The sequence below is a fragment of the Oncorhynchus gorbuscha genome, linkage group LG06 (assembly GCF_021184085.1).
Source record: "Oncorhynchus gorbuscha isolate QuinsamMale2020 ecotype Even-year linkage group LG06, OgorEven_v1.0, whole genome shotgun sequence".
NCBI lineage: Eukaryota > Metazoa > Chordata > Actinopteri > Salmoniformes > Salmonidae > Oncorhynchus > Oncorhynchus gorbuscha.
This window is the reverse complement of record NC_060178.1, coordinates 72,128,131-72,200,219: the sequence shown is the minus strand read 5'-3', so window position 1 is coordinate 72,200,219 and position 72,089 is coordinate 72,128,131. Positions and strand designations below refer to the sequence as shown.

The following is a 72,089-nucleotide window of genomic DNA, read 5'->3' as shown; positions in this document are numbered from 1 at the left end:
TAAGTTCTTTAAGACAATAAAATACATAGGGTACCGGTCAAACGTTTGGACACACCTACTCATTCCAGGGCTTTTCTTTAGCTTTACTATTTTCTACATTGTAGAATAATAGTAAAGACATGAAAACTATAAAATAACACAAAACCAAAAAAGTGTTAAACAAATCAAAATATATTTTATATTTGAGATTCTTCAAAGTAACCACCCTTTCCCTTGATGACAACTTTGCACACTCTTGGCATTCTCTCAACCAGATTCATTAACAGGTGTGCCTTGTTAAAAGTTAATTTGTGGAATGTCTTTCCTTAAAGCATTTGAGCCAATCAGTTGTGTTGTGAAAAAGTAGGGGTGGTATACAGATGATAGCCCTATTTGGTAAAAAAAACAAGTCCATATTATGGCAAGAACAGCTCAAATAAGCAAAGAAAAATGACAGTCCATCATTACTTTAAGACATCAAGGTCAGTCAGTCAAGAACTTTGAAAGTTTCTTCAAGTTCAGTTGCAAAAACCATCAAGTGCTATGATGAAACTGGATCTCATGAGGATCACCAAAGGAAAGGGAGACCCGTTTACCTCTACTGCAGAAGATAAGTTCATTAGAGTTACCAGCTTCAGAAATTGCAGCCCAAATACATGCTTCACAGAGTTCAAGTATCAGACACATCTCAACAACAACTGTTCAGATGAGACTGTGTGAATCAGGCCTTCATGGGCGAATTAATGAAAAGAAACCACTACTAAAGTACAGCAATAAGAAGAAGAGACATGCTTGAGCCAAGAGACAGGAGCAATAGACATTAGACCGGTGGAAATCTGTCCTTTGGTCTGATGGTTCCAACTGACGTGTTTTTGTGAGAGTAGGTGAAAGGATGATGTCCGCATGTGTGGTACCCACCATGAAGCATGGAGGTGTGATGGTGTTGGTGTGCTTTGCTGGTGACAATGTCAATGATTTATTTAGAATTCAGGGCACACTTGACCAGCATGGCTACCACAGCATTCTGCAGCGATACGCCATCCCGTCTGGTTTGGGATGAGTTGGACCGCAGAGTGAAGGACAAGCAGCCAACAACTGCTCAGTATATGTGGGAACTCCTTCAAGACTGTTGGAAAATAATTTGTTTAACACTTACTACATATTTCCATATGTTTTATTTCATAGGTTTGATGTCTTCACTATTATTCTACACTGTAGAAAACAGTAAAAATAAAGAAAAAACATTGAATGAGTAGGTGTCCAAACTTTTAACTGGTACTTGTTGGTTAAGGGCTTGTAAAGGAAACATTTCACAGTAAGGTGTTGTATTCGGCACATGTGACAACAACAATTTTATGTTATTTGATCAGCTGCACCATCGAGAGTACCTTGACTGGTACGACAACTGCAGCGCCCTCAACCAGAAGGCCTCACAGAGCGTGATGCAGACAGCCTAATACATCAGTGGGGGCGTGCTCCCTGCCCTCCACGACTTCTACACCAAGCGGTGTCTGAGAGAGGCCTGAAAGATCATCAACAACTCCAGTCACCCGAGCCAAGGACTGTTTACTCTATTACCATCCGGCAAGCAATACCGGGTCTCAGACCAACAGGCTCTGAATCAGCTTTTAACACCAGGCCATCAGACTGCTGAAAAGCTCAACCTTACTCTCTCCGTGCACAGACCTGCACCTTAGGGACTATTTGCACTGACTACTCACACATCCAACCCTTACACACAAATTTACAAACAAACACCCATAAACACACACACACAAGCAGGCACATACACTCAGAACTCATACACACATACAGTCAACACTGGTGTTGTATTATATAATATTGATTCTACGACCCGCTTTATATTTCTAAATACTGTGTAAATACAGTCTATTATTACTATGCATACTAATTATTATGTTACTTCTACGACTTGTTATGTTTTTGTTACGATTGATTGTTGATTAATGTACTGCATTGTTGAGGGAGCTAGCACATAAGCATTTCACTGCACCTTGTATACCTAATGTAAACTGTGTATGTGACGAATACATTTGATTGGATATTAACTGGAACAACCATTTCAGTAACGGGTGCAATGAATCCAAGTAACAGATTGGATTAGTTTAGAAAACGTACGTTATTTATTTTTGAGAAGCGTAAGATTCATTTAACAATCAATGTCCATGCAAAACATAGATATTGACACAAACAATTGTAAAATGGACCTGCAATATAACATGCTGGGAAATGTGAAAATAATGGGCATATTTTTGGTTCAACTCTGGTTATTAACACCAACACTGGGGTTATTTTACACTACTGAGTTTTAATTGAAATCTTTACAGTTTTAATTTCACTCCTGAATCAACACTATAAATGTTACACTGAAAAATCAACAGTAGTTAACACTTGCCAATTTGGTGTGTGCTATGAAAGGGACTTTCTTCAGAATTCTGAAGAAGTGTAGATGTCACGCCAAGAACCCCCACTTAACTCAACGGTTCTTTATCAGACACTAGTTGTCCAAGGAGTCTTAAATGTTAAGATCTGAGGAAGAAGCTCTATGTTTTCCTGCCTCTTAACAACTCATATGTTGGTTTGCATGCAGTTTTTGGTGAAGGTAGATTATTCTAATAAGCTGTTACTGAAACCAGTCTATAAGAACAGTAATGGACTCCTCAGAGCTGCAGTGGCTGCAGTGGCTGATGTTTTACTTGTAGAATGATACACCTAATGAAACTGGTTTTAATGTCCAGGGACTTCATTTACATAGGCCATTAATGTGTTTTATTTTTGCACTTTTTGCACTGAAACAAGACGTTCTTTTTTTATATGGAATCAAAGTAATTTCAGCCCAGGGACTGGAGACTGTGGAGGGAGCGACATGCTTGAGCAAACAGTCCACTCCCATCCTATTCCTACTCAAAGTGGACCTTTTTTTTACTGTGGTGTTATAAAACCAAACAGGCGCCAATAGACATAGGCTATTTGCAGTGTGTATGCATGGTTAACCAATGTTATACTATTGGCATTTGCAACATCTCCATTTTTGGATAATAAAAAGTTCATGCAAGGTTTCCCTGTAAATCTAATTTAAAAGATAAAAATGGTCTGATATTATGGGATAGATGTAGGCTTTTAAGATTCTGTCAATTTCAACCGGCCTTGTATGTAGGTAAAATAGTTGTGGTATTCGGTTCTCATGGTGCAGTGTCCCTTTTTCTCAAGGCACAGAGTTCCCTTTGGCAGTGCTGCAATGACAAGAATGGCATCACATCACATAAGTGAGTTCTTAATGGCATCACATCACATAAGTGAGTTCTTAATGGCATCACATCACACAAGTGAGTTCTTAATGGCATCACATCACATAAGTGAGTTCTTAATGGCATCACATCACATAAGTGAGTTCTTAAGAGACTGGATAAGACTGTGGTTAAGCTTGGCCATTTATCAGTGTAATTTAGTTGTTTCCTTGAAACCAAACCGCGTGTCTGGGTAGAATTCCTTGCCTCTCATAGTCAGAAGTGAGTTCTGTACAACAGTGTTTATTTTGAAAAGTTATGAAACAAAAACAGCTTGTTCCACCAGAATATTGAATATACTCTTCTTAACAACCTATCCATACCCTGCCAGTTCCACACTGTTCTTTTGTTTTGATATCTACCATGACAATGAACAACCACAATGCCATTTTCATGGCTGAACGATCGCAAAGCACACAAAGTACACGCAAAGTACAGTCCATTCTGAAAGTATTCAGACTCCTCAACTTTTTCCACATTTTGTTACGTTACAGTCTTATTCTAAAATGATTTGTAGATTTTTCTGTAAAAAAACTGCAAATGCAAAAAAACAAACAAATTTGAAGTCACAAGATAGATGTAGTCATTTCTTGCTACGAATATGTTAACAAATACTTCACTCTTTACTACTTTAATAAACATACAGTTGATGTCGGAAGTTTACATAAACTTAGGTTGGAGTCATTAAAACTCGTTTTTCAACCACTCCACAAATTTCTTGTTAACAAACTATAGTTTTGGCAAGTCAGTTAGGACATCTACTTCATGCATGACGCAAGTAATTTTTCTAACAATTGTTTACAGACAGATTATTTCACATAATCCGTTGTATCACAATTCCAGGGGGTCAGAAATGTACATACACTAAATTGACTGTGCCTTTAAACAGCTTGGAAAAATTCAGAAAATTATGTCATGGCTTTAGAAGATTCAGATAGGCTAATTGACATTCTTTGAGTAAATTGGAGGTGTACCTGTGAATGTATTTCAAGGCCTACCTTCAAACTCAGTGCCTCTTCGCTTGACATCATTGGAAAATCCAAAGAAATCAGCCAAGACCTCAGAAAAACATTGTAGACCTCCACAAGTCTGGTTCATCCTTGGAATCAATTTCCAAATGCCTGAAGGTACCACGTTCATCTGTATAAACAATAGTGCGCAAGTATAAACACCATGGGACCACGCAGCCATCATACTGCTCAAGAAGGAGACATGTTCTGTCTCCTAGAGATGAACGTACATTGTTGAGAAAAGTGCAAATCAATCCCAGAACCACAGCAAAGGACCTTGTGAAGATAATGGGGGAAACCGGTTCAAAAGTATCTATATCCACAGTAACAAAGAGTCCTATATTAACATAACCTGAAAGGCCACTCATCAAGGAAGAAGCCACTGCTCCAAAACCACCATAAAAAGCCAGACTACGGTTTGCAATTGCACATGGGGACAAATATCATACTTATTTGGAGAAATGTCCTCTGGTCTGGTGAAACAAAAATATAACTGTTTGGCCATAATGACCATAGTTATGTTTGGAGGAAAAAGGGGGAGGCTTGCAAGCCGAAGTACACCATCCCAACCGTGAAGCACGGGGGTGGCAGCATTAATTTTGTGGGGTTGCTTTGCTACAGGAGGGATTGGTGCACTTCACAAAATAGATGGTATAATGAAGAAGAACAATTATGTGGATATATTGAAGCAACATCTCAAGACATCAGTCAGGAGGTTAAAGCTTGGTTGCAAATGGGTCTTCCAAATGGACAATGACCAAATCAAATCAAATGTATTTATATAGTGTCGTGGAATAATCCGAATTTGTTGGTAACATATGTAAGATGTTTTTATTCATCATATGTTTGTAAGTTAATTCTCATCAAGAATGTTATTTTTGTATAATACTGTGGCAGGGTTGCAGTATCTGTTCTATGTCAAGACTAAGTTGCATGGGCCGCAGAGAGGGGGGAGGTCAAGGGATCATCAAGCGTGTATCTCTTGACTCCACAATGACTGTGTGCCAGTCAGTGTGTCTCTGTGATCTTGTCAAGATAGGATGGATTTGATATATGCCTGTTGATATGGAGGGTTGGTTTATGGTTCTGAGTTTGAAAGAGGAGACAAAGCTGAACAATGAATTATACCGATGCTGTTTTATCCTGTGTATCTTTGCTATAAAGGATCCCATTTTGCCATTGTGTTGGGACTCTCAACTTTTCATTAGAGATACTGAACTGTTGAAAGTCTAAATGTATTGCAGTGTGGAGGGGGCTCTCAGAGAATTCACTGAGAGACACTTAATTACCTGAGAGTCACAGGATTGTGATAGAGCTCATATAATTAGAGATGGACTTAGATAACTAACTCTGACTTGTGTGTGTGGTTTGCTCCCATGATTTGGTAAATAGAGGAAATTTCCACGACAATAGCCCTTCGTACATCAGCTGATATCTCAAAGTGCTGTACAGAAACCCAGCCTAAAACCCCAAACAGCAAGCAATGCAGGTGTAGAAGCACGGTGGCTAGGAAAAACTCCCTAGAAAGGCCAAAACCTAGGAGAAACCTAGAGAGGAACCAGGCTATGTGGGGTGGCCAGTCCTCTTCTGGCTGTGCCGGGTGGAGATTATAACAGAACATGGCCAAGATGTTCAAATGTTCATAAATGACCAGCATGTTCCAATAATTTATAAGGCAGAACAGTTGAAACTGGAGCAGCAGCACGGCCAGGTGGACTGGGGACAGCAAGGAGTCATCATGTCAGGTAGTCCTGAGGCATGGTCCTAGGGCTCAGGTCCTCCGAGAGAGAGAAAGAAAGAGAGAATGAGAGAGAGCACACTTAAATTCACACAGGACACCGAATAGGACAGTAGAAGTACTCCAGATATAACAAACTGACCCTAGCCCCCCGACACAAACTACTGCAGCATAAATACTGAAAGCTGAAACAGGAGGGGTCAGGATGCACTGTGGCCCCATCTGAGGACACCCCCGGACAGGGCCAAACAGGAAGGATATAACCCCATCCACTCTGCCAAAGCACAGCCCCCACACCACTAGAGGGATATCTTCAACCACCAACGGTTCATTGCTCCAGAGCCTTCCGTTCACCTTCCCACTCCGGGCCAGACTACACTCAATCATATGACCCACTGAAGAGATGAGTCTTCAGTAAAGACTTAAAGGTTGAGACCGAGTTTGCGTCTCTGACATGGGTAGGCAGACCGTTCCATAAAAATGGAGCTCTATAGGAGAAAGCCCTGCCTCCAGCTGTTTGCTTAGAAATTCTAGGGACAATTAGGAGGCCTGCGTCTTGTGACCGTAGCGTACGTGTAGGTATGTACGGCAGGACCAAATCAGAGAGATAGGTAGGAGCAAGCCCATGTAATGCTTTGTAGGTGAGCAGTAAAACCTTGAAATCAGCCCTTGCCTTGACAGGAAGCCAGTGTAGGGTGGCTAGCACTGGGGTAATATGATCAATTTTTTTGGTTCTAGTCAGGATTCTAGCAGCCGTATTTAGCACTAACTGAAGTTTATTTAGTGCTTTATCCAGGTAGCCGGAAAGTAGAGCATTGCAGTAGTCTAACCTAGAAGTGACAAAAGCATGGATTAATTTTTCTGCATCATTTTTGGACAGAAAGTTTCTGATTTTTGCAATGTTACGTAGATGGAAAAAAACTGTCCTTGAAATGGTCTTGATATGTTCTTCAAAAGAGAGATCAGGGTCCAGAGAAACGCCAAGGTCCTTCACAGTTTTATTTGAGACGACTGTACAACCATTAAGATTAATTGTCAGATTCAACAGAATATCTCTTTGTTTCTTGGGACCTATAACAAGCATCTCTGTTTTGTCCGAGTTTAAAAGTAGAAAGTTTGCAGCCATCCACTTCCTTATGTCTGAAACACATGCTTCTAGCGAGGGCAATTTTGGGGCTTCACCATGTTTCATTGAAATGTACAGCTGTGTGTCATCCACATAGCAGTGAAAGTTAACATTATGTTTTCGAATGACATCCTCAAGAGGTAAAATATATAGTGAAATCAATAGTGGTCCTAAAACGGAACATTGAGGAACACCGAAATTTACAGTTGAGGACAAACCATTCACAGAGACAAACTGATATCTTTCCGACAGATAAGATCTAAACCAGGCCAGAACTTGTCCGTGTAGACCAATTTGGGTTTTCAATCTCTGTGGGGGTGTGGTGATTGATGGTATCAAAAGCAGCACTAAGGTCTAGGAGTACGAGGACAGGAGCATGAGGACAGATGCAGAGTATCGGTCTGATGCCATTAAAAAGTCATTTACCACCTTCACAAGTGCAGTCTCAGTGCTATGATGGGGTCTAAAACCAGACGGAAGCATTTGGTATACATTGTTTGTCTTCAGGAAGGCAGTGAGTTGCTGCGCAAAAGCCTTTTCTAAAAATGTTGAGGAATGGAAGATTTGATATAGGCCGATAGTTTTTTATATTTTCTGGGTCAAGGTTTGGCTTTTTCAAGAGAGGCTTTATTACTGCCACTTTTAGTGAGTTTGGTACACATCCGGTGGATAGAGAGCTGTTTATTATGTTCAACATAGGAGGGCGAAGCACAGGAAGCAGCTCTTTCAGTAGTTTAGTTGGAATAGGGTCCAGTATGCAGCTTGAAGGTTTAGAGGCCATGATTATTTTCATCATTGTGTCAAGAGATATAGAACTAAAACACTTGAGCGTCTCTCTTGATCCTAGGTCCTGGCAGAGTTGTGCAGACTCAGGACAACTGAGCTTTGGAGGAATACGCAGATTTAAAGAGGAGTCCGTAATTTGCTTTCTAATAATCATGATCTTTTCCTCAAAGAAGTTCATGAATTTATCACTGCTAAAGTGAAACCCATCCTCTCTTGTGTTGCTTTTTAGTTAGCTTTGCGACAGTATCAAAAAGGAATTTCGGATTGTTCTTATTTTCCTCAATTAAGTTAGAAAAATAGGATGATCGAGCAGCAGTAAGGGCTCTTCGGTACTGCACAGTACTGTCTTTCCAAGCTAGTTGGAAAACTTCCAGTTTGGTGTGGCACCATTTCCGTTCCAATTTCCTGGAAGCTTGCTTCAGAGCTTGGGTATTTTCTGTGTACCAGGGAGCTAGTTTCTTATGAGAAATGTTTTTAGTTTTTAGGGGTGCAACTGCATCTAGGGTATTGTGCAAGGTTAAATTGAGTTCCTCAGTTAGGTGTTTAACCTATTTTTTTCCTCAGGCGTCCTTGGGTAGACAGAGGGAATCTGGAAGGACATCAAGGAATCTTTGTGTTGTCTGTGAATTTATAGCACGACTTTTGATGTTCCTTGGTTGGGGTCTGAGCAGATTATTTGTTGCAATTTCAAACGTAATAAAATGGTGGTCCGATAGTCCAGGATTATGAGGAAAAACATTAAGATCCACAACATTTATTCCATGGGACAAAACTAGGTCCAGAGTATGACTGTGACAGTGAGTGGGTCCAGATACATGTTCAACAAAATCCACTGAGTCGATGATGGCTCCGAAAGCCTTTTGGAGTGGGTCTGTGGACTTTTCCATGTGAATATTAAAGTCACCAAAGATTAGAATATTATCTGCTATGACTACAAGGTCCGATAGGAATTCAGGGAACTCAACGAGGAACGCTGTATATGGCCCAGGAGGCCTGTAAACAGTAGCTATAAAAAGTGATTGAGTAGGCTGCATAGATTTCCTGACTAGAAGCTCAAAAGACGAAAACATCATTTTTTTGGGGAAATTGAAATTTGCTATCGTAAATGTTAGCAACACCTCCGCCTATGCATGGGGGATATGGTCACTAGTGACCCACAATGACCCAAGCATCCTTCCAAAGTTTTGGCAAAATGGCTTAAGGACAATGAAGTCAAGGTATTGGAGTGGCCATCACAAAGCCCTGACCTCAATCCCATAGAAAATTTGTGGGCAAAACTGAAAAAGCGTGTGCGAACAAGGAGGCCTGCAAACCTGACTCAGTTACACCAGCTGTCAGGGGGAATGGGTCAGAATTCACCCAACTTATTGTCAAACAATTTAAAGGCAGTGCTACCAAATAGTAATTGAGTGTATGTAAATTTCTGACCCACTGGGAATGTGATGAAAGAAATAAAAGCTGAAATAAATCATTCTCTCTCCTATTATTCTGACATTTCACATTCTTAAAATAAAGTGGTGATCCTAACTGACCTAAGACAGGGAATGTTTACTGGGATTAAATGTCAGGAATTGTGAAAAACTGAGTTTAAATGTACTTGGCTAAGGTATATGTAAACTTCCGACTTCAACAGTATCTACAATACGAAATGTATACTACCACCATACAACAATATAACAATGTACGTGTGTGTAGAGTGTGTGTGCTAGCGCTTGTGTGCTAGTCCCCTCTGTTCCATAAGGTGTATTTTCACCTGTTTTTTAAATCTGATTCTACTTCTTACATCAGTTACCTGATGTGGAATAGAGTTACATGTGGTCATGGTTCGATGGGGTTGAGGTCAGGGCTCTGTGCAGGCCAGTCAAGGTCTTCCACATCGATCTCGACAAACCCTTTCTGTATGGACCTCACTTTGTGCATGGGACATTCTCATCCCCAAAAGCACAGAATCGTCTAGAATGTCATTCTATGCTGTAGTGTTAAGATTTCCCTTCACTGGAACTAAGGGGCCTTGCCCGAACCATGAAAAACAGCCCCAGACCATTGTTCCTCCTCCACCATCCTTTAAAGTTGGCACTATGCAGTGGGCAGGTAGCTTTCTCCTGGCATCCGCTAAACCTAGATTCTTCCGTCGGACTGCCAGATGGTAAATCGTGATTCATAACTCCAGAGAACGCGTTTACACTGCTCCAGAGTGAGCTTTACACCACTCCAGATTACTTTTGGCATTGCGCATGGTGATCTTAAGCTTGTGTGCAGCTGCTTGGCCATGGAAACCCATTTCATGAAGCTCCGAACGAACAGTTATTGTGCTGACGTTACTTCCAGAGGCAGTTTGAAACTCACTTGTGAGTGTTGTAACCGAGGACAGACCATTTCTATATACTACGTGCTTCAGCACTCTGTGGTCACGTTCTGTGGGCTCATGTGACTTACCACTTCGCAAACGTGGCGTTGTTGCTCCTAGACGTTTCCACTTCACAATAACAGCACTTACAGTTGACACGGGCAGCTCAGCAGGGAAGAAATTAGACTAACTGACTTGTTCGTAAGGTGGCATTCTATGACGGTGCCACATTGAAAATCACTTGGCTCTTCAGTAAGGCCATTCTACTGCCAATGTTTTCTGTGGAGATTGCATGACTGTGTTCTCAATTTTACACACCTGTCAGCAACAGCAACTTTTGTATGTATAGTGTATTTTATTGTCCATAATGTAGAGAATTTGTTTATCAGATAGTTTCAGGAAATTAAAACACTTGTATTTTACAGATCATTCAGGGGCTGGTGAGCGGACCTATCCTGGGGCTCTTCCTGTTTGAGGCAAAGAAGTTATGTATTATGTATCCTGCAGGGTATGAGTCTGCACAGAGCACAGGAAACTGACTGGAGTCAGAGAACCCTTTCATTTACGTTCCACTGACAATAATGCATGGACATATAACCACCTCTGAAAGAAGAGAGTGATGAAAATATAACTCGGTTATCCTTCTCCCCTCTACATTTAAGAGGTTATTTAAGGCTTTTTTTTGCTATTGTATATGTAATAACCAATGACACACTGCAACTACTTGTCTTAATAAAACTTTAATGCTGTATGTAATTTCCGTCTATGTGTAGCCACACTGCCCTTATGCCAAGGTGTCACAAGACAGGTGTTGAGTTTCAGCACTCCTCTGGCATGTGAGCGGCCAACAAGCATTTATATGTCATGCTGTTGGCCTAGGTGTAAAGGGTTCTAGAGGTTACCCAAAAGGGGAGGCTGTAGTAGGGAGTTGACTTCAACCCTCTCCAATACCTCATCGTCAAAGTCATCTGTTTAACGTTTGTCAATGGAAAGTTCTGCTCACAGTCAGTGACAAGAGGAGCACTTTGCCTTATTAGGCCTTACATTGAGACATACCCCTCAAGAGGTGATGAAAAGTGACTCGGGATCATGAACGGTTTGCACAATATTTAATTTCTAAAAGTATCACATGCACTTTAAACACACATTCAAGTGCACACTGAGACGCATACCTTTTTTCACAGTAATTAAATAGTGTACATACATATTTCAGACTCATGCTCACGTCAGCCACATCACTTCTCAACACTCACACCAAAATTGCTCTTAAAGAAATTAGAAAAACAATCATATAGCCCAGTTAAACTTTGAATAGATCCACAACAAGGCACAGTTCTGTAATACTGACCGAACAGTATCGGTGTCCCTTCCACGGGACTGTTTAGCTACGGTAGGCTAATGCGATTAGCATGAGGTTATAAGTAACAAGTACATTTCACAGGACATAGACATTTCTGATATTGGCAGAAAGCTTGAATTCTTGTTAATCTAACTGCACTGTTCAATTTACAGTAGCCATTACAGTGAAAGAATACCATGATATTGTTTGAGGAGGGTGCACAATTTTGAACATGAAAAATTATTAATAAACAAATGACACACATTTGGGCAGTCTTGATACAACATTCTGAACAGAAATGCAATGGTTCATGGGAGCAGTCTAAAACGTTGCACATACACTGCTGCCATCCAGTGGCCAAAATCTAAATTGCACCTGGGCTGGAATAATACATTATGGCCTTTCTCTTGCATTTTAAAGATGACGGTAAAAACAGACGGTTGTTTTTATCTTTGAATTTTCTTTTACCAGATCTATTGTGTTATATTCTCCTACATTAATTTCACATAATCAATTCAAGTCTCTTATCCATGATAAATTATCAAAGTTTTTGAATGAAGGGGAAATATCATCCAATATCTCAGACTTAGGAAAATATTGGAGAGAAAGGCGTTAATTTCTGGATTCAGTCCCACCTGTTTTTCAAACATTTCTAGAGGTTCGTGCTGCCTATCGTTGTTCCTTTGGTCTGGAAGAAAAAGTATCCTCTGAAGAGAAAATAGTTTAAGGTTAGTACCAGTTCAGTCATGTCCACAATACACAGAATATTATTTTCTGGTATATGGTCCACAGATTTCACAAAATTAATTAAATCAATAGAGTCTCGGGTATACGTGGGGAGAGAGAGATCGCCCAGGGATTCACAAAATGGTGAAACCCTGGGACCCAGAAAGAACTCTTGGAATTCCATGCCTATCTAAAATCTATGAATGAGCACGTTCCTTTCACCATTAACTATGACCTATCCCAAATCAGTGTTCTTGATGTCATGGTTATTAAGGACAAAACCTCCCTCTCTGCAGATCTCAATAGGAAACATATGAATACCCTCCTTAGAGGTGACAGCTTACCTCCAGGTTCACTTATTAAGTCAATTCAGCCGAATCAGAAGAATATGCAGCTCTGATGCTTCTTACCAGAAACAGACCACTGACTTCACACAAAGGTTTAAGGAAAGGGGGCACAAAGACAATTTGGTAAAACATGCCAATGTTTTGAAGAGCTAACACAGTTGGAAAGCCTTCAACCAAAAGGAAAAGAAAAAGCAGAACGTGTCCCCTCATGCTTGACCCAATACTCACAATTGGGGAAGGCATTTAAGGACAATATCAAAAAGTAGTGGTACATTATTGATACTGACCCACAATTGAAACCCATCTATAAATAACCCCCGCATATGGTCTTTAAAGACCCCTAAACGTGCGAGACATTGTGGTCAAATCTGAATATCCACAGAGAAAAGGGAAACTTTCTTGGAAAAACTAATTGAATATTGTGTAGATAAAAACTCAACAAAAAAATAAACGTCCTCTCGCTGTCAACTGCATTAATTTTCAGCAAACTTAACGTGTAAACATTTGTATGAAAATAAGATTCAAAAACTGAGACGTAAACTGAACAAGTTCCACAGACGTGTGACTAACAGAAATGGAATAATGTGTCCCTGAACAAAGGGGGCGTCAAAATCAAAAGCAACAGTCAGTATCATGTGTGGCCACCAGCTGTATTAAGTACTGCAATGCATCTCCTTCTCATGGACAGCACCAGATTATCCAGTTGTTACCCCACTCTTCCACCAAGGCACCTGCAAGATCCAGGACATTTCTGGGGGGAATGGCCCTAGTTCCAACAGGTCCCAGACGTGCTGAACGGGATTGAGATCCAGGCTCTTCACTGGCCATGGCAGAACACTGACATTCCTGTCTTGCAGGAAATCTTGCACAGAACAAGCAGTATGGCTGGTGGCATTGTCATGCTGGAGGGTCATGTCAGGATGAGTCTGCAGTAAGGATACCACATGAGGGAGGAGGATGTCTTCCCTGTAACGCACAGCGTTGATATTGCCTGCAATGACAAAAAGCTCAGTCTGATGATGCTGTGACACACCGCCCCAGACCATGATGGACCCTCCACCTCCAAATCGATCCCACTCCAGAGTACAGGCCTCGGTGTAACGCTCATTCCTTCAATAATGAACGTGAATCCGCCCATCACCCCTGGTGAGACAAAACTGCGACTCGTCAGTGAATAGCACTTTTTGCCAGCCCTGTCTGTTCCAGTGACGGTGGGTTTGTGCCCATAGGCAATGTTGTTGCCGGTGTATCTGGTGAGGACCTGCCTTACAACAGGCCGACAAGCCCTCAGTCCAGCCTCTCTCAGCCTATTGCGGACAGTTTGAGCACTGATGGAGGGATTGTGCATTCCTGGTGTATCTCAGGCAGTTGTTGCCATCCTGTACCTGTCCTGCAGGTGTGATGTTTGGATGTACCAATCCTGTGCAGGTGTTGTTACACATGGTCTGCCACTGCGAGGATGATCAGCTGTCCGTCCTGTCTCCTTGTAGCGCTGCCTTAGGTGTTTTACAGTACGGACATTGCAATTTTTTGCCCTGGCCAAATCTGCAATCCTCATGCCTCCTTGCAGCATGCCTAAGGCACGTTCACTCAGATGAGCAGGGACCCTAGACATCTTTATTTTGGTGTTTTTCAGTGTCAGTAGAAAGGCCTCTTTAGTTTCCTAAGTTTTCATAACTGTGAACTAAATTGCCTACCGTCTGTAAGCTGTTAGTGTCTTTTAACGACCGTTCAACAGGTGCATGTTCCTTAATTGTTTATGGTTCATTGAAAAAGCATGGGAAACAGTGTTTAAACTCTTTTCAATGAAGATCTGTGAAGTTATTTGCATTTTTATGAATTATCTTTGAAAGACAGGATCCTCCTGAAAAAGGGACGTTTCTTTCTTTGCTGAGTTTATATTACCGTAAATATTGATCACATTCCTTGCGTATGATCATATATTTTGATACATTGAATGTTGATATTGGGAACCTAAGTTTGTATTTTTACCTGCTGTTTCGGGAGGTGATGTCACTGAGTACTGCCCCTATTTATAGGACCTTCCACCAACACCTGGGCTATGGATGCCTGATGAAGAACTAAGGGTTGAAATGTTGTTATAATAAAATCACCTGGGAGCATGAGCAGCAGTATACAGCATTTTATAATTTGTATGATTTACTGTACTATTAAATCTCACATAAATTCATATTTGATTGAATTACGTTTATTCTTCCCCCCAGATGGATGGTACCAGTCCAACCCTTCAATATGAAGGACATCCTATTGGTACCAATCTCACAACATATTATATGCATAGAAATCAGGATGTTCATCTCAGTCAGTGCATATGCTTACGGTAAGTTCCAACTGTGAAAATGGGCATATGTCTGGTTACAGATTGTCAAAATTAAGTTTCAATGTGCTTTTATTTTATGACAGGCACAATATTGATAAGGCACTAAACTGCTTTACACAAGAATCACATGCCAAATAAAATAAAAATCAATTGCCTCTGATCATATTTAGAAAGTGTCTCAATGGTAACCAAATAGTAGTAGAATCTAGCCATGGTCCATATTTCCATATACTTTTTCTTTCTTGATATGCTTCATTGCATTCAAAGCAGCTATTGACATTTTAATATACAGTAAGTTATGTCACTACTACTGCTACAGATGTAGGATCTTAATTTGATCACCCTGTTGCAGGATAACTGTCCTACAATGCAGTAACTTTAAAACTTGAAGTGTATTCGAGGTTTAAAAAAGACAAACGTTTCTCATTTCTGCTTAGACATTTCAGATTTGATTTTCCCTTATGACAAATGGACCAACTCCTAGAAATATGTCCATTAATTATAATCCACATACTAATTAACATTTCCTGTTGGTGCATGATTCTTTTCCTACTGTAGCAATCTGGCTCTAAATAAGATCCTACATCTATATCATCCTGCTCCATCCAAGTCCATCCCTGTTATACCTCTTCAGTTGCTATTTCGCCCCAGATGAAAGTCTTTCCTAATTTCACCAGTAGTTGGCACCATTCTCAATTCTGCCCAAGCTTTGCCACCCAGGAAAGAGTCCACTTGATAAACGGGGACTTCCAAACTGGTCAAATTCCATCTCCAGTAGTTTATTACCATTGTTGTGCTCTGCTGGTTTCTTATGCTCAACAATGGTTTTGGCCAGTGTTTGCAAATCCCCTCCATTCCACCCAATGGGTTTGAGCATGTAGTTTTCCCCATCATTATTGTCCCAGAAAACCTGGTCTTTGCTCTTGAAACATATGCAAAATTCAACTTTATTATAAGGATGCACGTAACTTGGCAGATTGAAGACAAAGGTGAATGTATCTGTGTCCTGGCAACTGTAGACGTTGTTTATGAAGGTGCAGTCAATGTCTGTGTGGGTTTTCCATGAGTCAATGGTCAACCGGACCTGGACAGATTTCTCAAAGCCAAAGTTTCGGACTTTCACAGTGCCTGTGAGTGACATCTCATGCAGTGTGCAGTTTTCCAGGCACACAGAGTCCTTCAACAGCCGGTGCCGGAAGGCCAGATAGTCTGCAGCGGGTTGGGGGAAGTCCAGCACCAGGCTTCGCATGGTGCTGATCTTCAGCTGCATGTTGGCATTCTCCAGATCTGTAAGGTCAAATTGTAAGTCGGAGAGCACAGGCTTTTCATCGAACTTTGAAAAGACGTGAATGGCTGTGAGGGACATGCCTTTGGAGTCGGCAAAGACCACTTTCTTCTTGCCTTTGGGGATCTTTATGGTGGTCTTGGGGCTCTTCCGGGCCTCCAAGGGCCTTTGGGAGCTAATGCAGGGCCGGAGGGGCTTGTAGTGGTTTTCCAGGTTCTTGACCCTCAAGTTCTCATAGGAGCTGAGGAAGCTCCGGAGAGGTGGAGAGTGTGTGATGTACATCTGCATAGCAATATCTACAGGCATAACAGGGCCTGGCATTGCTGATGAATTTAATATGTGGAACACCCTGAAGAAAGAGGGAACAAACAGAAAGCGTTTTAATAAAGTGCTTGGATATTTTTTCTTAAGATCTTTTGAGGTTCTCTTATTTTTTTTATTTTTTTTTAACTAGGCAAGTCAGTTAAGAACAAATTCTTATTTACAATGACGGCCTAGGAACAGTGCCCCTGAACTGCCTGTTAAGGGGCAGAACGACAGATTTGTACCTTGTCAGCTCGGGGATTTGAACTTTCAACCTTTCGGTTACTAGTCCAACACTCTTACCCTGCCGTCCCAAATGAGTTCATTATCAAATGAGTATTCATCTAAACACACAATTAATCTTTATGCACTTTACTTAACCATATTATACAGTGGCAGGAAAAAGTTGGTGAACCCTTTGGAAGTACCAGGATTTCTGCATAAATTGGTCAGAAAACTTCATCCGATCTTCATCTAGGTCACAAGAATAGATATACACAGTCTGCTTAAACTAATAACACACAAACAATTATATGTTGTCATGTTTTTATTGAATATACCGTGTGAACATTTACAGTGCAGGGTGGAAAAATTATGTTAACCCTTGGATTTAATAACTGGTTGACCCTCCTTTGGCAGCAATAACCTCAACCAAATGTTTTCTGTAGTTGCGGATCAGACCTGCACAACGGTCAGGAGGAATTTTGGACCGTTCCTCTTTACAAACTGTTTAATTTCAGCAATATTCTTGGGATGTCTGGTGTGAACTGCTCTCTTGAGGTCATGCCACAGCATCTCAATCGGGTGGAAGTCAGGACTGACTGGGCCACTCCAGAAGGCATTATTCATTCTGTTGAAGCCATTCTGTTGTTGATTTACTTCTGTGTTCTGGGTTGTTGCCTGTTGCATCATCCAACTTCTGTTGAGCTTCAATTGGCAGGCAGGCAGCCTACCATTCTCTTGCAAAATGTCTTTATAAACTTGGGAATTAATTTTTCTGTCGATGATAGCAAGCTGTCCAGGCCCTGAGGCAGCAAAGCAACCCCAGTAAAGCAGCCCCAAACCATGATGCTCCCTCCACCATACTTGGGATGAGGTTTTGATGTTGGTGTGCTGTCTCTTTTTTTCTCCACACATAGTGTTGTGTGTTCCTTCCAAACAACTCAACTCTAGTTCCATCTGTCCACATAATATTTTTCCAGTAGCGCTGTGGAACATCCAGGTGCACTTTTGCAATCTTCAGATGTGCAGCAATGTTTTCTTTTGGACAGCAGTGGCTTCTTCCGTGGTGTGCTCCCATGAATACTATTATTGTTTAGTGTTTTATGTATCGCAGACTCGATAACAGAGATGCTAGCATGTTCCGGAGATTTATGTAAGTCTTCTTCTTCTTAACCTCATTAAGCATTCTGCGCTGTGCTCTTGCAGTTATCTTTGTAGGACAGCCACTCGTAGGGAGAGCAGCAACAGTGCTGAACTTTCTCCATTTATAGACAATTTGTCTTACCATGGACTGATGAACATCAAGGTTTTTAGAGATACTTTTGTAACAATTTCCAGCTTTATGCAAGTCAACAATTCTTAATCTTAGGTCTTCTGAGATCTCTTTTGTTCGAGGAGTGGTTCACATCAGGCAATGCTTCTTGTGAATAGCAAACTCAAATTTCATGCAGGTTTTTTATAGGGCACGGCAGCCCTAACCAACATCTCCAATCTCATCTCATTGATTGGACTCCAAGTTCACTGACTCCTGACTCTAATTAGCTTCTGGAGAAGTCATTAGTCTAGGGGTTCACATACTTTTCCCAACCTTCACTGTGAATGTTTAAATTATGTATTCAGTATAGACAAGAAAAGTACAATAATTTTTGTGTTATTAGTTTAAGCACACTATGTTTGTCTATTGTTGTGACTTAAATAAAGATCAGATCAAATTTGATGACCAATTTAGGCAGAAAACCAGGTAATTCCAAAGGATTCACATACTTTTTCTGTCAATGTCTAGTACTAAATGTCTATGTCAATGTCTAGTACTAAATGTCTATGTCAATGTCTAGTACTAAATTCATGTTTTTTTTGTCTTATGACATTGCATTGCTGCCAACATTGTTTTTTTTTGCAACTACTTCACCAGACAAGTTAATTGATCAACCATAGACTTTTTTTCAGCTCACATGATCATGATATTCCTAAAAATCTAAATGAAAACCCCAATCTTTGTGAAATGATCAATAGGAAATGTACTCTGCTTACAAATTGAGAACCCATCCAATTGAGTTATTGCCTTAAACTGCAAATATCTACTGTAGAGCCACATTAAAAATAAAAAATAATTATCCTTACCTTGTGGCACTCAATAAGTATAATCAACAATGTAGAGAGAGGTTCCAAGACAAAGATGATTGAACAAAATAAACTTCAAAACTAGTTTTGTTCAAGTATTTTGCCATGAATTCATAAGTTGATGTCAGTAGTTTTGAGCAGGCACGCCCCCCTCTTGCTATATCTGCAGTTCAGTCTCCCAATGCATGAGAGCCAGTGATTTCAACTGCCACATCAAGACAATTTGCATATTTCTCTCACATGGTTTCTCAAACAACCAATGAAAAATCTGAGGAGTTTAGCTTCAACCAATCAGAATTAATATGCCTTGTACTCTAGTCAATCCATAATGGGGTTTTGAGTATGCAAGGTCCATGGTTTGGATACCTCAAACTGACACAGTTTCTATTTGAAAATCATTGTAGACCTCTGCTGGTATTGATGATGTGCTACAGCTAATTAACTGTTTATGTTTTATGTTTTTATGATCTCCTTCAATATAAAAAATATGAACACGTGACAAAAGTGAGGTGTAATCCTTCAATTCAATTATTTTATCTCACCCCTAGAGTTATCAAGGGCATTTTCCAAGGTGATATGGGTATTGTATTTTGGTCAAATGTTTGCAAGAGTGCTATTTAAAGCTTATTTATTTTCTCAATTGGTTTTAGGCAATGGTTATAAGTTAATTATTATCCAATATTATCCAAGACCAAATTAATGCATTTGAATCGCTTTTGATATAAGATCTAAAGCCACTTTCTAATAGTGAACAGATAATATTAGTATTTAGAAATGTCACCAAATCACTGTGTGTGTTGACCTATTCTTTATAGTGAGTGAATATATCATATCTTTAAAAAAAAGATAAAGATGGCAATTTAATCCCCTCCTATATTTGGGCCTGTTCGGCACACTACGGGGCACACTAAGTCATTTCAACGTAGTCATTTCAATGTAGAGACATTGATCAAAGAGATTACAACCTACAGTAAATTCACCCACTCAAAAAGACAGATAAAAGTTAGTGATAACATATATTAAACTATGCTTTCAACGATCTAAAAGCACAATCAAATTCCAATGGAAAAAAAATCTGATTTTTGGTTTAGTCGTCAACCAAATGTATACAGTGATGTAAAGTACTTAAGTAAAAAATACTTGAAAGTACTACTTAAGTAGTTTTGGGGTATCTGTACTTTACAATTTATATTTTTGACAACTTTATACTTTTACTTCACTACATTCCTAAATAAAATAATGTACTTTTTACTCCATACATTTTCCCTGACACCTAAAAGTACTCGTTACATTTTGAATGCTTAACAGGACAGGAAAAATATCTAATTCACACACTTATCAAGAGAAGATCCCTGGTCATCCCTATTGCCTCTGATCTGGCGGACTCACTAAACACATGCTTCGTTGTAAATTATGTCCGAGGGTTGGAGTGTTCCCCTGGCTATCCGTAAATTAAAAAACAAGAAAATAGTGCCTTCTGTCACGCCTTGGTCATTGTATTTTGTGTTTTTGGTATATGTTTGGGTAGGCCAGGGTGTGACATGGGTTTATATGTTGTGTTTCGTATTGGGGTTTGTATTAATTGGGATTGTGTATGATTAGGGGTGTGTCTAGTTAGGCTTGGCTGCCTGAGGCGATTCTCAATTGGAGTCAGGTGATTCTCGTTGTCTCGGATTGGGAACCGTATTTAGGTAGCCTGAGTTCGTGTTGTATTTTGTGGGTGTTTGTTCCTGTCTCTGTGTAGTGTTCACCAGATAGGCTGTAATAGGTTTCACGTTCCGTTTGTTGTTTTTGTATTTATTCAGTTATTTCATGTACCGCGATTATCTTCATTAAAGTCATGAGTAACACCCTGAAGAAAGAGGGAACAAACAGAAAGCGTTTTAATAAAGTGCTTGGATATTTTTTCTTAAGATCTTTTGACTAGGCAAGCTTCTTATTTACAATGCATTTGTACCTTGGTTTCAACCTTTCGGTTACTAGTCCAACACTCTTACCCTGCCGTCCCAAATGAGTTCTGACTCTCTTCATTCAACAGACTCAATCGGGTGGAAGTCAGGACTGACTGGGCCACTCCAGAAGGCATTATTCATTCTGTTGAAGCCATTCTGTTGTTGATTTACTTCTGTGTTCTGGGTTGTTGCCTGTTGCATCATCCAACTTCTGTTGAGCTTCAATTGGCAGGCAGGCAGCCTACCATTCTCTTGCAAAATGTCTTTATAAACTTGGGAATTAATTTTTCTGTCGATGATAGCAAGCTGTCCAGGCCCTGACGACACTACGTTACACCTTCTGGGTTGCCAACATAAGGAATTTGAATTTATTTTTTTAGCTTTTGATACTTAAGTATATGTAAAAACAAATACTACACCTTCTGGGTTGCTTAACATAAGGAATTTGAATTTATTTTTTAGCAATTACGTATACTTTTGATACTTAAGTATATGTAAAAACAAATACTTTTGGATGACTTTTGGGTGACTTTACTTGAGTCATTTTCTATTAAGGTATCTTTACTTGACCACTGGGTGTCACGCCTGCTCCCGCACTTCCTTCCCGAGCACCGGACTCCAACATTACGCACTCAAGCCACCTTCAGTCCGCACACCTGTCTTTCCCCGTCACGCGCATCAGCGCTCATTGGACTCACGTGGACTCAATTACTTGTTTAATTTCCTTCCCTATATCTGTCTGTTTCCAAGCTCTGTTCCCTGATTCGGGATTGATTGTTATATATGTTTTATTTATTTATTTTACCTTTATTTAACTAGGCAAGTCAGTTAAGAACAATTTCTTATTTTCAATGACACCCTAGGAACAGTGGGTTAACTGCCTGTTCAGGGGCTGAACGACAGATTTGTACCTTGTCAGCTCGGGGATTTGAACTTGCAACCTTTCGGTTATTAGTCCAACACTCTAACCACTGTGTCCGTATGTCTGTGTTATCCATGTTCTGACGCTATTCCTGTCTTGTTCTTTGTCTGTTCCCTATTAAATCAAATCAAATCAAATTTCATTTGTCACATACAAATGGTTAGCAGATGTTAATGCGAGTGTAGCAAAATGCTTGTGCTTCTGGTTCCGACAATGCAGTAATAACCAACGAGTAATCTAACCTAAAAATTCCACAACTACTACCTTATACACACAAGTGTAAAGGGATAAAGAATATGTACATAAAGATATATGAATGAGTGATGATACAGAACGGCATAGGCAAGATGCAGTAGATGGTATCGAGTACAGTATATACACATATGAGATGAGTAATGTTGTAACGCCGTTCTTCGTTTGTCGAAAGAGAGTCGGACCGAAATGCAGCGTTGCCAAAGCACAGCCCCCACACCACTAGAGGGATATCTTCAACCACCCACTTACCATCCTGAGACAAGGCTGAGTATAGCCCACAAAGATCTCCGCCACGGCACAACCCAAGGGGGGGGGGGGGGGGGGGGCGCCAACCCAGACAGGATGACCACAACAGTGAATCAACCCACTCAGGTGACGCACCCCCTGCAGGGACGGCATGAGAGAGCCCCAGTAAGCCAGTGACTCAGCCCCTGTAAGAAGGTTAGAGGCAGAGAATCCCAGTGGAAAGAGGGGGACCGGCCAGGCAGAGACAGCAAGGGTGGTTCGTTGCTCCAGAGCATTTCCGTTCACCTTCCCACTCCTGGGCCAGACTACACTCAATCATATGACCCGCTGAAGAGATGAGTCTTCAGTAAAGACTTAAAGGTTGAGACCGAGTTTGCTTCTCTGACATGGGTAGGCAGACCGTTCCATAAAAATGGAGCTCTATAGGAGAAAGCCCTGCCTCCAGCTGTTTGCTTAGAAATTCTAGGGACAATTAGGAGGCCTGCGTCTTGTGACCGTAGCGTACGTGTAGGTATGTACGGCAGGACCAAATCAGAGTGATAGGTAGGAGCAAGCCCATGTAATGCTTTGTAGGTTAGCAGTAAACCCTTAAAATCAGCCCTTGCTTTGACAGGAAGCCAGTGTAGAGAGGCTAGCACTGGAGTAATATGATCAAATTTTTTGGTCCTAGTCAGGATTCTAGCAGCCGTATTTAGCACTAACTGAAGTTTATTTAGTGCTTTATCCGGGTAGCCGGAAAGTAGAGCATTGCAGTAGTCTAACCTAGAAGTGACAAAAGCATGGATTATTTTTTCTGCATCATTTTTGGACAGAAAGTTTCTGATTTTTGCAATATTACGTAGATGGAAAAAAGCTGTCCTCTAAATGGTCTTGATATGTTCTTCAAAAGAGAGATCATGGTCCAGAGTAACGCCGAGGTCCTTCACAGTTTTATTTGAGATGACTGTACAACCATTAAGATTAATTGTCAGATTCAACAGAAGATCTCTTTGTTTCTTGGGACCTAGAACAAGCATCTCTGTTTTGTCCGAGTTTAATAGTAGAAAGTTTGCAGCCATCCACTTCCTTATGTCTGAAACACATGCTTCTAGCGAGGGCAATTTTGGGGCTTCACCATGTTTCATTGAAATGTACAGCTGTGTGTCATCCGCATAGCAGTGAAAGTTAACATTATGTTTTCGAATAACATCCCCAAGAGGTAAAATGTATAGTGAAAACAATAGTGGTCCTAAAACGGAACCTTGAGGAACAACACACCAGCCAGCTGGTCTGCACATGCTCTGAGGACGCGGCTGGGGATGCCGTCTTGGCCTGCAGCCTTGCAAGGGTTAACACGTTGAAATGTTTTACTCACTTCGGTTGCAGTGAAGGAGAGTCCACAAGGTTTGTTAGCGGGCCGTGTCAGTGGCACTGTATTGTCCTCAAAGCGAGCAAAGAAGTTATTTAGTCTGTCTGGGAGCAAGACATCCTGGTCCACGATGGTTTTCTTTTTGTAATCCTTGATTGACTGTAGACCCTGCCACATACCTTTGTGTCTGAGCCATTGAATTGCAACTCTACTTTGTCGGACGCTTAGCTTGTTGGATTGCCTTACTAAGGGAATAGCTACACTGTTTGTATTCAGTCATGTTTCCGGACACCTTGCCCTGGTTAAAAGCAGTGGTTCGCCTTTCAATCCACGGTTTCCGGTTTGGGAATGTTTTAATAGACACTGTGGGTACGACATCGCCGATGCACTTTCTAATGAACTCGCTCACCGAATCAGCGTTTTTGTCAATATTGTTGTTGGACGCAATGCGGCACATATCCCAATCCACGTGATCAAAGCAGTCTTGACGCGTGGAACCAGATTGGTCGGACCAGCATTGAACAGACCTGTGCGCGGGTGCATTTTGTTTTAGTTTCTGTCTGTAGGCTGGAAGCAACTAAATCGAGTCGTAGTCAGCTTTACGAAAGGAGGGCGGGGGAGGACCTTATATGCATTGCGGAAGTTAGAATAACATTGATCCAGGGTTTTACCGGCCCTGGTTGCACAATCGATATGCTAATAGAATTTAGGGAGTCTTGTTTTCGGATTAGCCTTGTCAAAATCCCCAGCTACAATATACGACTGTGATTATAATCTAATAAAATTCCCTTGGTAGATAATGCGGTCGACATTTGATTGTGAGGAATTCTAAGTCAGGTGAACAGAAGGACTTGAGTTCCTGTATTTACTTATGATCACACCACGTCTCGTTAATCATAAGGCATACCCCCCCCCCCCCCCGTCCCCTTCCCCCTCCCTCTTCTTACCAGAAATATGCTTGTTTCTGTCGGCGCGATGCGTGAAGAAACCAGCTGGCTGCACCGACTCCGATAGCGTCTCTCGAGTGAGCCATGTTTCCGTGAAGCAAAGAACGTTACAGTCTCTGATGTCTCTCTGGAATGCTACCCTTGCTCGGATTTCATCAACCTTGTTGTCAAGAGACTGGACATTGGCGAGTAGTATGCTCGGGAGTGGTGCACGATGTGCCAGTCTCCGGAGCCTGACCAGAAGACCACTTCATTTGCCCCTTTTACGCCGACATGGTTTCGGTTCGCCGGCTGGGATCCGATCCATTGTCCTGGGTGGAAGGCAAAACACAGGATCCGCTTCGGGAAAGTCATATTCCTGGTCGTAATGATGGTGAGTTGACGTTGCTCTTATATTCAGTAGTTCCTCCCGACTGTATGTAATGAAACCTAAGATTACCTGGGGTACCAATGTAAGAAATAATAAGTTTTAAAAAACAAAAATTCTGCATAGTTTCCTAGGAACGCGAAGCGGCGCCGGAAGTCACAAATGTTTGACTACCGGTACCTGCTTGCATTGTGTACTATTTCCACCACTGAATGTATATCTCTGCGCTTTCAGTCATTTAAAAGTATAACAACATTCAAATGGGAATACAATATCATATAGTTTGCTTATTTAGAATATTGTGATTTCACTGTGCTTCATCTAATAGCAGAACCAAATGACATGGATTGCAGTTGAGATTACATTAAACGGACATGGTGCAAGTGACCAATGCCGTTCGAGATTGTGCACAGATTATTACAGCAATTGTGAAGACCTGTGATGACCTATGCATAATATCTTGAACATGCATGCTTTATATGATTACATAAGAAGAAATATATAGTTACAGTAACCTCAAAATGTGGCCCTAGTTGTGTTACTCATTTTAAGGTTGAATGTTACAGTTTGTAAGATAGCCTTAACTTTGAGTTGGAGACTTGAATCAAACATATAATTTGTTAATTTTTCGACAAATGAATAGGCTATTTATTGTATTTCAAAAGTGATATTGAATTGTGTTTGGTTGTCAGCAAATTTCAGTTTGTCTACAAATTAATAATTTTTATGTTGGATTCATGTCTCCATCTAAAACAATAATCAAAGTCAAATAATATAATTAAATCCACACTATGAGGTTGGAACAATATTGTGAACTTGTGAAAATTAGGATAATGCCCCTTTTAGTGTAAGAGCTGTTTGAAAACACTGCCTGAAATTTCAGCCTGTTTTGTTGGGATGGGGTTTTGGCCTTCCCTGGTGACATTATTATGAGGTAAATTAGTTAGACCAACGAGACAGAGAGTTCCAAAACTCTTCACCAATATCAGGTCATTTTCAGTTTTTCCCTCCCCACTCAGACCACTCCCAGGCAGTGCTAGCTAAATTATTGCTTGAAAGATTGTTCTTTCCTAAGAAGCTATTTTAGTTTATTTTTGACTTGACCATTTTAATTTAAAACAATCACAATAAGATGCTTAATTATTAACCAGAAATGTTTTGTTATTGAGATAAAATGGTCTGCAATGGACTATTAACCAACTGAATAGGCAAAAGTTACTTTACTAACCTTTGCCTGCTCATAATTGTTTAAAATCACCTGATGCACATGAGAAGCCTATTCAAGAACGCTGATTAACGTTTTGGGGAATCGCGTTGTTCAAACAAACCGTCACGCAAGGTAGCATACATTTAATCAAACTGAATGCACCCCAGATGATGTCATCAGTTTTTCCGAAAGATGTCATCGGAAACGCTTATCTTCTATCTTTTTGACGTTGAAAGGTGGTGAGATTTTCTTACAATTACATGTATTTACATTTTAGTAATTTAGCAGGCACTCTTATCCAGAGAAACTTACATAGCAGCTGTGTAAATCAACGTCTTGTAGTAAAGTGGTGGTGCATGTAAGGAGTGATATCTTCCAGCAGATGGCAATATCTTCATGGACAGTTCAATATCTAGGTGGTAGCTGGTTACAATATAACATTAGCAATTACGTTCAGCCAAATAAAGGGTTTGAGAAATGTTTCCATATACTGCTGGATTAGCATATGAAACTATCTGCTATCCACATTGCAAACAGTAAAAAATTTAAATAAATCATATTTCTGAAAAGACGGAGATAGTTCTCCAACCAAAGTAAAAAAACAACACCACCCATGCACTTAATATATTCAGGGTGTGACAAATGAGAAGGCGGATATGAGGACTTGATGTTGCTCAATGTAAAGCCTAATGTACAGCATAATCTCATATAACTAGGGTATTAACACTAAGAGTCTGTTACCCTGTTTTGAGTTTGTATGATATTCTATTGAGTTTCTTTCCTGTTACAAACAGACATTGAGCCCCTGCTCGCCTTATACAAATTGGAGTGAACATAGAGCTTCAGAACACTATTGTCGCAGTTTTAGCGAGGCAAAAAAAGGAACAAGGGGGTCTTTCTGTGAGGCAAAGTGGGAAGCCATCTAGTATACTTTGTTGGTTATTTTTATCCAGATCTATCGAATATGTTACCCATACTGCTCTGCTCTAGTCTACTGAATGTTTGAAGAAGGACATTTAGAATGTGGCCCATCGTGGAGATGTTGAATGTGGGGTATTGGGGCAACAGGACACTGGCAGGGTGCCTGTTGGGCACTTGGCTTTGAGCACTGAATGACGGCCAAATGAACACCCAATTCATTGTATGGGACAGTGGGATGGGGGAGAGGGTGGAGGGTGGAGACAAGAGGAATGGGGGAATATTATCATTTTGGGAGATGTATAAGTCATTTGGTGTCCTAGCTCCATCCAAAGTGATGTGGCTTTCCAAATAGGACTCTCTCATGAAATAATGTGTGGATGAAGGGTGGGTAAGTGGCATTTGGGTTGAATAAAGAGAAAACAATAGGTTAAAGAATCCATACATTTATAATTATTGTGCAAATTATATCTATAGGCTACATTGAGCTTTTTCTTTCATTAGTTTAGGCTGGCATTAGTGCTTAAACCTAAACTTTCGGGCTTACCTGTACACGTGCCAATTATTCTACATGCCAATCGGCAAATGCTTTTGAGGGCAGAAAAGTTCAGGTGATCCATGGAAGCAAAAATGAAAATGTCGGATTTGAATTCAATAAGAGAAAAGCTGCGAAATTGAGAGTTGGAAATAAAGAGAAGGGAGAGATAGACAAGTCATATTTGGGAAAGAGCTGGTGATGTGGTAAAAGAGGATGATAGTGGTGCCGACTATGTGATGTGTGATGATTTTAAGTCGCTATACCAGGGTTTTCCAACCCTTTTCCTGGAGAGCTACCATCCTGTAGGTTTTTTCTCCACCCTCAGTTGTAACTAACCTGATTGAGCTTATAAACCAGCTAATTATTATAATCAGGTGCGCTAGACTAGGGTTTGTGCAAAAACCTACAGGACAGTATCTGTCAAGGAGACGGGGGAGCCTTGTGCTATACAAATTCGAGAGACACAAGGGGACTTCAAATAACTGTAGCCTATTGTTCATGGGTTAATTGCATTTTCTCCCTGGTCCTTAAACGTATTTTCTCTGCGAAAGAAGCAGAGATGACAGAGAAAACTTGACCTATGTCAACTAGATTGAAGCATTCATTCTATCGATTTATGACATTATTCTGGTGAGCAAGAGTTGATTTAGTCTTCAAGGGAAACATATAATGACAGAAGAGATGCTGCATGTATTTAACTATACACAGATTGACTAACAAATAGCCTAGATTATATTTCAGAAATTATAAGCAGAAACCTATCTAAATCCGTCCAAAAAAATAATTCAGCCGTCTTTTACTGTAGCTATAATCTACAGCACATTTTCTGTATTAGCAGGTTAGTGTTGGGTGCTGGCCTCAGATTTTCAATTTATCATATATAGTCAGGAGGTTGTGGATGGGTTAGTTAGTCTATAGTGCCACTGAAGCCACACAAACTGAAGCTTAGAAAGGTTTGGAGAACACATTTGTTTTGTTATAAAATATGTTATCATATATTACAACATTGCTTTAGATAAAATATCAGTATGTTTGTTGTGTTTGTCTGACATTCCTGTAATTCATTCACTGCAAACAATAGTATGCACAGCAAAACATCAAAATACAACAAAGCCTTTGTTTGCTGTACATTGTTACAAGACTGTGCAGAACTTTGTCTATCATTACTGCCCTGCAGGTCTCCTTGATCATCTTTTTCAAGAAAACCTGCAATTCACATCATCACAAGACCACCACTTTTGAATTGGAGTGTGAATTTGGATTACTTTTTGAATTGACTGGAATTGAAATGGAAGTTATATGTTGGCAAACGGAATGCGCTACTCAATCCAACATTCTCTTTCGTTTCTGGATTTCTGGCTAAACCTTGAAGAGACCTTGAACAGATACAGTAAAGAGTCTTTCTTCAACCAATAATTTATTTCAGTGTCATTGTCTACAAGTCATGGACATGCGCTCCATGACAAGAATACTATAGGAAATACTACAGTATTATCAGCACAAAAACACTGTAGTAAATATTACAGTAATGTCCGTAAAAACACTAGTGTCTGCAAAAACACTACAATTTTTTAACTATAGTATTACTACAGTATTTAATTTGCATATGGGTGTGACGAGTGGTGGGTGTGGCATGAAGCAATGAGTGGCGTATTTTTTAAACATTTTTTTATTTTTTATTTTATCTTTATTTTACTAGGCAAGTCAGTTAAGAACAAATTCTTATTTTCAATGACGGCCTAGGAACAGTGGGTTAACTGCCTGTTCAGGGGCAGAACGACAGATTTTGTACCTTGTCAGCTTGGGGATTTGAACTTGCCTTTCGGTTACTAGTCCAATGCTCTAACCACTACGCTACCCTGCCGCCCCAATTTAAAGGGCAGTGGCCATGCTGACAGCATTCCCCTCTCTGTTTTTCAACTGGTCATTCAGTACAACACCATTTCCGTTTAATTGAATGTTCCAGAATGCAAAAACGTTCTGAACGCAGCCCAGGTTTTCCATCTATTCTGGCCACGCCCCTCCCTTGCTCCTCACCTCAACTGTCTCCACTCTACTCATTAACACCCTTGACTATTTAAGAAGAAGTTTTTACCAACTTCAAACATCTGCTATCTGAGCAGCTAACCGATCGCTGCAGCTGTACATAGTCCATCGGTAAATAGCCCACCCAATTTACCTACCTCATCCCCATACTGTTTTTATTTATTTACTTTTCTGTTCTTTTGCACACCAATAAAAGTCTCCAACTTCAGCGATTTTTGCAATTCGTTCCAGTCACAGGCAGCAGAGAACTGGAACAAAAGGCGGCAAAATGAGGTGTTGGCTTTAGGGATGATCAGTGAAAATACACCTGCTGTAGCGCGTGCTACGGGTGGGTGTTGCCATCGTGACCAGTGAACTGAGATAAGGCGGAGCTTTACCTAGCATGGACTTGTAGATGACCTGGAGCCAGTGGGTCTGGCGACGAATATGTAGTGAGGGCCAGCCGACTAGAGCATACAGGTCACAGTGGTGGGTGGTATAAGGTGCTTTAGTGACAAAACGGATGGCACTATGATAAACTGCATCCAGTTTGCTGAGTAGAGTGTTGGAAGCAATTTTGTAGATGACATCGCCGGAGTCGAGGATCGGTAGGATAGTCAGTTTTTTACTAGGGTAAGTTTGGTGGCTTGAGTGAAGGAGGCTTTGTTGCGGAATAGAAAGCCGACTCTAGATTTGCTTTTCGATTGGAGATGTATGATATGAGTCTGGAAGGAGAGTTTACAGTCTAGCCAGACACCTAGGTACTTATAGATGTCCACATATTCAAGGTTGGAACCATCCAGGGTGGTGATGCTAGTCAGGCTTGTGGGTGCAGGCAGCGAACGGTTGAAAAGCATGCATTGGGTTTTACTAGCGTTTAAGAGCAGTTGGAGGCCACGGAAGGAGTGTTGTATGGCATTGAAGCTCGTTTGGAGGTTAGATAGCACAGTGTCCAAGGACGGGCCTGAAGTATATAGAATGGTGTCGTCTGCGTAGAGGTGGATCAGGGAATCGCCCGCAGCAAGAGCAACATCATTGATATATACAGAGAATCGGCCCGAGAATTGAACCCTGTGGCACCCCCGTAGAGACTGCCAGAGGAACGGACAGCATGCCCTCCAATTTGACACACTGAACTCTGTCTGCAAAGTAGTTGGTGAACCAGGCAAGGCAGTCATCAGAAAAACCGAGGCTACTGAGTCTGCCGATAAGAATATGGTGATTGACAGAGTCGAAAGTCTTGGCAAGGTCGATGAAGACGGCTGCACAGTACTGTCTTTTATCGATGGCGGTTATGATATCGTTTAGTACCTTGAGCGTGGCTGAGGTGCACCCGTGACCGGCTCGGAAACCAGATTGCACAGCGGAGAAGGTACGGTGGGATTTGAGATGGTCAGTGACCTGTTTGTTGACTTGGCTTTTAAAGACCTTAGATAGGCAGGGCAGGATGGATATAGGTCTGTAACAGTTTGGGTCCAGGGTGTCTCCCCCTTTGACGAGAGGGATGACTGCGGGCAGCTTTCCAATCCATGGGGATCTCAGATGATATGAAAGAGAGGTTGATTAGGCTGGTAATAGGGGTTGCGACAATGGCGGTGGATAGTTTCAGAAATAGAGGGTCCAGATTGTCAAGCCCATCTGATTTGTACGGGTCCAGGATTTGCAGCTCTTTCAGAACATCTGCTATCTGGATTTGGGTAAAGGAAAACCTGGAGAGGCTTGGGCGAGTAGCTGCGGGGGGCGGAGCTGGAGGTTGGAGTCGCCAGACGGAAGGCATGGCCAGCCGTTGAGAAATGCTTGTTGAAGTTTTAGATAATCATGGATTTATCGGTGGTGACCGTGTTACCTGGCCTCAGTGCAGTGGGCAGCTGGGAGGAGGTGCTCTTGTTCTCCATGGACTTCACAGTGTCCCGGATCTTTTTGGAGTTGGAGCTACAGGATGCAAATTTCTGCCTGAAGAAGCTGGCCTTAGCTTTCCTGACTGACTGTGTGTATTGGTTCCTGACTTCCCTGAACAGTTGCATATCGCAGGGACTATTCAATGCTATTGCAGTCCACCACGGGATGTTTTTGTGCTGGTTGAGGGCAGTCAGGTCTGGAGTGAACCAAGGGCTATATCTGTTCTTAGTTCTGCATTTTTTGAACGGAGCATGCTTGTCTAAAATGGTGAGGAAGTTACTTTTAAAGAATGACCAGGCATCCTCAACTGACGGGATGAGGTCAATGTCCTTCCAGGATACCCGGGCCAGGTCGATTAGAAAGGCCTGCTGACAGAAGTGTTTTAGGGAGCGTTTGACAGTGATGAGGGGTGGTCGTTTGACTGCGGCTCCTTAGTGGATACAGGCAATGAGGCAGTGATCGCTGAGATCCTGGTTGAAGACAGCGGAGGTGTATTTGGAGGGCCAGTTGGTCAGGATGACGTCTATGAGGGTGCCCTTGTTTACAGATTTAGGGTTGTACCTGATGGGTTCCTTGATGATTTGTGTGAGATTGAGGGCATCTAGCTTAGATTGTAGGACTTCCGGGGTGTTAAGCATATCCCAGTTTAGGTCACCTAACAGAACAAACTCTGAAGCTAGATGGGGGGCGATCAATTCACAAATGGTGTCCAGGCACAGCTGGGAGCTGAGGGGGGTCAGTAGCAAAAGGCAACAGTGAGAGACTTATTTCTGGAGAGGGTCATTTTTAAAATTAGTAGTTCGAACTGTTTGGGTATGGACCTGGAAAGTATGAAATTACTTTGCAGGCTATCTCTGCAGTAGACTGCAACTCCTCCCCCTTTGGCAGTTCTATCTTGATGGAAAATGTTATAGTTGGGTATGGAAATCTCAACATTTTTGGTGGCCTTCCTAAGCCAGGATTCAGACACGGCAAGGACACGTCAATTAAATAAGTATTAAGACCCTTTGCTATGAGACTCCTTGAAATTGAGCTCAGGTGTGTCCTGTTTCCATTGATCATCCTTGAAATGTTTCTACAACTTGATTGGAGACCACCTGTGGTAAATTCAATTGATTTAACATGATTTGGAAAGGCCCACACCTGTCTATATAAGGTCCCACAATTGGCAGTGCATATCAGACCAAAACCCAAGCCATGAGGTCTGACTTGTTGAATCTTGTTATGTTCATACAAATATTTACTATTATGTTAAGTTTGCTGAAAATAAACACAGTTGACAGTTAGAGGACATGTATTTTTTTGCTGAGTTTATTGGATTTAGTGGATATATGGAGGCTTAAATATCCTGACCGAGTGAGATGGAGGAGGCTCATTCAAGCTCTTTCTTATATCATTCTCGCTGGCACCAAAAGTAAAAATATATATATATTTTTTTTAAAGTGTTGATAGGGGACAGAATACGGTCGGACAATTAAAAGAAATGGCTTATATATTACTCTTACAGTATTTCTACGTGGGCGAGGATATTGGATGGTAAATTGTTTTTAACGAGGACAGAATAATTTATAAAGGACATTAACATAGGTACAGCAGATCTCCTTATTGTATGGGACACTTTTAAATGTGCCTTTAGAGGCCATTCATTTCAGAACTCATCTATAAAACAAAAGCAATTTTAGTCAAAATAGACCATATTAACAAAAGAAATGGAAGGGCTAATAGTACAGATAGCAATAAAAAGGGTACCGTAAAGGCATAGAATAAGTTCCAAAAATAATTTAAATGGAGGAACTTATTCAAGAAAGAGCAAGTGTATATATTATTTTTTAAAGTATGCAAACTGGATGGAACATGGGGAAAAATGAACCAAATTATTTTTTTGTCTTAGAAATGCTACCAACAATAATTGACTGAAACTTGTGACAAATGATGGAGTCCCCCATGATTCACCAAACAATATTTTGAAAGAGGATGAAAAGTACTTTAAGCTCATGTTTTCGTTTCAGTCTCCTCCATCTCCACTAACCAAAGATAACTGTATGGATTTTTTTCTATGAATAATGTCAAATTAACAGCTGTACAGAAAGACTCATGTGAAGGCCAAATTACACAGGAGGAACATTTAAGTCCAGGAAAACTCCAGGGTTGGATGGCATACCAGTGGAGGTATACCAAACCTTTTTTGGTGTACTTAGAGGACCGTTATTAGCATGTTTTAACCACTCCTACAAAAATTGTAGATTATCAGATACTCAACAATAATGTCTGATTTCATTATTTATGAAACAGTATCCAAGTGGTAAATATAAAGATCCGGTCGATTAAAAAAATTGGAGGCCCCTTACACTTCAGTGTTGTGATGCAAAAATTCAAGCAAAATGCATAGCTCGTAGAATTTAAAAGGTATTGATGGATATTATTCATCCTAATCAGACAGGTTTTTTACATGGACGATACATTGGAGAAGACACGTACTGGAAACAATAGAACAGTATGAACAATCTGAGAAACCAGGCCTGGAATTCATAGCTGACTTTGAAAAGGCTTTTGATAAGGTACGACTGGAATTGATAAATGCCTGGAATATTTCAATTTTGGAGAATCTCTTATAAAATGGGTTAGTTATAAGTAAAGTAACCCTAGGTGTAAAAGAGTAAATAATGGCTACTTCTCAGAAAGTATTAGACTGTCAAGAGGAGAAAACAAGGTTGTACACTATTGGCATATCTATTTAATATGGTCATCGAAATGTTAGCTATTAAAATCAGATCCAGCAATAATATCAAGGGGTTAGAAATCAAGGTCTTAAAAACAAAAGTGTTGTTGTACGCTGATGATTCATGTTTTTTTATCCACAATTTGGATCCCTCCACAGCGTCATAGAGGATCTAGATAATTTTTTAACCTCTCTGGATTACAACCAAATTATTATACATTTACTATATTACCTATTGGATCACAAAAAAAGACAACTTTTACATTACCGTTTAGTTTACCAATAAAATGGTCAGATGGTGATGTGGACATACTCTGTATACATGTCCCGAAAAGAGAAATGATCTTACTAAAATGCATTTTAATAGAAATAACAAGATATCTACTGTAAAATAGAATTCAAGTTGGATTGGCTTCAGAGATGGATGGGAGGGGTTGATGGTAGCTGAAGGATTACAAACGGGTCAAAAACAAACAAGATAACTGTTGTAAAGTGTATTGTGTCTGTAAAAGGTACATAGCATGTATAAACTGGAAATAGAAGCCTAGGTGTTGTTGTCCATTAGTTTACTCCAATTAGGAGAGGGGTGGGTAAAGTTAGCAGAAAATAATAAATATACAGGCTTCTTTCCTAACTCAGTTGCTGGAGAAGAAGGAAACCACTCAGGGATTTCACCATGAGGCAAATGGTGACTTTAAAACAGTTACAGAGTTTAAAGGCTGTGATTGGAGAAAACTGAGGATGGATCAACATTATAGTTACTCCGCAATACTAACCTAATTGACAGAGTGAAAAGAAGGAAACCTGTATAGAAAAAAATATTTCAAAACATACATCCTTTTTGTAACAAGGCACTAAAGTAATACTGCAAAAAAATGTGGCAAAGCAATTAACTTTATGTCCTGAATACCGTAGTGAACGAGGGGAGACGGAGAGCTGGTTTCAAGCGCATGGCTCAGCTTATGTTTATTGCAAGGACCACAGGAGGAGGCAGGTAGCTGGGTCCATGGGCCGGCAGAAGGTCATACACAGCGGGTCCAAAAGAGCAACAGTACAGGCAGGGAAAAGGCTAGTAGCATAGTCCGGGAGATCAGGCAATAAGTACATAGGCTAAAGTACAGGCAGGGAATAGGCAAAAGGCGTTGTTAGTGAGGCTTCCAAAAACTATCATACAGGGGAGGAGTACATCACAGGAACCCCAGCGCCCCGAAAGATGTGTCACAAAACAAACAATACCTCACAGTGATGGGGTGCAAAGAACTGAACTAAATAGTGTTTGCTAATGACGTACATGTTTGTGAACAGGTGATTAGAATTCAGGTGATTGGGATCTGGAGAGTGAGCTGCGTTCAGGGGATGTAGGTGTTTGAGAGCGGGAGCTGGAAAGTGAGCTGCGTTCAGGGGATCTACGTGTTTGAGGTTGTGAGTTGAAAGCAGACATTACAAATACAAAGCGTTATGTTTGGGGAAGATCGAATACAACACATTACTGAGTACCACTCCATATTTTCAAGCATAGTGGTGACTGCATCATGTTTTGGCTATGCATGTAATCATTAAGGACTGGGGAGTTTTTCAGGGTAAAAAAAGAAACGGAATGGAGCTAAGCAGAGGAAAAATTCTAGAGGAAAACCTGATTCAGTCTGCTTTCCACAAGACACTGGGAGATGAATTCACCTTTCAGCAAGACAATAACTTAAAGCACAAGGCCAAATCTACACTGGAGTTGCTTACCAAGAAGACAGTGTATGTTCCTGAGTGGCCTAGTTACAGTTTTGACTTACATCTGCTTTCAAATCTAAGACCAAATAACTAATTTGACATAGTTTGAAGAATTTTGAAAATAATAAATGGGCAAATGTTGCGCTATTCAGGTGTGAAAAGCACTTAGTGTCACACCCTGACCTTAGTATTCTTTGTTTTCTTTGTTATTTTGGTTAGGTTAGGGTGTGACATGGGTGATGTATGTGTTTTTGTCTTGTCTAGGGTTTGTTGTATGTTTATGGGGGTGTTTCCCCTATCTAGGTGTTTTTGTACGACTATGGTTGCCTGGATTGGTTCTCAATTAGAGGCAGCTGTCTATCGTTGTTTCTGATTGGGAACCATATTTAGGCAACCATATTCTGTGGGTATTTTGTGGGTGATTGTTCCTGTTCCAGTGTTCACGTTACGGGACTGTATCGTCTTCGGTCCTTTTTTTGTCAGTTTTGTTCGGTATTTAAGTATTCCTATTAAATATGGATAATCATCACGCTGCATTTTGGTCCTCCTCTCTTTCACCCGAAGACAGTCGTTACACTTAGATACTTACCTAGAAAGACTCACAGCTGTAATAACTGCCAAAAGTGTGTTGTGGAAATTTCCTTTTTTACCAAATCATGAGAGAGCAAACCACACACAAGTCAGAGTTATCATAAAGTCCATCTTTAATTATATGAGCTTCACCATAGCCCTGTGACTCTCAGATCAATTCAGTGTCTATAAATGAATTCTCTGAGAGTGCTTACAAAACAGTCCTTAGTATCATTTATAGCCAAGACACACCTCTCAACTCACATAACAAATAACACAGATCTTAGGAACATTACACAAAGGAAGATTTACTAGTCAGAGGAGTATCCCATAGCCGGACAGCATTAGCTATAAATTATCGTTCAGTTTACTCTCTTAAAACGAAGCTCTTATCTCGTTCTTGGTACAACATAGTACCAAGACATTACCTCATCCAATGGTATATATCAATTGTCATTTTAGATACTCCCATCTCAAATACCACCCCTCCTGGACAAGCTCACGGAGATAGTGAGCCTCCTAGGCCATATACTAAATCAAGATAAGGGCAACCTCAGAGGGGACATGTAAATAGTTAGACACATTCTCATAAGAAGACAAGCCTAACCTCTCCCCAATGGGAAAAGTAACTTTTCCCACATAAGCATACTTATGAAAATTAATAAAACATCTTATTTATAAATGATACCTGAAGGATTCTGATTCTGCTACCACAGGTGCTTCTACAAAGTAATGACTCATGGGTGTGAATACTTAACTAAATTAGATATTTCTTTATTTCATTTTTAATAAATTTGCTAACACTTCTAAAAACCTGTTTTCACTTTCTCATTATTAGTTATTGTGTGTAGATTGGTGAGGAAATAAATATATTTAATCAATTTTGAATTCCGGCTGTAACACAACAACATGTGGAATAAGGCACTGAAGGCACTGTTGATAAGATAAAGCCTGTTTTTTTCCAAGGCAACTTTAGTATGCTAGTGTAAGCCTAAGAGCTCCTATCTAGCTATAGTTCAGCTAAGCGTCAGCATTCACTAACAGCCGGCACATTGCTAGCTAGCTAATGTTAGCTTACTGAGGGAGTGTCACACCCTGACCTTAGTTATCTTTGTTTTCTTTATTATTTTGGTTAGGTCCGGGTGTGACAAGGGTGGTACAGTATATGTTTTTGTCTTGTCTAGGTTTTTTATGTATATCTATGGGGTTTTGGTATTGTTTAGGTAAATGTATGTCTATGGTGGCCTGAATTGGTTCCCAATCAGAGACAGCTGTTTATAGTTGTCTCTGATTGGGGATCCTATTTAGGTTGCCATTTTCCATTTTGGTTTTGTGGGTTATTGTCTATGTGTAGTTGCATGTCAGCACTCGTGTTATAGCGTCACATTCGGTTTGTTAAGTGTTCTTTGTTTAATAAAGAAGAATGCATTCATCAGTTTGTGATTGTACTGCATGATCTTACAGTATCTTTCTGTCTTGCTAGTGAGAAAGACAATTATGTTGTCTTAATTGGTACTTATTTAGAATCAAGTGAGTCCAGTTCTCAAGGTTACTCAACAGCAAAACAGAATGAACCATCACAATGAAAATATTTTGTATCAATCAGACTTCATGCCACAGTAAACATACATCATACTGAATTGAAAATACATGAGAGATTGAGAGACATACCGTATCTTCTGCAGGTCACATGATGAGCTCTTTATGACTCTAATTCCCTGAAATGTTCAAGCTGAAGTTTCTCTAATCTTATTTTTTACAAGTTTTTGTTCCTGAGAGATTTATTTTTAATTCCCAGAGTTCTATACTCACAATAGGGCGAGAAGCTCTTTTCAAATGCTGAATGTGAATTCTGCTGGGTCAGAAAAATTAAGGACAATCGTGTAGTAGTCAATGTCCTCGTTCCGTTGTATTTTTAATAGTTCTATAAAAACCCACCAAAAAATATAATAAAGGAGGAGTAACAATTTGATATGCAGTAATTGAGACTGCATCAACTCATGAGAGGAGTGAGGAAAAAAAAAAAAAAAGTTTACAAATGGTTGCTCTCATTTGCTAACCCCACCCCTCTCTCTCACACACACACACACACACACACACACACACACACACACACACACACACACACACACACACACACACACACACACACACACACACACACACACACACACACACACACACACACACACACACACACACACACACACACACACACACACACTCAATTAGTTATTGTGTAACATTACAGATGTATAATATTACAGATATCTTGCTTGTCTGGGTATATCATGTACACACACAGTTTATTGGTTGTGTGAAAAGTACATATGATTATTCTGTTTTTGTTTGATATTACAGTTTTTTTCGATTGCTAAACGACGGTGGACACAACTGGAGTCACATGTGCAAAACTCTAACTACAGTCTGCACAGCAGCAGTTCATGTGGACCAAACTCTAGTTCGTTTTTCATTGCTTGAACACAGTTTTCAAAACTCTACACACTTATCCCATGACTTTAACCACAACATGCACAACACTGTGGATTTACAGCACTTTGTTCAAATGCTAACACACTGCTGTCAAAACTGTGAACCACACATTCAAAACGGAATAGATTTGACACTTGTGCCTTTCAAACACTGCTGATTGCAATTTCAGCTGAAAGGCTAAGCAGGTGTCTTGTTTAAGACTTGTTAGTGAACACACACACATATTACAGTATATATAGGTCGAGCTCAGAAAGACTCATTTTGGAAATGGAACAAGGAAGATGGGTTCGTGGAGGGAGAAGGGTGGCAGGGAGAGGGCGGATGCGTGGAGGAAGACAAAGAAGACAAAGAGCTGTTATTTCAGATGAAATAAGGGCTACACTTATAGACCATGTCGTGAACCATGGTCTCTCATTGAGAGAGGCAGGGTTGAGGGTGCAACCCAATCTGCAAAGATCCACAGTGGCATCTGTAATGCCAATTTTCCATCATGCAAACAGGTGAGAGTTACATCCTTACAGTAAATGAAAACATTACAGGAATCTATTTTGTATTGCAATTATAGAATATTTACACAGATATATATTACAGTAAGTTTGACTGTAAAATATATTTTTACAACAGGACCCAAAGGCTGCCCCCAACAGGGCGAAGAGGAAAAATATTTTCAGATGTGCAGGAAAATGCTATTGTTGACATGGCTGTTGTCAATAATGCAATAAAACTGCGGGAGATTCAAGATAGAGTTCTGGCTGATAATGATATATTTGAAAATGCTAATTCTGTCAGCACAACAACTATTGCTCGAGTCCTAAAGAAACACCAAGTTACAATGAAACAGTTATACACTGTACCGTTCGAGAGAAACAGTGAACGGTTAAAAGAGCAAAGATACCAATATGTCCAGGTAAGACGTCTGAGGTTACGTACACAGCTATACAAAATATTTACAGTAAAAAGAACACTAGCATTTCTACAGTAAAACTGTGCACTTACTGTTTTTCAGAGAGTAATGGAGGTGGAAGCACTGGAAAAAAACACATTCATTTGTATTTATCGATGAAGCTGGATTTAACCTTGTCAAAACACGGCGCAGAGGAAGGAATGTTATAGGTCAAAGGGCCACTGTGGAGATCCAGGCCAAAGGGGGGGAAATATCACCATGTGTGCTCCAATGGCCAATGATGGTTTGCTTCTCAACACACCACTCATTGGCCCATACAACACAGAAAGGCTTATAGCTTTCCTAGAACAGCTCTATGCTCAGCTAGTGCCAGCAGAACAGTAAGAGCCAGTAAGAAACCCCCAAGTTTTTGTCATAGTTTGCGATAACGTTGCTTTTCACCACTCTGCAGCTGTCACAGATTGGTTTGCAGCACATCACAGATTTATGGTTTTGTACCTGCTTGCATATTCACCCTTCCTCAACCCAATAGAGGAGTTTTTCTCTGCCTGGAGGTGGAAAGTGTTTGGTCACCACCCACATGACCAAATGTCTCTTTTGGAAGCCATACGTGCCGGATGTGAGGACACGAGTCCAGAGGACTGCCAGGGATGGATAAGGCACTCCAGAAGGTTCTTCCCCAGGTGCATGGCAAGAGAAAACATTAGATGTGATGTTGAAGAAAACCTGTGGCCTGATGCTAGAGAGAGGCAGGATTAGCCCCTCAATTATTTGTTTGAATTACAGGATGTAATTTTAGTTTCTACCTTTTTTTCTCATTACTGTAATTCTGTAAATTACTACAGACTATTGAAGCAAACTGCTAATTTTGATTTACCTTAAATAATTGTTATGTTCTAAAAATTGTAATAAATCATGTGAAAGAATGTCACTCTTTTCTTTGAAGAAAATATTACTGTAACGGCGTTCGTCTGTTGAATGAAGAGAGTCGGACCGAAATGCAGCGTGTAGGTTACTCATGACTTTAATGAAAGATATGACGGTACATGAAATAACTGAAATACGAAAACAACAAACGAAACGAGAAACTAATTACAGCCTATCTGGTGACTACTACACAAAGACAGGAACAAACACACACAAAATACAAAGCGAACTCAGGCTACCTAAATACGGTTCCCAATCAGAGACAACGATAAGCACCTGACTCTAATTGAGAATCGCCTCAGGCAGCCAAGCCTAACTAGACACACCCCTAATCATACACAATCCCAATGCTAATAAAACCCCAATACGAAACACAACATATAAACCCATGTCACACCCTGGCCTACCCAAACATATAACAAAAACACAAAATACAATGACCAAGGCGTGACAATTACTTTGTATGAAGTCACTGAAATTGTTCAAACTGTAAAGATGAAAAGTTTGTATTTTCTGTATTGGTGTTTGATGCTAGTGTTTTTACTCTCAGTGTGTTCTGAGTGACAGTGTGTGTTATCTCAGTGAGGGTTGTGCATAGTGTTTGGCTGCACTGAGCGTGTTTTGAGCCATGTGTTAAGAGTTGTGTTGCTTGGAATGAGTTTTGCAGGTGATGTGAACTGTTTAGCTCAGGTGACTGTTGGTAGTGCAGACTGTAGTTAGAGTTTTGCACATGTGACTCCAGTTGTGCCCACTGTAGTTTAGCAATCGATAAAAACTGTAATAGTCCTGTTTTTTTGCATGTTCCCTATGAACTATGGAACTTAAGATATGCACCTACTGTTACGGAAAAATATAAACTATTGGAACCAAGACTTAAAAATAACTGATACTGGCACAAGGTGGAGGGAAAGATGGAATATTTTAATAGTCTGCACAATCTTCTGAATTGTTACATTATTTGCTTGGTTTGTTAAGTAGTTTCTGCTTACTGGCTTGTAGCTACTGTGATATTTATGAAAGCAAAGGCAAGGATTTAATGTGAACTGAAAAGTAAAACTCTATCGCCACGCCGCTCCTCAGACTCCTTCATCTCGTAGTGGGAATAGGGCCCTAGTAGTGTATACAGGTTCTTCCTTAGTTATTCTGGGGGTGGCCACACTGCTAGGGCAGAGGCATGCAAGTAATCACTGCTCTATTTGATGTATGAGGGACAATGGAGCGACTGTAGAGAGAAGAAAGACAGAATCCTGGGTTGAGAGGGCGTATTGGCATTACTCTCCTGTGTGTGTGTGTGTGTGGTGTGTGGATATGTGTTTGTCTGTCTGTCCTAAAGATATATGTACTGAAGATGTGAATGAAGGACTTAGAGAGATTGGGGGCATGCTTGGCTGTGCTATCGAATGGATATCATTACTTTTTACACATCATTATATATTAGATCTGAGGAACAAACCTCTATCTCTAGTGTGAGTTGATTGAGTTGCTGATCCAAACAATAATGCACTTTGAAATGAACATGATAGCTACTGCTTTCAGAGGTGTATAATCAGTCTGTTACTGAGAGCAGATTGATAGCTATAGTTATAGAGGAAGTTTTAGTGACATAGAGACACAGAGGAAAAAGCTGGTACAGGCGGGAGGAGTGCCTTTGTGAGACAATTCACACCATGACTGTAAGCCCATCTTCTTTCTATTCACTAACCCACCTTCCAGTCATCATCACATACATTTCACAGAGACCACACATGGACACACACACACACACACACACACACACACACACACACACACACACACACACACACACACACACACACACACACACACACACACACACACACACACACACACACACACACACACACACACACACACACACACACACACACACACACACATGCAGATTGCAGTGAGACTTAAAGGCAAGACTGTGGCTCTGGTTGGTATAATCAGTCCAAGTTTTTATTAAAAATGTTTAGTTTGTGTTAACCTGAACAAAATTGGGCACTTGAACAGCTTAGGTGGACTGCAATGATCACCCACTATAGTGCCAGGAGGTACCTCCTGCCATCTTTGGCAGTTCAACTCACAATCGTCTATTTGTTGTCTGTGGCCACTGGCTACCAGATCACACAAAAAAGCAACACTAGAAAAGACAGACAATATTTCAATTGATAACCACACAGTTTTCTTATGAAGAGAATCTCAATCAAACTATGGATGAGAAAGAGATAGTAGATCCACAGATACTAAATAAGATGGTACTTTTAAAACTATATATAAACATCCACTTTTGACTGTAGTCACAAGACTGCTTTATTTCCCAGAGAGCATGCAATCAATTGTGCAAATGTGAGAGTCAGTGTCACCTCAAACAGATCACAACAGGTTTCCATGATATTTTGTGAGTCTTGTTTGACATAAAGTATTTTCACATATCTCATCTTAATCTTGTGACATTTTCAAATAACACTTTCTGTATGTCTATTCTAAGTGTACACAAGTTCTCACAGACATGACCCTATCACTACATCCAAAGATGTGAAAAAAATGTGATTATCAGGGTTGGCAATTTTTAAGAACTGCATTTCCTGTGTTATGTTGACATAATTTTGGTTAAGAAAAATAACATTGTCTCGAGATTTTTTTATTTTCTGGCAACTAATATCAAGGGATAAACTATGGGGAAAAAACATGAAAGGTTCTCAATATTATTCTATTCATGCTCATTACCATTAATTTGTTATCCTCAAGTGTATACACCACAGCACAAAGATCTTGTCAATACTATTGCAATTTTGTATCAAGTATTACAGTATTTCCCCAACTTGACAATATAAATAACTATATCATCCATATAGTCCTTCTAATTAACTGCTTCTCAAAAATAACCATATCATCTGTGATCATTTATTAAACTAATAAAACAAATGTTGAATATTTATATAGTACAGTTCATTCACAGGTGTAATTTTGTATGCTGTGTTAAAGTTCAAAAATAGAAATCTGATACAAGTCTAGTGACTACAAAAGAACAATAGCAAATATTAGTTCACAATAAAATACACAACCCAAAACATTCCTATGAAGCCTATATTTCGTCTCTATATCGCTTCAGACAAACCATTTTTGTTTACATAGCAAAGAAGTAAGCCCAGATATAGAGGTGGAGTTTTTCAACCAACTGAGTTTATCAGATTTGTCCTTTGTTTAACCTTAGAAACACTTAAAGACTTTAACCTTCAAAAAAGCTTACAAAGAAAGAACAGACAGAATGCCATCCCTCGGCACAGTAATTCTCCACTGGCTCCATGTCGTTTATCTCTCCATCCCAATTCCTCTCCTCCAACAGAGTCCTATCCTCTTTCTTCTCCTCCTTCTCTACCATTTCAGGAGCCAGGGGCAATGGATCCTTCTCTCCTCCACTGTTCCCCTTCTCTTTGAGTTTCATGTGGGAGTCCATGGGGGCCTTGCAGGTGGGGGTCTTCAGCACTTTCTCCCCTTTGCACGCGTTGTTCCTCTTCTTCAGCTTGCCCACCAGTTGTTTCCAGTGCTTGACCTGTGCCTTCCTGTCACTGTAGGCTTGGCACAAGTCTGGCTGTCCAGTGTAGCGGCACCAGTAGGTCTGCGCCCCGGAGTTACAGCTGACCAGCAGATTCACCACGCCCTCCCCAGACGTACCCCAAGTACAGTTATGGCCAACCTTTGTGCTGAACCCTCCTGAGCTTGTTACAGAGTTCTTGGGCATCTTGCCTGCCAATGGTGGTGGGAGCTGCAACGTCTTGTCGTCGGAGATCTGGTATTTGGCCTCGGTGTTGGGTAGGACACGAAGGCACAGAAGGAAGAACAGGGACCACAGGAACCTCATGTTTGGTGGTGATTAGTGCTACTTGAAGGGTTCTTTATTCAAGTGCAGCCAAGCATCAGTAAGACGCCGAAGGGAATCAAAACGGGATGCTCCGAGATCAAAAGACCTACAGGGAGTGAAAATGGAGAGGGAAAACAAAGTGAAACATAAATTAATTAACTACACCCCATTTCCCTTCTTTTCATAAAAACACATGAGAAGTTTTACAACATTTTATATTCCCTACTTAGAAAAAAAACATAATTCATAAGATGTTGTGTACCAATTGTACAGCACATTAGAATGTGTATGATGTTGGTTTTCAGTGCACCTATTTCTAAATTAATCGTAATAAAAAAAGATATACTTTGTCACATCACATTAAATCAATATGAGAGGAATGCTTCAGCTCTAAGCTTAAACACTGTGACATAGATCTCATGCCAAGTGAATCCTCTACGGAGCGAATCAAGAAAAGGGAGAGATGGAAAGGCTGCCACGACAGCTATTTTAGGGGGGCAGCCACAACTGCAGCACTACCTGGTACATGGGACTAATCTGTATAAAAATCACCTCAACAAACATTTTGGAGTATGAATACACTCATGCTTTTTACACGGGAGTAATCTGAACATCCTTACTCGGAGTATGTCCTGCCATGTGAAGGAAATCATTTTGGATTGTTCCAAAATAGTGGTACATAACAAAGACATACACCAAAACAAACAGCCCCAAGCCGGCGCAGAATTTCCTTACTTCACTTAGAAATAACAGGGAGAATATACCCATACTTTGCAAACATACAGTACACCTGGTTGCAAAAACAAAATGTACCAATGAAATGATATTCAGTTCCAATATTTGGTATTCGGTATATATGTAAATGTTGCACTTACCATGTTGGAACCGTAGTGTCTGCTACTATTTGCAAATGCGGGGGCCCAGGACACTTGCATAAAAGGGGCTTATAGAAGAATAAAGGAGAAAGGGGAGGGGTGGAGAGGGGAGGGGTACGGGCTTAAATGGGTCTACCCAGACCTCCCTTAAACAGTGCCCTTCGTAACAATACTCCTCGTGACCCACAGCCTAAAGACTGTGTGTGGGGGAGGTGAGGTGGTAGGTGGGGTTTGGGTCATGAAGTGTTGACTCACACACCCCAATACCCAACACACCCCCTCTTCACAGCTAAGAAGACAATGTTCTCTAGAAATGTGATTCTATTTGCTTTTTTCTGTCCTTTCTTTAAGCTTCACTCTGCTGGTGATACTTAGAGAGTCCTTGGCGAGGCGGGAGGTTTGAGAAGACCAATCTCCGTTAAATTGTTTGCAATCAATGTGCTGCGAGCTGACTGCATTTAAGATACCATTGACTGTGATTAGACACTGATTGAGGCGCGTAGTGCTGCCCCTGTCCTCACCCCTCAGACCGTAGTGACAGGGGGAATCTAATTGTGAAGCAGAGGAGAAGCACCTTGCTTTGCAGAAAAGTTAGCATAGTGTATGTAAATACAATGAAGATTGCCCTCAGCACAAGCTTCCATGGCAACACCTGGTTATTAGGGCTTAATTTCTTTGCATAATGAGGAACACAGACATATTGACTGATGGCCTGGCATTGCTATCATGTCACTCTGTATGGTGTCTGTATGTAGCCTCACTACTTTTATAGCCTCGCTACTGTTATTTTTCACTGTATTTTTACATCTTTACTTACCTATTGTTCACCTAATAATTTTTTTGCACTATTGGTTAGAGCCTGTAAGTAAGCATTTCACTGTAAGGTCTACGCCTGTTGTATTTGGCGCACGTGACAAATAAACTTTGATTTGATTTGACTCTAGACAAAGGTGCACTGTTATGGTGCCAATGTCAATCTATTTTAAGATCATAGCGATTGTGTGTGTGTGTGTGTGTGTGTGTGTGTGTGTGTGTGTGTGTGTGTGTGTGTGTGTGTGTGTGTGTGTGTGTGTGTGTGTGTGTGTGTGTGTGTGTGTGTGTGTGTGTGTGTGTGTGTGTGTGTGTGTGTGTGTGTGTGTGTGTGTGTGTGTGTGTGTGTGTGTGTTTGTGAGGTGGGGTTAGCAAATGAGGGCAACCAGTCTTCTAGCCATATACAATGTTATGAGCATGGGGTTCATCTGGTCTATCAGATACTGTCCACCTGAGTGCTCTGCAGAAAAATACACGGATGAAGGAAAACAGTTTGTTTCTAACTAAGGTCAGAGAGCACTGATAGAGGAGTGCATGTTGTGAACTTCTATCTACTCCTCCTTTATTATATTTTTTGGTGGGTTTGTATAGAACTATTAAAAATACACCGGAACGAGGACATAGACTACTACACAATTGTCCTTGTTTTTTTCTGACCCAGCAAAATTCACATTCAGCAATGAAAAAGAGCTTCTCACCCTACTGTGAGCATACAGCCCTGGGGACATTTTTTAATCTCAGGTCCAAAAACTTGGAAAAAAAGAAGATTAGAGAAACTTTGGCTTGAACACGGAACTGGAGTCATCATAAAGATCTCATCATGGAAACTGCAGAAGATACTGTATGTCCCTCAAGTAATGTATTTTCAATTCAGTATGGTGAATTGTCTGTTTACTGTGCCATAAATTCTGATTGATACAAAAATCTAAATCTTTTCATTTTGATGGTTCATTCTGTTTTGTTATTGTGTAACTTTAAGAACTGGACCCACTTGATTCTAAGTAAGTACCAATATATCCCTGTTTGTCTTTCTCACTAGCAAGACAAACACTGTAAGATCATGCAGTACACTCAAACTGTAGGTTAACAATACTCACCCTGGATCGGATTTTTATACCATTACTCCAGATTCTCAAGGTTATTATCAGCGGCAACCCGTCAATATAAAGAAAATATTGTGCCCGTTTTGTACCCAAATCATTGAGTTAATAAAGCTGCATTCAAACATGGTCTATTTTTTGCTTTCTTGAGCAGGCAGCTCCAAAATGCAGGTGTTTCAGCCTAGCTCAGTGCTTTCTGTGGTGGTGGGGCAGCCAGCAGAAAATAAAGAGCGTAGGGGTTGCTAATGTTCTCTAGTTTGGCCGTGATTGGCTCAGTGTTCTATTACTCATGGGGACACTACATCACCTGAAAATCTATAGGGTGAGATAGAAAATTCATTCCCCTTGGGTGGTGCCATAGATTTACATTAGAAGTGCTCATTCAAGAAGGCTGAAGTCATTGGCCACTTATAAAATTACGTCAAATCACGTTATATCTACCACAGCTTTAATTGGACTGATCATGTCAACATACTTTCAAAATCTTAGCTAGCAAGCTAGACAATGAGTCATCATCATGAATCAAGTCAAACATCTACTTGCAAATCCTTTTTAATCCTTGTCATATGAAGATAAAATGTACCAGCGCTCATCAGTCATTGGACATAAAATTACATAAGTTGTAAATCGCAAATTCAACAATGAGCGGTTTGGAAGGAATCAGTGGCTAACTGCAAGCATTGCAAACCAATCAATAGCCTGTTATTCAGTGGAGAGGGTGTGTGGTCCAAGTCTAGGTTTAAGGTTTTATTTTCCAAGCTTAAAAGGTTAAACATTCCCATGCAACACCATGGGCCAGAAAAGGTTGAATACATTGGCCATGCTGTCAATCCAGCATGACTTCTGCCTCATTCAAAACAACTGGAAACTCGGAACTGGGAAATATCAGACTTCAGTGAGTTCAAGACAACTGGGAACTCCAGTCATCCAACTTGCAATTCCAAGATGGGAACTCTGGCCTCTTTCTAGAGCTCCCAGTTGTCTTGAAAGCAACATAAATTCAGAGAATGCCATACATTGATGACAAACTTTGTTGACAAACTTTGGCACAAGAAGGACTACCTTCCTGTTGAAGTGAGCACAGCACAACAATGTGAGTCAAGCAATGTGTACACTGCATTCAGAAAGTATTCAAACCCCTAGACGTTTTCCACATGTTGTTATGTTACAGCCATATTCTAAAATTGATTAAATAGTTTTTCCCCCTCATCAATATACACACAATACCCCATAATGACAAAGCAAAAGCAGGTTACAGACTCAAGTCTTCCTGGGTATGACACTACAAGCTTGGCACACCTGTATTTTGGGAGTTTCCCCTATTCTTCACTGCAAATCCTCTGTCAGGATGGATGGGGAGAGTCGCTGCACAGCTATTTTCAGGTCTCTCCAGAGATGTTCGATCAGGTTCAAATCTAAGATCTAGCTGGGCCACTCAAGTACATTCAGAGACTTGTCCCCAAGCCACTCATGCATTGTCTTGGCTGTGTGCTTTGGGTCATTGTCCTGTCGGAAGATTAACCTTCGCCCCAGTCTGAGGTCCTGAGCGCTCTGGAGCAGGTTTTCATCAAGGATCTCTCTCTACTTTGCTCCGTACATCTTTCCCTGAATCCTGACTAGTATCTCAGTCCCTGCCTCTGAAAAACATCCCCACAGCATGATTCTGCCAGCAGCATGCTTCACTGTAGGGATGCTGCCATTTTCAAGTGTTGCCATAGATTTTCATGATTTTCATAGATTTTCAAAACTATAACTAGGCCACTAAGGAACATTCAATGTAATCTTGGTAAGCAACTCCAGTGCATATTTGGCCTTGAGTTTTAGGTTATTGTCCTGCTGGAAGGTGAATTTGTCTCCGTGTCTGTAGGAAAGAAGACTGACCCAGGTTTCCTTTAAGGATTTTGCTTGTGCTCAGCTCCATTCTTTTTTTTCTATCCCCAAAAAATAACTCCCTTGTCTTTGCTGATAACGAGCATATTCATAACATGATGCAGACAGCATTGTGCTTGAAAATATGAAGAGTGGTGTTCAGTAATGTGCTGGATTTGCACAAAACGTAATGCATTGTATTCAGGGAAAATTTTGAATTTCTTTGCCCCATTTTTTTACTTTAGTGCCTTATAGCGAACAGGATGCATGTCTTGGAATATTTGTATTTTGTACAGACTTCTTTCTTTTCAATCTGTCATTTGGGTTAGTATTGTGGAGTAACTACAATGTTGTTGATCAATCCTCAGTTTTCTCCAATCACAACCATTAAACTCTGTAACTGTTTTAAAGTCAACATTAGCCTCATGGACAAATCCCTCAGTGGTTTCCTTCCTGTCTGGCAACAGAGTTGCCTGTTGCCAGTATCTTTGTAGTGACTGGGTGTATTGATACACCATCCAAAGCATAATTAATAACTTCACCATGCTTAAATAAATATTCAGTGTCTTCTTTTTTTTAAATGTACCCATCTATCAATAGATGCCCTTCTTTGTGAGGCAATGGAAAACCTCCCTGGTCTTTGTGGTTGAATCTGGGGTAGAAATTCACTACTCAACTGAGGGAGTTTACAGACAATTGTATGTGTGGGGTCCACTTTTACATTGTGTGGTAATGTATGTAGATCAGTGGCACAAAACCTCAATTTAATTAATTAGTAACACAATAAAATGTGGGAAAAGTCCTCTCAAGAGAATTAACAATGCAGTTACTAATGAAAACTAATGAAAAATTAATTTTTGAAATCTGACACAGCGGTTGCATTAAGGAGAAGTTTATCTTTAAATGTATGTTAAACACTTGTATCTTTCATCAATGTTTATGATGAATATTTCTGTAATTTGATGTGGCTCTCTGCACTTTCACCGGATGTTTGTTTGAGACCATGCATTTCTGAACATAACGCATCAATTTAAAATGACGTTTTTGGACATAAAGATTAACTTTATCGAACAAAATACACATTTATTGTGTAACATGAAGTCATTTGAGTGCCATCTGATGAAGATCATCAAATGTTAGTGACTAATTTAATTGCTATTTCTGACTTTTGTGAGCACTCTCCTTGGCTGGAAAATGGCTGTATAGTTTTCTGTGACTAGGTGCTGACCTAACATAATCACATGGTGTGCTTTCTCCGTAAAGCCTTTTTGAAATCGGACATTGTGGTTGGATTCATAAGAAGTTTATCTTTAAAATGGTGTATAATAATTGTATGTTTGAGGAACTTCAATTATGGGATTTCTGTTGTTTTGAATTTGGTGCCCTGCAATTTCCCTGGCTGTTGTCGAGGGGTGACGCTAGCTTGTACCAATGAGGATAAAAAAGCCAGACTACGGTTTGCAACTGCACATGGGGACAAAGATCGTACTTTTTGGAGAAAAGTGGTCTGGTCTGATGAAACAAAAATAGAACTGTTTGGCCATAATGACCATCGTTATTTTAGGAGGAAACAGGGGGAGGTTTGCAAGCCGAAGAACACCATCCCAACCATGATGCACAGGGGTGGCAGCATCATGTTGTGGGGGTGCTTTGCTGCAGGAGGGACTGGTGCACTTCACAAAATAGATGGCATCATGAGGAGGGGAAATTATGAAAATTATGTGGATATATTGAAGCAACATCTCAAGACATCAGTCAGGTGTTAAAGCTTGGTCGCAAATTGGTCATCCAAATGGACAATGACCCCAAGCATACTTCCAAAGTTGTGGCAAAATGGCTTAAGGATAACAACGCCAATGTATTGGAGTGGCCATCACAAAGCCCTGACCTCAATCCTCCAGAACATTTGGGGGCAGAATTGAAAAAGCGTGTGCAAGCAAGGAGGCCTACAAACCTGACGCAGTTACACCAGCTCTGTCAGGAGGAATGGGCCAAAATTCACCCAACTTACTGTGGGAAGCTTGTGAAAGGCTACCTGAAACATTTGACCCAAGTTAAACAATTTATAGGCAATCCTACCAAATACTAATTGATTGTATGTAAACTTCTGACCCACTGGGAATGTGATGAAAGAAATAAAAGCTGAAATAAATCACTCTACTATAATTCTGACATTTCACATTCTTAAAATAAAGTGGTGATCCTAACTGACCTAAAACATGGGATTGTTACTAGGATTAAATGTCAGGAATTGTGAAAAACTGACTTTAACTGTATTTGGCTAAGGTGTATGTAAACTTCTGACTTCAACTGTATATCTCTACCTGGGGCAAAGACTTTGTGTTTTCCTGGAGAAAAGGATCAGGATATCAGCAGTTGCTTCCCGAGGCTGTGAGTCAGTCACCGGGGGCTGATACTTTCATGGTTCATGTGTGGTCAAAGGACATTATGAAGAGCTGAAGATGGATTTAAAATAACTAATTGGGTCATTACTCGACAACAACAAATGCCCTATAATATCTGGTTATATATCTGCCCTCCCTACATCATGGCATTGAAAAGTTCAGCAGAAGTTTAGTCCTCAAGAAACTGGTTACGAGACTTTTTTAAATGTATTTTTATTTCACCTTTATTTAACCAGCTAGGCTAGTTGAGAACAAGTTTTCCTTTACAACTGCGACCTGGCCAAGAAAAAGCATAGCAGTGTGAACAGATAACAACACAGAGTTACACATGGAGTAAACAATAAACAAGTCAATAACACAGAAAAAGAAAGAGTCTATATACATTGTGTGCAAAATGCATGAGGAGGTAGAGAATAATTACAATTTAGCAGATTAACACTGGAGTGATAAATGATCAGATGGTCATGTGCGGGTAGAGATACTGGTGTGCAAAAGAGCAGAAAAGTAAATAAATAAAAACAGTATGGGGATGAGGTAGGTGAATTGGGTGGGCTATTTACTGATGGACTATGTACAGCTGCAGCGATCGGTTAGCTGCTCAGATAGCAGATGTTTAAAGTTGGTGAGGGAGATAAAAGTCTCCAACTTCAGCGATTTTTGCAATTCGTTCCAGTCACAGGCAGCAGAGAACTGGAAGGAAAGGCGGCCAAATGAGGTGTTGGCTTTAGGGATGATCAGTGAGATACACCTGCTGGAGCGCGTGCTACGGGTGGGTGTTGCCATCATGACCAGTGAACTGAGATAAGGCGGAGCTTTACCTAGCATGGACTTGTAGATGACCTGGAGCCAGTGGGTCTGGCGATGAATATGTAGCGAGGGCCGGCCAACTAGAGCATACAGGTCGCAGTGGTGGGTGGTATAAGGTGCTTTAGTAACAAAACGGATGGCACTGTGATAAACTACATCCAGTTTGCTGAGTAGAGTATTGGAAGCTATTTTGTAGATGACATTGCCGAAGTCGAGGATCAGTAGGATAGTCAGTTGTACTAGGGTAAGTTTGGCGGCGTGAGTGGAGGCTTTGTTGCGGAATAGAAAGCCGACTCCAGATTTGAATTTAGATTGGAGATGTTTGATATAATATGAGTCTGGAAGGAGAGTTTACAGTCTAGTCAGACACCTAGGTACTTATAGATGTCCACGTATTCTAGGTCGGAACCATCCAGGGTGGTGATGCTAGTCGGGCGTGCGGGTGCAGGCAGCGAACGGTTGAAAAGATTGCATTTGGTTTTACTAGCGTTTAAGAGCAGTTGGAGGCCACAGAAGTAGTGTTGTATGGCATTGAAGCTCGTTTGGAAGTTAGATAGCACAGTGTCCAAGGAAGGGCCAGAAGTATACAGAATGGTGTTGTCTACGTAGAGGTGGATCAGGGAGTCGCCCGCAGCAAGAGCAACATCATTGATATATACAGAGAAAATAGTCGGCCCGAGAATTGAACCCTGTGGCATCCCCATAGAGACTGCCAGACGACCAGACAACATGCCCTCCGATTTGACCCACTGAACTCTGTCTGCAAAGTAGTTGGTGAACCAGGCAAGGCAGTCATTAGAAAAACCGAGGCTATTGAGTCTGCCGATAAGAATATGATGATTGACAGAGTCGAAAGCTTTGGCCAGGTCGATGAAGACGGCTGCACAGTATTGTCTCTTATCGATGGCAGTTATGATATCGTTTAGGACCTTGAGCCTGGCTGAGGTGCACTCATGACCAACTCGGAAACCAGATTGCATAGCGAAGAAGGTACGGTGGGATTCGAGATGGTCAGTGATCTGCTCGTAAACTTGGCTTTTTAAAACCTTAGAAAGGCAGGGTAGGATAGATATACTTTCAACAATTTTCGGCGGATTATTTTAGAAAGAGAGGGTCCAGATTGTCTAGCCCAGCTGATTTGTAGGGGTCCAGATTTTGCAGCTCTTTCGGAACATCAGCTATCTGGATTTGGGTGAAGGAGAAATGGGAGAGACTTGGGCAAATTGCTGTGGGGGGTGCAGAGCTGTGGAGCGGGGCAGCGGTAGCCAGGTGGAAAGCATGGCTAGCCGTAGAAAAATGCTTATTAAAATTCTCAATTATCGCATATTTATCGGTGGTGACAGTGTTTCCTAGCCTCAGTGCAGTGGGCAGCTGGAAGGAGGTGCTCTTATTATCCATGGACTTTACAGTGTCCCAGAACTTTTTGGAGTTTGTGCTACAGGATGCAAATTTCTATTTTAAAAAGCAAGCCTTTGCTTACTTAACTGCCTGTGTATATTGGTTCCTAACTTCCCTGAGAAGTTGCATATCCCTGGGGCTATTCGATGCTAGTGCAGTACGACACGGGATGTTTTGTGCCGGTCAAGGGCAGTCAGGTCTGGAGTGAACCAAGGACTATATTTGTTCCGGGTTCTAAATTTGTTTAATCGGGCATGCTTATTTAAGATGGTGAAGAAAGCATTTTTAAAGAATAACCAGGCATCCTCTACTGACGGAATAAGGTCAATATCCTTCCATGATACCCGTGCCAGGTCGATTAGAAAGGCCTGCTCACTGAAGTGTTTTAGGGAGCAGTTGTTACGGATATAGGCAAAGTGATCGCTGAGATCCTGGTTGAAGACAGCAGAGGTGTATTTGGAGGACAGGTTTGTTAGGATGATATCTATGAGGGTGCCCGTGTTTACGGATTTGGGGTTGTACCTGGTGGGTTCATTAATAATTTGTGTGAGATTGAGGGCATCAAGCTTAGGTTGTAGGATGGCCGGGGTGTTAAGCATGTCCCAGTTTAGGTCACCTAACAGTACGAGCTCTGAAGATAGATGGGGGGAAATCAATTCACATATGGTGTCCAGGGCACAGCTGGGGGCAGAAGGTGGTCTATAGCAAGCGGTAAAGGTGGGAGACTTGTTTCTGGAAAGGTGGATTTTTTAAAATAGTAGCTCAAATTGTTTGGGCACAGACCAGGATAGTAAGACAGAACTCTGCAAGCTATCTCTGCAGCAGATTGCAACTCCGCCCCCTTTGGTAGTTCTATCTTGTCGGAAAATGTTATAGTTAAGGATGGAAATTTCAGAGTTTTTGGTGGTCTTCCTAAGCCAGGATTCAGACATGGCTAGGACATCCGGGTTGGCAGAGTGTGCTAAGGCAGTGAATAAAACAAACTTAGGGGGAGGCTTCTAATGTTAACATGCAAGAAACCTAGGCTTTATGGTTACAGAAGTCAACAATTGAGAGCGCCTGGGGAATGGGAGTGGAGCTAGGCACTGCAGGGTCTGGATTAACCTCTACATCACCAGAGGAACTGAGGAGGAGTAGGATAAGGATACGGCTAAAGGCTATAAGAACTGGTTGTCTAGTATGTTCGGAACAGAGAGTAAAAGGAGCAGGTTTCTGGGCATGGTAGAATAGATTCAAGGCATAATATACAGACAGAGGTATGGTAGGATGTGAATACAGTTGAGGTAAACCTATGCATTGAGTGACGATGAAAGAGAAATTGTCTCTAGAAACATAATTTCAACCAGGTGAGGTCACCGCATGTGTGGTAGGTGGAACTAAAGGGTTAACAAAGGTTTATTGAGCAGGACTAGAGGCTCTACAGTAAAATAAGGCACTAATTACTAACCAAAACAGCGATGGACAAGGCATATTGACATTAGGGAGAGGCAAGAATAGCCAGGTGATCATAGGGGTCCAGTGAGTGACTTGGCGGGCTGGGGAGACACGGTGATTCAGGCAGCTAGCGGGCCTGGGTTTGCAAGCTAGCAGAAGGGCCTTAGAGGGATGTCACGATGGAAGAAGTCAGTTGTAGCCCCCTCGTACTGTTACCTCGGCAGGCCAGTCATCATGGATCAGCAGGGCTCCGTGTGGTAAAGGGTCCAGGCCAATTGGCAAAATAGGTATAGTGGCCAAATAATTTGTCCGATGGGTCTCTTAAGCTAACAGTCCGATATGCTCTATCGGGACATAGCGACGGAGGAGCCATTTGGGTCGGCTAGGGTCCAGGCCAATTGGCAAAATAGGTATTGTAGCCCAAGGAGTGGCTGATGGACCTCTTCAGCTAGCCGGGAGATGGGCCTAGCAAAGGCTAGCTCCAGGCTAATTGGTTCTTGCTTTGGGACAGAGACGTTAGCCAGGAGTGGCTACACGGATAGCAGCTAGCTAGCTGCGATGATCCAGGTGAAAAGGTTCAGAGCTTGCGGTAGGAATCCGGAGATATGGAGAAAAATAAGTCTGATTTTCTCTGGTTTGAGTCGCGCTGTGCAGACTGGTGAGAGTTGTCCAGACTAAAGGTAGCTTATGACTGCTAGCAGTGGCTAGCTGACTACTAGCTAGTAGCTAGTTAGCTGGCTAACTCATGTTGGGTGTTCCAGTACTAAAGTAAAGAAAATAGCAGATTCATACCACATTGGGTGAGGTGGATTGCAGGAGAGTATGTTGAAGTTGAGGTTAAGAAAAATATTTTTTTAAATATATGCGAAGAAAAAAGATATAAAATATATACACACGAAATAAACACGGGACACGACAAGACGAGGACAAAAGATGTCTGACTGCTAAACCATCTTGGATCTATGTAAACAAACAGTATCCATTCAGTTGAACATACTAGCTCTTTGCCTATCTACCGGAAGTTGATGCTGTTGCTATGCAACCTCTTGCTAGCTAGTTAGCATAACAAATTACTAGTTAGACATTTTACGACTTCAGGTGTGTTCTTAAATTCAATCTGGAGTGCTCTAGTAAATTCAGAGCATTGTTAGAGTGTAAGTTTCTAAATTCAGAGTGTTTCACTCTCAGAGCGCACACTGGACACTCGGGCCGAGGAATAGGATTGATTTGAGTTTGAGCGTTCCGACCCTACAATGGTAGTCAAGCACCCAAGCTAATGTTGGCTAGCTTGCTAGCTACTTCCAGACACAAATGAGACCACTCTAACCATTTTACTTACCCTAGCATAGCTGGTTAGACAGTTTTCATGTTATCCAGAGCTTTGGTGACTAACTATGCTGCTGGCAACAATTTTATTACGCTTTATTGCCAACGTTTACTGACACTGGCCATATTCAACGAGTGTTGAGTGCTCATAAATTCATTATTCTGCGCTCAGATACACTCAAACGAGAGTGCTCTGAAATCAGAGTAGATAGCCAGAGCGAATTTACAAAAGCACCCGAATATCCATTGAGAACGCACAACGACCATAACATTTAGCTAAGCTAAGAATGACGAGAATAATCAAGTCAATAGACATTGAGTAGTTAGTTAGACAGCCTACTGTAGCTCAGTTGGTAGAGCATGGCGCTTGTAACGCCAGGGTAGTGGGTTCGATCCCCGGGACCACCCATACGTAGAATGTATGCACACATGACTGTAAGTCGCTTTGGATAAAAGCGTCTGCTAAATGGCATATATTATTATATTATTATTTATATACTGGCAAGTTTGATGTATAAGTAGCCAACTAACATTATGGTAATGATATGCTATGTGGTTCGTAATTGTCAGCCAACATTGTCAGCCAACGTGTAAGGTTACTTTATTACATAGCTCAACATTATCTTAATATTTGTCATAATTAGTTAAAACAATGCATTTGTATCCGCTCTCGTTGTACTTTGGCTGCATATTTTCTGCCATTTTCTTCAAATCTGAAAACGATGAGAAGCCGCGCCTATTTCCTGAATAATTAATCATGGGCCCAAAAGAACAGAAATAGCATCCTCTGTGTGTATATTTCATATTTTGGCGAATTTAGTACGACATCTGGGAACTTTTGACATACTAACCATATCCATACTATGACCAATACTATATACTATATACTATATACTCAATTCACATCACACATTATACTGTGGGTGTGGTTAGTATGAGTATTTGAACACAGCTCTAGGTTCCTGAAATGGGTCACATTTAGCAGCAAATCCGCTGATAGGAACACCGCTAAAAAAGATGTCCAACGGCTCTATCGAACAAGGACAACCATATCTACACGCACAAAAATGTATAGTGTGATCAATAACACATATAGCCTTTGTAAAATGCCACAAAGCAGGACTACATTTACTTTTGAAAGTACCATGCTCAGATTCCTAATGACATCTCAGATTTTATTATTTGCAGAGACAGTTTCTTGCAAACAAGACACACAATTGGCATAGGGCAATGATGACAAGATGAACACATAGGCCTCTCTCTCTGTCCATTCTTCCTGTAATTTGGGTCATTTGTAGGATATTTAAAAAATATTCTGTTAATATGTCAAATTATGCATAATTGCTTTATTCATTCAAAGGATATTTTTTTCACCCTTACTCTTGTCTACAGTGAGATGCGAACCCACAACCTTCTGGCCCACAGTCCTGTGCGCTATCCTGCCTTTACATGTAATGCTTACAGAACAAAGAACAGTTTCTAAAACTGCATATCGGAAGGCTCTGGTCTGTCCAAGAAGTGAGGGTAAACAGCAGTCATGTTTTCTGAAATTCACTTTGTTTGAATTATTATGTTGGGTACACGGGAGGGTCACTTGTTTTTTCAAGCATTCAGGGAGGGTTTAGGTGAAATATAATTTTCTTAATGGAGGGCCATCCATTTTCATTTCAGAAAGGTCCGATTTTCTCCATGTAACCTTTATTATAAATAACGTTCAGTCTATAAGGTAGTTTGCACTCTGAAATAGGTTCTCTTCAAGGATTTGCCTATATTTGGCTCCAATTATTGTTCCCTCTATCTTTACCATTCCCTGACACTGAAAAGCATACCCATAGCATGACACTGCCACCAACATGCTTCATGGTAGGGATGATGTTAGACAGGCGATGAGCTGTACCGGGTTTTCTCCAGACATAGCGCTTTGCATTCAGGCCAAATAGTAAAATGTTTGTCTCATCAGACCACAGAATCTTTTGCCATATGCTATAAAAGTCTTTCACGTGCCTTTTTGGAAACTTCAAGCATGCTGTCAAGTCCCTTTTTCTCCGGGGTGGCTTCCACTCTCCCATAAAGCTCAGATTGCTGAAGTTGTCTAGTTCTTCTGGCAGGTTCTCCCATCTCAGCCAAGGAACTCTGTCAAAAGATGTTATCGGCCACAGGTGGACTCCAATCAAGTTGTAGTGACATCTTAAGGACGAATTTGGAGTGGCATAGCAAAATAGTGTGAATACTTATGTTACTGAGATATTTCTGTACTTCATTTTCAATAAATGTTCTAACATTTTTAGAAGCACGTTTTCACTTTGTCATTATGTGGCACCGTCATTATATGGCACACAAAATATGGAATAAGTCAAGTTGTCACGCCCTGGTCGAAGTATTTTGTGTTTATCTTTATGTATTGGGTCAGGCCAGGGTGTGGCATGGGGTTTTTGTATTGTGGTGTGTTTTGTCTTGGGGTTTTGGTATATAGTGGGATTGTAGCTAGTGGGGTGATCTAGCAGAGTCTATGGCTGTCTGGAGTGGTTCTCAATCAGAGTCAGGTGTTTATCGTTGTCTCTGATTGGGAACCCATATTTAGGCAGCCATATTCTTTGGTTGTGTTGTGGGTGATTGTCCTTAGTGTCCAGATGTCCTTGTTCTGTGTTAGTTTACACAAAGTATAGGCTGTTTCGGTTTTCGTTACGTTTATTGTTTTGTAGTGTTTGTGTTTTTCGTGTCTACGTTGTTTATTAAACATGGATCGCAATATACACACTGCAGTTTGGTTCGACTCTCCTTCACCACATGAAAACCGTAACACAAGTGGTATGAATATTTGCTGAAGGCACTGTGTGTGTGTCTGTGTGTGTGTACACACGTTTATTTGTGCTCATGCGTGTGGGTATACAGTGTATGCTCAAGTATACTTGTTTGACCTATGTATTTTCAATATAACTAATTTCCTTTTATGCAGACATTTATCAGAAGCTGGTTCTCTTTTGCCTAAAAGTTCATTTCCCCCATTTTTCAATAGTATTTCAAACAAAAACATTGTATTATTTAAAATTCTATGTTTGATCAAGTCACTGCATGTATGAGTCCAAGCTCAAATGTTAAACTGCAAAATTGTAAAAATAATTAACGTCTTTGAAATGTCTCTTTAAATATCTGCAGCCATTTGGAAAACTAAATGACGGGGAGGTGATGAGGACAATGTCATATCAATATAATGAAATATCATCACTAATAACACAAGATGATAGCATGACATTACATCAGCTGGCTTGTGTATGAAACACACCTGTGTGTCCACTCCACTCCACACACCTGCCATGCGGTTCACCAGGTCACATCTCTCAGTGTCCAGAGACTCCTACTCTGTTTTTCAACCCTCTGTCCATTTGAAGATGAAAGGGGCACTTTAAAAATATGGCTTGGTTGTAGATCCAAAAGGACCATTCAAATAGGCGAAAACTTAGGTGTTGATATTAGGCCAGTAATAACCACTACAAAATGTCTGTCCAGAACAATGAGGAGTCAGAATGTCCAGGTAAGAGGGTTTAATTGACAGGAAGAATCCCCCCCCCCCCACACACACACAAACATGACATCAATATACTGTAGATAGTGGTTCTAAAAGGGTGGAAGATAAAAGGACATATTATAGTACACAATAATACATAAAAGGGGTAAAGCTATATACAGATACACCTTGACTTAACTGAATGATAATGCAGCACATGAATATGAATGACAATAGCAGGATAAAGCTGCAGTCTTTACTGCTACATAATACAGATCCAAAATGCTCTGACTGTAAAGTATAATGTGGCCCGAGAGTACATATGACCACCGCATGGTGAGAAAACTGTCATTAAACCAAGTAATGGCGAACAGAGTAAGAGGCTCACCAAAACGACTCAACATGCGACACTTGGCTAGTAATATGCTGCAATAGCGAGCAGGCTGTACAGTACAACAAACTCTGCATAGAATGTAACTACTATAACAAAGCTATTACTATTGTACGTATAAGCATAATGTAACAAAGCACTGTGTTCATGACACTGTGAAAAGGTAACCAGTGAGCCTGGCTAACTGGCTACTTAGCTAGCAATGACAGTGCACACACATATTTTACAAAATTCTATACAAACCCCTTTATCCCCCGCAAATCAATACCTGGAGGCGGGACTAACAACAAGCAAGTGATAGAGAATGTCTCTGATTGGTAAGAAACATACAAGTGATTGACTGAGGTGCTGTTGGGAATTCTAACTAAAGGGACAAACTAGGAGTGCATAGAATGAGTAACTGCGTGGCCAATTACTCTGACAGTAATTTTTTTAACAGATGTGAAGTGAAATGTATTTTATTTTGGAATAGTAGACTATATTTTGTATTTAACCTGGAAAGTCAGTTAAGAACAAATTCTTATTTACAATGACCACCTACCCCGGCCAAACTCAGACGATGCTGGGCCAATTGTGCGCTGCCCTTTGGGACTCCCAATCATGGCCGGATGTGATACAGCCTGGAATTGAAACAGGGACTGTAGTGACAACTCTTGCACTGAGATGCAGTGCCTTAGACCGCTGCGGCACTCGGGAGCCCTATAACATAATGCCTATAATATATAGCCCTATATCTTAGACACCCTTCCCCATTTATTCAAATTTGATTCATGGGGGGAAATGGCTTTGATGGGAGATATTTTAGATGTTGAATATTTAATCATGTTCTAAAGCTGATTCTGAAAACATTTTTGGCCTAGGGATTTTGGGCCAGGGCTCATTTTACTATTTTATATCTGCCAACACCGCAGAGCAGCTTTGGAGAATATAATAATCCTAAAATAAAAATAGATGCAATTATCAGAGGGGAAGATGTGGTTCTGTTACCATGGGTTACATGGTGTTGTCAGGGACTATGCAGAAGACAGTTGCAAACGATTATAGTGAAGCTTGGGCAAGAATCAGTTCTACATATTTTTCTAGCTATATTCATTCACAAATGGTTGAGTATATTTTACATGTTTTAATTTAAATGTTCTTTGTAAAGTGTCTTGAGACATTGTGAAATGCAATTTAAATTAATGATGACTTAACTTGAGTAAGAGGTGGCAAAAGATTACAAGATTTCTACAGCTATTTTCACAAAACAATGTAAAGTTATGGTTCCATTATTATATACTGTATCTGATTAAACATATCAACTTATACCAAAATAATTACCTTTTCATTAAGTATTATTTTACCATTATTGCTAATAAATGTGAAAAATAAAATGTGATTTGATTTGAAACAGATTACTCCCATGGTGTTTGAGAGCTACTTTGCTACAGAAACACTACCACCATCCTCATTGAATTAGAACAAGTATTTTGGCAAGAGTTTAAAAAAAAACACTAACAAAATGTAATGATATCCTCTCATTATGCAATACACATCACATAGCTTATTCGTTCAATTGTGTCGTTGTATGTATATATTTTTTATTCAACCTTTATTTAACTAGTCTCAATTATTTGAAATGTGTGTAGTAGCATTTCTACGTGATTTCCTTCCATTTATCAAGACACATGCCTACTTTTTAAAATAATCACTGTGTAAATGTATTGATCATGATCAGTGAGATAATAAATACATTAGAACATTACGCACGGCATTATGCAAAACAACATAAGTGAATGATTTCACAATAAAATATAACTTAAATAAATACAAATACATCAATACTTCATGAATAAATTATAGCCTACAAGTGTGCAAGATTCTAATCGTGGATTTGACCATGGATTGCATCGCACCCCATGGCTCCAGCTGTGGTAAATTACATTTCCCCGTCACACTGGAATTGGACATTGGCTGGCAGAAACATGTTCTTGTGATTGCGGGAAGCGATTGAGATAAGAGAAACTTTGTCGAACAGTGGGGTTGTGTCCTCTCCCAAGTTAGGGATTGCGTTTGGATGGTGTGTAGCCATTAAGACTTGTGCGTCTTTTTGGAGCGTTGTGTCGTGGTGATAGGACACCAATTCATTGCTGAAATTAACAGCCTCCAATGTATTGGTTGAACACATTTTATTGCAGCCTAGAATAGTTGTAAAGGCTTTTCTGAAATCTGCGTTAAATGCGTAAATGACGGGGTTTAACGAAGAGTTGGCCCAACCAAACCAAACGAAAATTGTGAACGTGGTGTCGCTTACACACGGAGGGTCATAGAAAGGTACCATGCAGTTTAGGACAAAAAATGGCAGCCAGCAAAAAACAAAAACTCCCATGATAATGGAGAGGGTCTTTAAGACCTTTGTTTCCTTTTTAAAAGCAGTTTTCAATGCGTTTTCGTGTGCGCAAACGTTTGGGTGTTGGTTATTTTGCGCTTGCTCCACAGCTCTCTCCAATGAGGATATCCTCCGTATCTGTGTTTGCGCAATACGGAAAATCCTCGTGTAGGTGGCAACCATGATGACAACTGGGATGTAGAAACTGATCAGTGATGTGAAAATAGCATAGGTCTTGTTCAAGTTCGCTATGCAGTTCTCGGAGTGGTTGCTAACGTTTCCCGTTGATGTCTCCTCCTCGGCCACGTGCCAGTTCAGTTGGACAGGTATGAAGGATATGAGAATTGACAGCGTCCACGCCACTGCAATCATGATAAATGCAACTCTGTGGGTCATTTTCCGTTCATATCTAAAAGGACTTGCTATAGCCCAGTATCTGTCCACGCTTATGATACACAGATTAAGAATTGATGCCGTCGAGCACATTATGTCAAAAGCTATCCATATGCCACAAAATCTACCAAACAGCCAGGTCCCAGTCACTTCAGATATTGCCTCCCATGGCATCACGAGGACGGCAACGAAGAGGTCTGACACAGCCAGAGAAATCACGAAAAAGTTGGTTACCTTGGACCTGAGGTGTCTGAATTTAACGACTGCGGCGCACACGAGCGTGTTCCCCAGTAGTGTCGACACAATGAGAACAAACAAAATGCATCCAATTAGCGTCCGCACACCATTCCCGCCGGTCTTGGCTTCTGTGGCGTAAGATTCAGACATAACTTGCGTTTCATTTCCAGTGTAGTTTTCCATTTGCACTTTTCTGTCGTTGCGTAAAAACGCCTCAATTTCACATTTAACCAAGTATTTATTCACTGTCTTTATTCTCATGTAGGTTTCTCTGACTGCTTCCAACCCGACCCGTAGCAATTCAACTGGTCTCAGTACTCAGTAGGCTACAAAAAAAACGTTGCAAACTGTCCGATGATTCTCTCTCGTGACAGGCTATGACTCATAGCAGGTGAGATAATTATGTCTATAGTCTGTCTGGATAGTGAGGGGTTTCATTTCTTAGTGAGGGGTCTAGCCCAATGTCAGCAGCAGTGGTCCACTCATCCAGTTTGTCATAGGCTAGATTATAATCTTCCAAAAAGAGCTTCAGTGATGGGGATGAATAAAGAATATAGTAATTAGCCTATTTCTATATGCATGTTGAAATAATAGGCTACCATAAACTATATTTTGAAATTAGTATACTTGTGACTACAGTATTTTAGCCTATGCTAGACATATGTAAGGATTATGCAAGAAATATAAGTATTTTATGTTTGTAATCAATATTTTAAATAGGGTTACTACACATCTGTTTGTGCATGGCCATTCGGTTCCTGTCAAAACATCTTTAATAATCTGGTTTCCAGAATATATCTGTTTACAACTTCTTTGGAACTCTACAAGACCCCAAGGCCTAAAGTTTGTATCTGTGTAATTCATACCATCTCAAATTTAAAATCACATTGTTTTCATTAACTGGCTGCTTGGCTCAGGGTCATTTTAACACTGTGTTGCAATTGTCCACAACCCTAGAAACCATGACAATATCTCATGTGCCTAGCAAGAGACAACAACAGTGAAGTCAATAATGTCAATGTTTACCCAAAACATAGGCCTAGTGATGAAATTGATGCTAGTTTAAATTATTGTAGAGTAAGGCTCAGGACAGTAGGCTAGCCTATAAGAGCAATACAGCAAGTGGAAAAAAGTTACTTTCACAAAAACAAAAAAAATACAGTATTTACCCATAAAAGGTGTGAATGGTGTAAATTTCAGAAATGCAAAGTTGATCAAATATTGTTTACCCAGTAAACACGCACACCTTTGGCCGACATATCAAAATGCATAGGGTGTATGTAGTTTGGAGAGTGTTTGCAAATTGGGAAAATGTTACTGAGACATCAGAATAGAATGTTGTTGTCTGCCGACATATAAACGATGTACAACTAAATAATTTATTCTAAATAGCCTACAAGACATAATGAGCAAATGACATCTAAACTGCATTTTACCGATTTATCCTGTATACATTGTGCCTACTTGCGAAGACAAAGCCGTGCTATACTAGCCCATGTTAGCTAGATAGGTAAATTAGGCTAACCAGCTATCTATATCTTGTAGTTACTGTGTGTAGCCAGATTACATGCCTGAGGGCCTGACCCCCAGGGGGCTCCCATTCATTTTGTTGAGTCACCAGGGGTCGGACTGGGAACATAAATCATCCCTGGCTTTTCTAAAGCGAGAAACAGACCTTACGCAAACAGAGCGCAACGGAGTATGTGAATGCAGTTTCACTTCACAAAATGTGTGGCTCCTTGTAGAACATACGCCTGCCTATACTGCGGGGGCAGCGTTGAGTAGTATGATGTTCTATATTTTACCACCAAACTTGATTTGGTTGAAAATGGAGCAAAGTTAACGCAAAACTGCTTCACAAAAGAACAAACTCTGCATATACAGTGGGGAGAACAAATATTTGATACACTCCCGATTTTTCAGGTTTTCCTACTTACAAAGCATGTAGAGGTCTGTAATTGTTATCATAGGTACACTTCGACTGTGAGAGACGGAATCTAAAATCTAATCACATTGTATGATTTTTAAGTAATTACTTTGCATTTTATTGCATGATATAAGTATTTGATCACCTACCAACCAGTAAAAATTCCGGCTCTCACAGACCTGTTAGTTTTTCTTTAACCTCTTGAACCTATGGGGGCGCTGTGTCATTATTGGATAAAAAGACGTGCCCGTTTTAAGCGCAATATTTTGTCACGAAAAGATGCTCGACTATGCATGGAATTGACAGCCTTGGAAAGACACAACTCTGACGTCTCCAAAACTGCAGAGATATTATCTGTGCGTGCCCCAGAACTAATGCAACAGGCGAAACCAAGATGATGTTTCATACAGGAAATGCCCCGGATTCTGAAGGCGCTGTGTTCCAATGTCTCCTTATATGGCTGTGAATGCGCCAGGAATGAGCCTGCGCTTTCTGTATATTCCCCGAGGTGTCTGCAGCATTGTGACGTGTTTGTAGGCATATCATTGGAAGATTGACCATAAGAGACCACATTTACCTGGTGTCCCACCCGGTGTCCTGTGTGCGTAATCAGTAAGTCCATGCGCGTTCCATTTCTTCAGAATTGAAAGTAAACTGTCACGATGGATTTTATCGTCGATAGATATGTGAAGAACACCTTGAGGATTGATTCTAAACATTGTTTGCCATGTTTCTGTCGATATTATGGAGTTAATTTGGAAAAAAGTTAGCTTTTTACTGACTTATTATTTTTTTTTAAATCCTTACCCAAACGCGATGAACAAAACGGAGCGATTAGTCGACACAAATTTTGAAAAATTGTAAAAACGAAGCATTTGCTATCTAACAGAGTCTCCTCATTGAAAACATCTGAAGTTCTTCAAAGGTAAATGATTTCATTTGAATGCTTTTATAGTTTTTGTGGAAAATGTTGCATGCTGAATGCTAATGCTAAATGGTATGTTAGCCATCAATACTGTTACACAAATGCTTGTTTTGCAATGGTTGAGACGCATATTTTGAAAATCTGAGATGACAGTGTTGTTAACAAAAGGCTAAGCTTGAGAGCAAATAGATTAATTTCATTTCATTTGCGATTTTCATGAATAGTTAACGTTGTGTTATGCTAATGAGCTTGCTGATAGATTTACACAATCCTGGATACAGAGTTTTTTTCATAGCTAAACGTGACGCAGAAAACGGAGCGATTTGTCCTAAACAAATCATCTTTCAGGAAAAACTGAACATTTGCTATCTGAGAGTCTCCTCATTGAAAACATCTGAAGTTCTTCAAAGGTAAATTATTTCATTTGAATGCTTTTATGGTTTTTGTGGAAAATGTTGCATGCTGAATGCTAACGCTAAATGCTACGCTAAATGCTACGTTAGCCATCAATAATGTTACACAAATGCTTGTTTTGCAATGGTTGAGAAGCATATTTTGAAAATCTGAGATGACAGTGTTGTTAACAAAAGGCTAAGCTTGAGAGCAAATATATTAATTTCATTTCATTTGCGATTTTCATGAATAGTTAACGTTGCGTTATGGTAATGAGCTTGAGGCTGTAGTCACGATACCGGATCCGGGGTGGCTCGACGCAAGAAGTTAAGAATCCCTCCTGTTCTCCACTCATTACCTGTATTAACTGCACCTGTTTGAACTCGTTACCTGTATAAAAGAAGGTCATGTGGTCTGATGAGACAAAAATAGAGCTTTTTGGTCTAAACTCCACTCGCCGTGTTTGGAGGAAGAAGAAGGATGAGTACAACCCCAAGAACACCATCCCAACCGTGAAGCATAGAGATGGAAACATCATTATTTGGGGACGATTTTCTGCAAAGGGGACAGGATGACTGGACCGTATTGAGGGGAGGATGGATGGGGCCATGTATCGCGAGATCTTGGCCAACAACCTCCTTCCCTCAGTAAGAGCATTGAAGATGGGTCGTGGCTGGGTCTTCCAGCATGACAACAACCCGAAACACGCAGCCAGGGCAACTAAGGAGTGGCTCCGTAAGAAGCATCTCAAGGTCCTGGAGTGGCCTAGCCAGTCTCCAGACCTGAACCCAATAGAAAATCTTTGGAGGGAGCTGAAAATCCCTATTGCCCAGCTACAGCCCCGAAACCTGAAGGATCTGGAGAAGGTCTGTATGGAGGAGTGGGCCAAAATCCCTGCTGCAGTGTGTGCAAACCTGGTCAAGAACTACAGGAAATGTATGATCTCTGTAATTGCAGACAAATATTTCTGTACCAAATATTAAGTTCTGCTTTTCTGATGTATCAAATACTTATGTCATGCAATAAAATGCAAATTAATTACTTAAAAATCATACAATTTGATTTTCTGGATTTTTGTTTTAGATTCTGTCTCTCACAGTTGAAGTGTACCTATGATAAATATTACAGACCTATACATGCTTTGTAAGTAGGAAAACCTGCAAAATCGGCAGTGTATCAAATACTTGTTCTCCCCACTGTATCAATTGGGTCATTGTCACCAATCAACTTCAAAATCACTTCAACTTCAAGAATTCTCTGTCTTGGATTAGATTGGCATTAAATAAGTAGCCTATTTTGCATTGATAACCAAATATAATCTCAGCGACTGTTCAAACAATAAACCAAACAACATGGTAGCCTTTTTAACCCCCCCCCAGAGTCGATTGACACAACTTAACATTTAAAAAATCCCCATCAAAATCCATCTGTTTAAGATAGGAGGATATCTCTATGTTGACTTTCCGCATCTGCAATGGAAAGTGGCAGATCTACAGTGCTGTTTGTCAGACCAGGAGACATCCCAAAAATCAGTCTTGTCAAGAATATATCTGTAGCTTCTGAAAAGTTTAGCGTAGAAACTACACTGAACAAAAATATAAATGCAACATGCAACAATTTCAAAGATGTTACTGAGTTCGAGTTCAGTCAGTCAATTGAAAAATAATTAATTAGTCCCTAATTCATGGATTTCACATGACTGGGATTAATGAGCAGGCAGCATACCGCCCTGCATACCACTGCTGGCTTGCTTCTGAAGCTAAGCAGAGTTGGTCCTGGTCAGTCCCTGGATGGGAGACCAGATGTTGCTGGAAGTGGTGTTAGAGGGTCAGTAGGAGGCACTCTTTCGTTTGGTCTAAAAAAAAATATCCCAATGCCCCAAGGCAGGGTTCCGTCTTTCGGATGGGATGTTAAAATAGGTGTCCTGACTCTCTGAGGTCATTAAAGATCCCATGGCACTTATCGTAGGGGTGTTAACCCCGGTGTCCTGGCTAAATTCCCAATCTGGCCCTCAAACCATCACGGTCACCTAATAATCACCAGATTACAATTGGCTGATTCAACCCCCTTCTCCCCTGTAACTATTCCTCAGGTCATTGCTGTAAATGAGAATGTGTTCTCAGTCAATTTACCTGGTAAAAGTCACAGAAACCTTTTTAAAAAGTAGGGGTGTAGTTTACATACAGCAAAACACATCTCCTTTGCATGCTGTTGATTGTGGCCTGTGGAATGTTGTCCCACTTCTCTTTAATAGCTGTGCGAAGTTGCTGGATATTGGCAGGAACTGGAACACATGGTTCAACTGTAGTCTCTTTCATATTGCTAATTATCTTTATGGAGTCAGATAAAAATGTTAATAGGCTAATTGCTTAGTTTTATTACGAGTTGCACGTAAGGTATTTATAATATCATACAGTGCCTTGCGAAAGTATTCGGCCCCCTTGAACTTTGCGACCTTTTGCCACATTTCAGGCTTCAAACATAAAGATATAAAACTGTATTTTTTTGTGAAGAATCAACAACAAGTGGGACACAATCATGAAGTGGAACGACATTTATTGAATATTTAAAACCTTTTTAACAATCAAAAACTTAAAAATTGGGCGTGCAAAATTATTCATCCCCTTTACTTTCAGTGCAGCAAACTCTCTCCAGAAGTTCAGTGAGGATCTCTGAATGATCCAATGTTGACCTAAATGACTAATGATGATAAATACAATCCACCTGTGTGTAATCAAGTCTCCGTATAAATGCACCTGCACTGTGATAGTTTCAGAGGTCCATTAAAAGCGCAGAGAGCATCATGAAGAACAAGGAACACACCAGGCAGGTCCGAGATACTGTTGTGAAGAAGTTTAAAGCCGGATTTGGATACAAAAAGATTTCCCAAGCTTTAAACATCCCAAGGAGCACTGTGCAAGCGATAATATTGAAATGGAAGGAGTATCAGACCACTGCAAATCTACCAAGACCTGGCCGTCCCTCTAAACTTTCAGCTCATACAAAGAGAAGACTGATCAGAGATGCAGCCAAGAGGCCCATGATCACTCTGGATGAACTGCAGAGATCTACAGCTGAGGTGGGAGACTCTGTCCATAGGACAACAATCAGTCGTATATTGCACAAATCTGGCCTTTATGGAAGAGTGGCAAGAAGAAAGCCATTTCTTAAAGATATCCATAAAAAGTGTTGTTTAAAGTTTGCCACAAGCCACCTGGGAGACACACCAAACATGTGTAAGAAGGTGCTCTGGTCAGATGAAACCAAAATGGAACTTTTTGGCAACAATGCAAAACGTTATGTTTGGCGTAAAAGCAACACAGCTCATCACCCTGAACACACCATCCCCACTGTCAAACACGGTGGTGGCAGCATCATGGTTTGGGCCTGCTTTTCTTCAGCAGGGACAGGGAAGATGGTTAAAATTGATGGGAAGATGGATGGAGCCAAATACAGGACCATTCTGGAAGAAAACCTGATGGAGTCTGCAAAAGACCTGAGACTGGGACGGAGATTTGTCTTCCAACAAGACAATGATCCAAAACATAAAGCAAAATCTACAATGGAATGGTTCAAAAATAAACATATCCAGGTGTTAGAATGGCCAAGTCAAAGTCCAGACCTGAATCCAATCGAGAATCTGTGGAAAGAACTGAAAACTGCTGTTCACAAATGCTCTCCATCCAACCTCACTGAGCTCGAGCTGTTTTGCAAGGAGGAATGGGAAAAAATGTCAGTCTCTGATAGAGACATACCCCAAGCGACTTACAGCTGTAATCGCAGCAAAAGGTGGCACTACAAAGTATTAACTTAAGGGGGCTGAATAATTTTGCACGCCCAATTTTTCAGTTTTTGATTTGTTAAAAAAGTTTGAAATATCCAATAAATGTTGTTCCACTTCATGATTGTGTCCCACTTGTTGTTGATTCTTCACAAAAAATAGTTTTTTATCTTTATGTTTGAAGCCTGAAATGTGGCAAAAGGTCGCAAAGTTCAAGGGGGGCGAATACTTTCGCAAGGCACTGTATATACTGTATATTCACATATTGAATATTTACTACACTACAATGTCACTTTGTATCCAATATCTGACTTTTGGTTTTAGCAGAGGAAGAGGAAGAGAGAGGCCCAACTCTGCGGAAAATATGTCTCCATCCAGCAGGTGGTGGTGTTTCGCCCAGCAACCATATAAGAGAATGTAGAATTTGGTTATCAAAAAACGTATGGCTTATTTGCTACGTGTGGTTTATTTGATTGAATATACGTTTTGTAATGCTTAAGTTGTTAAGATATAAGTAGGACACATTACATCCCTGCATCTTTGAGGAAAAAAAATGTAATATCGGGGTTGTCTCGAGATGGCAATGCATATTAATGAAAATAGGTTAGTAGCATAACATCTCTCACCCTTGAATACAGGCGGTTGATGTTAACAACCTTCATTGAATATTTAAAAAAAGGTTTAGAATAATGAGATGTATCCACCAATCCAAAGAAAGTATATCTGGGACCTAGACAGCCCGCCCTGCCGCTTTGTGGACTCCAGTGGTGTGTACTCATTAAAAAATGGACCAATAAAACATTTCATAGAATAATTTGTATTTTTCATATCTCTGTGTTTCATAATTGTCCTCAAATTCGCAAGAGGCTGAATGTAATTCACAGGAGAAAGTATGTAGGTCATTAATCTGATGCTGTCTGGTCCAAATGTGTATGACATTGTTTCCGCCAGTAGCATTGAAGGCAAGGGAACCCAGCGAGCATTTGGCCTCTCTTGATAATTTTTTTAAATAAAAAATGTACCAATCGGTGTTGAGCTAAACTAAGCGAGCTCAACTGTGAATGGTCCTTGCGCAACAACAAAAGTGTCAAGGGAAGCTAGTTTGGATTTTGGCATCACTCCTATCAAATATTATTATATATAAATCCCATTGAGAGAAAAACTTGAATTGTTGCATCGTGTTGTCCTCCGGTGATGCAAGCTTGCTAGCTAAAATTGGACCTTTCCTAAATTAGCCATGGCTGGAGATAGGGATTTGGACTTGTGGTTTTACTTAATTCTCCGTACTGGCCAATAATTATAAGTGCGACTCTGATCCAACCATTAATTCATTCATTGTT

The 72,089-nt window shown here is 40.5% G+C and overlaps 3 protein-coding genes across 3 annotated transcripts; all 3 read right to left on the bottom strand.

The window, feature by feature from the left end:
- Positions 1 to 14,899: 14,899 nt before the first annotated feature.
- Positions 14,900 to 19,153, bottom strand: LOC124037247 (protein phosphatase 1 regulatory subunit 3C-B-like). The gene is made up of 2 exons (XM_046351926.1): positions 18,979 to 19,153; positions 14,900 to 16,681 (listed from the first exon to the last, which is right to left on the bottom strand). The coding sequence occupies exon 2, from the start codon at positions 16,651 to 16,653 to the stop codon at positions 15,718 to 15,720; it is 936 nt and encodes a 311-aa protein (XP_046207882.1). The 5' UTR covers positions 16,654 to 16,681; positions 18,979 to 19,153; the 3' UTR covers positions 14,900 to 15,717.
- Positions 19,154 to 43,583: 24,430 nt separating this feature from the next.
- LOC124037246 (fibroblast growth factor-binding protein 2-like) lies at positions 43,584 to 45,722 on the bottom strand. Its single transcript, XM_046351925.1, has 2 exons — positions 45,681 to 45,722; positions 43,584 to 44,911 (listed from the first exon to the last, which is right to left on the bottom strand). Exon 2 carries the CDS (start codon positions 44,803 to 44,805, stop codon positions 44,173 to 44,175), a length of 633 nt encoding a protein of 210 aa, XP_046207881.1. The 5' UTR covers positions 44,806 to 44,911; positions 45,681 to 45,722; the 3' UTR covers positions 43,584 to 44,172.
- A 16,876-nt stretch (positions 45,723 to 62,598) lies between these two features.
- On the bottom strand, positions 62,599 to 63,999 carry LOC124037244 (D(1)-like dopamine receptor). Its single transcript, XM_046351924.1, has one exon. The coding sequence runs from the start codon at positions 63,982 to 63,984 to the stop codon at positions 62,644 to 62,646; it is 1,341 nt and encodes a 446-aa protein (XP_046207880.1). The 5' UTR covers positions 63,985 to 63,999; the 3' UTR covers positions 62,599 to 62,643.
- Between the last annotated feature and the right edge of the window lie 8,090 nt (positions 64,000 to 72,089).

What these genes read in the sequence shown, in the direction of transcription:
- LOC124037247 (XM_046351926.1), bottom strand. Translation starts at nt 16,653, where the DNA reads ATGCCAGGCCCTGTTATGCCTGTAGATATTGCTATGCAGATGTACATC.
- LOC124037246 (XM_046351925.1), bottom strand. Translation starts at nt 44,805, where the DNA reads ATGAGGTTCCTGTGGTCCCTGTTCTTCCTTCTGTGCCTTCGTGTCCTA.
- LOC124037244 (XM_046351924.1), bottom strand. Translation starts at nt 63,984, where the DNA reads ATGAGAATAAAGACAGTGAATAAATACTTGGTTAAATGTGAAATTGAG.